Raw genomic sequence first — 52,592 nt, 5'->3', positions numbered from 1 at the left:
TCCATGTCTTCATGTTCATATAATCCAATGTATCTGACCACGCCCCTGTTACTATGGAAGTGGTCTTTCAAACCGTTGACAACCTGCGACCGCCTTGGCGGCTAAATACTCAACTGCTCAGTAATGAACACTGTCAATTTTGTTTTGGGTCAAATGTACTTTTTCATGAGTACAAATAGAACCCAAAACATCTCTGCGTCTACTCTCTGGGAATCTTTGAAAGCTTATATCAGAGGTGAAATTATTTCCTACACCGCACATGAGAACAAACACGCTGTATTGCCCAATTAGATTACATTTATGCCGTTTCACCATCTCCAGATATTTATAAGGAGCATTTAACTTTGCAAGCAGAATTTGACACATTTTTAATAGACCAGGTTACTGAACTGCTTGTCAAGTCTAGGAACACTACGAACAAGGAGATAAAGCCAGTAAATTATTAGCTCACAAGTTACGCCAACTATCATCATCACACCAGATTCCTAAAATTGGTAAATCGTCTGGTATATCATTAGATCCTAGGGGGATCAGTGATGAGTTCAAGAGATTGTACCAGTCTTTATATACTTCTGAAAGTAAAGTGGATATGTTGGAATTGGATGATATCTTCCATTCACTTGCTGTCTCTTCTGTCAGCCGGGATTTGGTTTTAAAAAATTAGAGCAGCCGATCACTGTTGAAGAATTGTCTAATGCTGTCAAATCCCTTCAATCCGGGAGAAGCTCAGGGCCTGACGGCTACTCTGCAGAGTTTTATAAAAAAGCTTCTCTCCAAAATAGCCCCTATTCTAATTGAAATGTACAAAGAAGCATTTGTAAATGCTGCTCTCCCACAGACTCTCACTCAGGCAACCATTTGTCTTTTCTTTATAAAAACAAATACCCTCTTGACTGTGTATCATATACCATCCAATTTGCCTGATAAATGTCGACTACAAAATTCTAGCCAACTTCTGGAAACAGTCCTCCCATCAATTATCTCTCTGGATCAAACAGGATTTATTAAAAATAGACACTCATTCTTCAATGATTATTTAATATTATATATAATCCCTCTGTCACCAATGCCTTTGAAGCCATTAAATCCCTGGATGCAGAGAAAGCCTTTGACCGGGTGGAATGGAAATACCTTTTTTGCACCAAATTCATTACTTGGATAAGACTTCTGTACTCATCCCCTCAAGCCTCTGTCAGGACTAATAACTCTCAATCAGATTGCTTCCCTTTGCAACGATTGACACGCCAGGGTTGCCATTTATGTCCCTTACTGTTTGCCCTCGCCATAGAACCCCTTGCAGTAGGTATAGGTATAGGTATAGTCAGATACGGACACGAACACAAACTGTCTTTATATGCAGATTATTTATTATTATACACATCCGACCGTTCTGTTTCTGTTCTTGCTGCCCTTGCCACTTTCACATCCTTCAGTCACTTATCAGGGTATAAACTGAATCTCAGTAAAAGCGAATTGATGCAGCACAATGTGGCCGCCAAAAATGTCCCTTTACATAACTTGCTATTTAAAATTGCTCACAGTAGTTTTATTTATATCGGGCTGCACGTCACAATAAGATTTGAAAACCTTCATCAGGCCAACTTTGCTCCTCTTTTAACCCGTACTAAGGGTGATTTGGAACGCTGGTCTTTGCTACACCTCTCCTTAGTCGCAATAAGTAATTATATTAAAATGAATACTCTCCCTAAATTCTTATATCTCTATAAGTGCCTACCGATTTTTCTTCCCAAAACGTTTTTCAAAAAGATCGACGGCCTAATTCTTCCTTTTATATGGGACAAAAAGCCCCCTAGGATACGAAAACAGCTTTTGCAGAGGCCCAAACCAGACGGCGGTCTAGCGCTACCGGGTTCCAGATTCTATTATTGATTCTATTATTATCTATTAACCTTAGGATCATTCAGTACAGGTTGCAGAGCAGAGAGATACTCCCACCCCCAATTTGGCTAGAGATGGAGGCTGCCTCATTTATACCGGCATCATTGTCTTCCCTCACTCCTCCGTTACAGGCCCTTACTCCTCCTTCACCCAAAACACATGTCAAAACAACATTGAAGATCTGGAATCAATTTAGACACCACTTTGGGTTTCAGACAACCTCTTATTTCGCTCCGGTAGCCTCAAACCCAGCTTTTCCCCCCATCTATGGTTGATGGTGCTTTCTCAACATGGTCTAGTCTCGGTATTAAAAGATTTAGAGATCTTTATATTAACAATACATTTAGTACGTTTGAACAATTATCAGCTAAATGTGGTCACCCCAGACATAATTTCTTTAGGTTCTTACAAATCCGGAGTTGGGTCCATAGCAAAGATCCCCGATTCCCCACACTTCCTGGTGAAACACAGTTTGACACATTTCTTATCCCACTTCCTACTCTGAAAGACACCTTGTCAATAATCTATAGTCAACAATATTAAATCCTCATGGGAGGAGGAACTGGGTGAGGAAATATCTGATGAACTATGGGAAGGGGCACTCAAAAGGGTACATACCTCTTCTATTTGTGCTCGGCACGGTCTCATTCAATGCAAACTCATTCATAGGGCTCACTGGACCAAAGCAAGATTATCCAAAATTTACAAGGTTGTGAAGCCTAATTGTGTACGATGTAACCAGTCTCCTGCTAATCATGTACACATGTTTTGGTGTTGCCCATCTCTTGTTGGTTTCTGGAAAGACATCTTTAATACACTTTCAGAATTAAGCGGCACACAGAACGAACCAGACCCTCTTATTGCATTATTTGTGGTTTCCTTACCCACATTACAACTGACCAAAATGAATAAGGATGTAATTGTCTTTGTCACTTTGTTAACAAGACAATTCATTTTACTTAGATGGAAATCCTCTGTACCCCCTTCTCATGCAGTTTGGATTAAATCCGTTTTGAATTGCATAAAGTTGGAAAAACACACACTCAATGGATCTATAGACAAATTCTATGCAATGTGGGCTCCCTTTTTCATATGTTAAATGACTACATTTCCCTGCAGTTCCAGAGTGATGTATATTTATAAATCGGTGATGTAAGAGGCCTAGTATGTGTATACACGGTATCTGGGATGTTAAGGAGGACTGTATTATCTGTGCCAGTTGTCCTGTAACAACTGTATCAAAATATATATATTTTTGTCTTAGTTTTTTGTGTTGTTATATTTCTGTCTCACTCTTTGTTTTGCTGTATTGTTGTCTTTGATTTGTTGTTTTATATTACTACCAAATAACTTACAAGTGCAATTATTTTGTAAATGCTGGTGTTGAAAATCCAATAAACAAAGTTAAAAAATATATATATATATACACTGCTCAAAAAAATAAAGGGAACACTTAAACAACACAATGTAACTCCAAGTCAATCACACTTCTATGAAATCAAACTGTCCACTTAGGAAGCAACACTGATTGACAATAAATTTCACATGCTGTTGTGCAAATGGAATAGACAAAAGGTGGAAATTATAGGCAATTAGCAAGACACCCCCAAAAAAGGAGTGATTCTGCAGGTGGTGACCACAGACAACTTCTCAGTTCCTATGCTTCCTGGCTGATGTTTTGGTCACTTTTGAAGGCTGGCGGTGCTCTCACTCTAGTGGTAGCATGAGACGGAGTCTACAACCCACACAAGTGGCTCAGGTAGTGCAGTTCATCCAGGATGGCACATCAATGCGAGCTGTGGCAAAAAGGTTTGCTGTGTCTGTCAGCGTAGTGTCCAGAGCATGGAGGCGCTACCAGGAGACAGGCCAGTACATCAGGAGACGTGGAGGAGGCCGTAGGAGGGCACCAACCCAGCAGCAGGACCGCTACCTCCGCCTTTGTGCAAGGAGGTGCACTGCCAGAGCCCTGCAAAATGACCTCCAGCAGGCCACAAATGTGCATATGTCAGCATATGGTCTCACAAGGGGTCTGAGGATCTCATCTCGGTACCTAATGGCAGTCAGGCTACCTCTGGCGAGCACATGGAGGGCTGTGCGGCCCCACAAAGAAATGCCACCCCACACCATGACTGACCCACTGCCAAACCGGTCATGCTGGAGGATGTTGCAGGCAGCAGAACATTCTCCACGGCGTCTCCAGACTCTGTCACGTCTGTCACATGTGCTCATGTGCTCAGTGTAAACCTGCTTTCATCTGTGAAGAGCACAGGGCGCCAGTGGCGAATTTGCCAATCTTGGTGTTCTCTGGCAAATGCCAAACGTCCTGCACGGTGCTGGGCTGTAAGCACAACCCCCACCTGTGGACGTCGGGCCCTCATACCACCCTCATGGAGTCTGTTTCTGACCGTTTGAGCAGACACATGCACATTTGTGGCCTGCTGGAGGTCATTTTGCAGGGCTCTGGCAGTGCACCTCCTTGCACAAAGGCGGAGGTAGCGGTCCTGCTGCAGGGTTGTTGCCCTCCTACGGCCTCCTCCACGTCTCCTGATGTACTGGCCTGTCTCCTGGTAGCGCCTCCATGCTCTGGACACTACGCTGACAGACACAGCAAACCTTTTTGCCACAGCTCGCATTGATGTGCCATCCTGGATGAACTGCACTACCTGAGCCACTTGTGTGGGTTGTAGACTCCGTCTCATGCTACCACTAGAGTGAGAGCACCGCCAGCATTCAAAAGTGACCAAAACATCAGCCAGGAAGCATAGGAACTGAGAAGTTGTCTGTGGTCACCACCTGCAGAATCACTCCTTTTTTGGGGGTGTCTTGCTAATTGCCTATAATTTCCACCTTTTGTCTATTCCATTTGCACAACAGCATGTGAAATTTATTGTCAATCAGTGTTGCTTCCTAAGTGGACAGTTTGATTTCATAGAAGTGTGATTGACTTGGAGTTACATTGTGTTGTTTAAGTGTTCCCTTTATTTTTTTGAGCAGTGTATTTATATATATATATTTTAAAGGTGTGAAGTCAGCAATATGGTTCAGTGCCACTGCCACTCAGACCCAACCAGCTGGCTACTTGTATACATTAGAGATGTCTCTAAATAACTCTGTAATGATACAGGGGGCTGACAGTAAATGCTTCTACACGGAAGAGTCAGAGTACCCAACCACAGCGAAACCTGCCTTCCCCTGAGTTCATGCGAAATTAATGCCATTAGCCAAAGCACATGGACCAACCATGTCTCCCCCGGGCCACACCAGTCGGTGGTGTCTACCAAACAACTAATTCACCTCAGATAGACTGGAGTTTGTCAAGACACCACTGAAATCCGACATGAAAACAATAGCTCCTTAAATCCTCATAGAGGTAGGACATACTTAGGGCCATGAGTTTTTTTCTGACTGCGTGACCTGCCCAGGAAACCTTGCTGGCCCTAGTCATACTGTTTAAATGTTGTTTTATCCATACAGGGCTGTGCTACAATTGAAATAGAAACCCACAAAGACTGTATCTACCAGACAACAGGTCTGTTTCATATGGCAGGCCCCATAACTACAATAACAAAGGAGTACTGTCGAGGTACTGTTACTGCTACTGTCTGTTATCATCTCATCAATCATGCAGGGATCCCATCCCTCCGTCATGAAGGGCCTTCTCTCTCAGGGATTCCCCCAGACTAATTAGCACAGTCTGGAACTCAAACAGTTAAACCTAATAACATTAGTCTTGTACTGATTATATGTTCAAAACATCTGCTGTACGTGATACTTATGATAATAATAAGAATAACTCTATACATTGGCATGAAAATTATAAATAGCAAGACTGACTTCATAGAGATTCCACAACAGTATACCATGACGCATTTCAGGGATCTTTGTGTATATATATATACTACCGTTCAAAAGTTTGGGATCACTTAAAAATGTCCTTGTTTTTGAAAGAAAAGCTATTTTTTTATCCATTAAAATAACATCAAATTGATCTGAAATACAGTGTAGACATTGTTAATGTTGTAAATGACTATTGCAGCTGGAAATGGCTGATTTCTTTTATGGAATATCTACATAGGCGTACAGAGGCCCATTATCAGCAACCATCACTCCTGTGTTCCAATGGCACATTGTGTTAGCTATTCCAAGTTGTTCATTTTAAAAGGCTAATTGATCATTAGAAAACTCTTTTGCAATTATGTTAGCAGAGCTGAAAACTGTTGTCCTGTTTAAAGAAGCAATAAAACTGGCCTTCTTTAGACTGGTTGAGTATCTGGAGCATCAGCATTTGTGGGTTCGATTACAGGCTCAAAATGGCCAGAAACAAAGAACAAGGAACACCTGTTAATTGAAATGCATTCCTCATGAAGCTGGTTGAAAGAATGCCAAGGGTGTGCAAAGCTGTCATCAAGGCAAAGGTTGGCTACTTTGAAGACTCTCAAATATAATATATATATATTTAGGAATAAGGCTAATGGAAACCTTACAAAATGCCAAACGCAATTACAGGGGTTTTATTAAAATCACCCAGGCTTAGCTCACATGCATGGGCTCTCTACTGGCCAGATCTGGTGGAGACTCTGGGTGTCTGCCACCAGAATGGCAGTGGAGGCTGGAATAATGCACGGCTCACAATAATGGCTGGAACGGAACAAATGGAATGGCATCAAACACGGAAACCACGTGTTTGATCTATTTGATACCATTCCACCTATTCCACTCCAGCCATTACCATGAGCCAGTCCTCCCCAATTAAGGTGCCACCAACCTCCTGTGCAGACTGGCTGTAATAAATGTCTCTCCCTCCCATATCAGTGTTTTAAAATGTATTTTATTTCACCTTTATTTAACCAGGTAGGCCAGTTGAGAACAAGTTCTCATTTACAACTGCGACCTGGCCAAGATAAAGCAAAGCAGTGCGACAAAAACAACAACACAGAGTTACACATGGGGTAAACAAACGTACAGTCAATAACACAATAGAAAAATCTGTATACAGTGTGTGCAAATGAAGTAAGGAGGTAAGGCAATAAATAGGCCAATAGTGGCGAAGTAATTACAATTGAGCAATTTACACTGGAGTGATATATGTGCAGATGAGGATGTGCAAACAGAAATACTGGTGTGCAAAAGAGCAGAAAAACCAAAACAAATATGGGGATGAGGTAGGTAGTTGGTTGGATGGGCTATTTACAGATGGGCTGTGTACAGCTGCAGCGATCGGTAAGCTGCTCTGACAGCTGACGCTTAAAGTTAGTGAGGGAGATATAAATCTCCAACTTCAGTGATTTTTGCAATTTGTTCCAGTCATTGGCAGCAGAGAACTGTAAGGAAAGGCGGCCAAATGAGGTGTTGACCTTTGGGGGTGACCAGTGAAATATACCTGCTGGAGCGCCTGCTGCTATGGTGTTGCTATGGTGACCAGTGAGCTGAGATAAGGCGGAGCTATACCTAGCAAAGACTTATAGATAACCTGGAGCAAGTGATGGGTAGCACACAGGTCGCAGTGGTGGGTAGTATATTGAATGATGTGTTGAATGGGATCTTGTTGAACCTGATGCCCTGGCCCACAGGCCACAGTCGCTGCCCTCTAACTATACACTTTCGATGCATTTATTTGGAAATGTGTTGCTACTGAGGATATGCTGTGTTCATTTAGACCTCATCATAAACTCACCAGGTCACTACATTACCGTGACTCCCCTCCTCTTATCTCAATTTTATAGCTAGGACCCTGAGTTTTTCCAGACCACATGACCTGACCAGGAAAAACTCTGTGCCCGAGCTAGACTCCAGGTCAAGTAGTATGGTCAGGAAAAACTCTTAGCCCTACATATAGCTATTCTCAGGAACTAAAACTTTCATAAGGACACCACTCACATGTGATGCTCTCTCATGCCCTGAAGTGTCAGTAAGCCATATGCAGAATTATTTTTTGTTAGTGGAGGAGAATGTTTTGGTTGGAGGCACTCAGACCATCTGTGGTCACTCACTGCCCCAGCCCAAGTTTCTCCTCCAGTTTCTCCTCAATCAGGACAGTAAAATGACAAACATCACCCTCCTCCACCCCCACCTACCCCAATCCAGCTTCAAACAGAGGCCTGTGGTGCAAAGTACTTAAGTAAAAATATTTTAAAGTACAACTTAAGTCGTTTTTTGTGGGTATCTGTACTTTACTATTTAAATTGACAACTTTTACTTTTACTCCATTACATTCCTAAAGAAAATATGTACTTTTTACTCCCATACATTTTCCATGACACCCAAAAATACTTTTGAATGCTTAGGCAGGACAGAAATATGGTCAAATTCACGCACCTATCAATATAACACGTTGTCATCCCTACTGCCTCTGATATGGCGGACTCACTAAACACAAATACTGCATTTCTAAATTATGTCTCGGTGTTGGAGTGTGCCACTGTCTGTTCCTAAAAATATATACATTTGTCCTGTCTGGCTGGCTTAAAGGTCCAATGCAGCCATTTTTTTTATCTCAATATCAAATCATTTCTGGACAACAGTTAGGTACCTTCCTGTGATTGTTTTAAATTAAAATGCTCCAAAATAAACAAAAATAGCTTCTTAGCAAAGAGTAATTTCTCAAGCCAGAATTTAACTAGGATGGTCTGAGAGTGGTCTGAGTGGGGAGGGGAAAACTGAAAACTACCTGTCATTGGCAGAGAGGTTTGAAACGAATTAACTAATTTACCACCTGGTGAAGTCCCACCAAAATAGGTTGACATTTCAGGTGGTCTTTTCAAACAGCTTTTACACAAAAAGGGCATAATCATAATTTTCACAATTTCACAGTATTATTCCAACCTCATATTGTGGAAATATTTCTAAAACACATGAATATCACGTTTTGACTGCACTGGGCCTTTAATATCTGTAATTTAATATATGACAATTGAGAACTTTTTCTACCACTGTACTTAGCACATTTAAAACCAGATACTTCCAGACTTTTACTCAAGTTGTATTTTACCTGGTGATTTTCACTTTTACTTGACTAATTTTCTATTAAAGGTATCTTTACTTTTACTCAAGTATGATGATTTAGTACTTTTTCCACCATCAGGTGGACGCCCATGCTCCTGAAGACATCCCTCTGACTCCGCTGTGCCATTCCTCTTCATGTGGGAGCCAGACTTCTGTTGCCATGGCATTCCCAGCAAATTGTTGCAGCCTCCGAATAGCAGTGCAGTTATGACACGGGGGTCCTACGATCTCCACACAGGGCTCCCAGTCATAATCTATTAAATCAATTATGCAAATGCACAGTGTCTCCGTTTGTGGTGTGCAGTTCTGGCCTTAAGTAGTTACATAGGCAGCCTCCCTGTCAAGATCTAGGCTGTAAACCTCAAGTTCTTAGATGTGTTCTGATAGCAAACTGGCCAGAGGCAACAGGGATTTGCCTCCCTGTCTGAACCCATGTCACAGGGGGGTTGATGCTCATCTTCTGAGGACAGAGGCTGCTGCCACAATAGTACTGTCTGTGTAGTGTTCATTAATAAGGAAAAGGGTGATTGTATCAGCCAATGACTATATTTATGTTACAAAATGTTTGGTTATCTCTTGAATGCTGTATGTATGTCCATTCAGCGATCAGGAAAGGGTATACAATCATTTAATATGATGTATAATCATCCTAATATGATGGTAATATAATGCGTATCTTATCACTAGTTTGTTACACAACCCCCAAGAAAACTACCAATCAGAGCTCTATATTCTGTGCTTAACACCAAAGCAGTGTGGGAAAATAATTTGCTGCCAGTAAATGAAACCTAGATCAATGCACACACAGCCACACCTCTGTTCAGACAGTCCACTCTCCCTCTCTTTTTTCTTCACATGTTGTGTAACCCTCCTCAGGCACCTGTGCTGCTCCGTACCTCCCCTGCGCTCTACCCATACAGCCCCTGGGACCTAGCTAACTGTGCCTGTAGCAGCCTTGCACGACCTACCTCACAGTCAAAGAGCAGGTGCAGCTGATTGTCGATCCACTCCTCGATATCCAGCCTCCTCTGCAGGTCCTTGCGGTTGTATTTGACGGTCAGCTTGCCCAGTTTGCGATGTGGAGGCTCCTCTGTTTTGTCTGCAGACTGGAACATCACCCTGGACTGGGTGCCTGGCTCCGACGCCATGCCTGCCATGGCCTCGGGAAAACAGCTGAGGAAACACAGAGCCGTCTCTCTCGTTCTATCTCTCCCTCTGTCTCTGGTGCTCTCACTCCCACCCTCTCTCTTCGCTGTCTTGTGTGCTCGCTCTTTTTCTTCTTCTCTTGCTCTAGCTCTCCTACCTATCTATCTTGCTTGCTTGCTCTGTCTATCTCTGTCTGCTCGTCTCTCTCTCTCTAGTTCTCTCCCTCCCTCTCTCTCCCTCCCTCACACCCTACCTTGCAAGCTCGCTGCCTGTGGAGGATGGTAATGAAATACTCCTCTGTGTGTGTGTGTGTGTCTCAGTAGGTGTGTGTCTGGGTGTGTTTGCTATCCTTCTCTCTCAAGTGGGAGAGCATAGGTCAATTACAGAGCGATAAAGACTAAGGGTTGAGGGGGGAACCAAAGCTAGGAGTATGGCAGCTGTTAGCAATAATTCTATTTTCATAATTTTGTATTCCAGAAATTAATTATAGACCCAAATTCTAACAAATGATTTTTGGTTTCAAATTTCCCCATGTGTCCTAATCAGGAAGTGACTGTATTACTCTGTGGTTTATCATCTCTACATCACAGCATGTGTTCAAACTATGGGCCCCTGTTTATCCACACTTTTCACAATACCTGCGTCTCCCAGACAGGTGATCCAGACTTCATCCAGTGTTCATTAGCTCCCCTCCATGTCATTTATAACAGCTATTATCAGATGTACGTTTAATCAGCCTTGAAGCCAAATTGGCATCCTCAGTTACACCTCCATCAATGATGGATGAAAGAAATAGAGGGCCGGTAAATGCTATTAATGATCACTCAGAGGGTAAAACCCAAAACCCAGTGATAAGGCTCTGAACTAACCCATTTCATTTGACAAGGTCAAATATCACCAGCAACTAAATTAGTCAAGATCAAAACTACGTAGTTGTCCTTTCTGTGCCAAACTAGTACAATTGAGACTAGAGGGCTAACAAGGGTACACCGTAGAGTTTCCATAGATCCTATTACAATATTAACAATGAGATGCTGCTTTTTGTTTTGGCAGTGTATCAATCAGCCGTAGCGTTATGTGTTCACTTGCTGATGCACAGTCTGTTACAAACACTGAATTATTGAGCTCCTCTGGCAGCTCACCTATCCAGGCAAACAAATTCATTCATCACATCCACTGCAACCTGGTTCTGCATTGCCAGGCTGGCTGAAAGGGGACTGGGGCTAGGGACCAATGGATCAGGGGACCAAGGCTGGCCGTCAACTCATTTTAGACACACCTCAAATAAGTGCTGAATCTCACATGAACTTGGCTCTTGATTGGTTCTCTTTATACTGCAACTAGTGTGTAAGCCAGTATGAGCTAGTAAAGGAGTTATGTCAAATCAAATTTTATTAGTCACATGCGCCGAATACAACAGGTGTAGACCTTACAGTGAAATGCTTACTTACGAGCCCCTAACCAACAGTGCAGTTTAAAAAAAGATATAGATAAGAATAAGAGATAAAAGTAACAACTAATTAAAGAGCAGCAGTAAAAAATAACAATATATACAGGGTACCGGTACAGAGTCAATGTGTGGGGGCACTGGTTAGTTGAGGTAGTATGTACACCTGCTGCTCTTGTGTTTTTACTGGTTTACTAGACGTGTGGATATAACGGTGAGTTACTCATAACACTTTGCCAATAACAAACATAAAGCGTGCATGTGTTCATGTGTCTTAAAAGGTTATTGACTTTCACATTACTTGTTTCAGGCAGCAGCAATGACTCAGTACAGGAGTCACTATGCAGCATCAGCTTCATGTAAAGAGGAATAAGACAGTAGGGGCCCATGAGTCATTGACATTCTGACAACAATATTTCAGAACACACACAAGAAACTGATCATTCAGATGATCTGGATAATCTTCTGTCTGACACTGCCATCTTGTGGATATAAACAGATAGCATTTGGTAAAAGTGAGAACATTTTGACTGAAATATAATGTTATCATAGCAAAATTTGTAATAAAGTCAAAGTATTCTTACTAGCTTATTATAAATATTAAGTATACTTCCATTCACACCTTGTTCACATCTTCGGTTTTACATTTTATTTTGTTAGGTAAGAAAAATGGGTGTATTGTTTGTAAATTTACATTTGTGAATATGAAATTTGGCCAAAATAATGAATTACATGAAATTGTTTCAAATTATTTATATCGTAGGTAAAGAATCCAAGTATTACATCATCTCTCCATAATAGGATAAAATCTTCATAAATATGATCAATTGTAAATCAACTGATGTCTTGCCACAGATTCTTTATATCAGTGGTTCCCAAACCTTTTGTAGTCCCGTACCCCTTCAAACATTCAACCTCCCGCTGTGTACCCCCTCCAGCACCAGGGTCAGCACCAGGGTCAGCGCACTCTCAAATGTTGTTTTTTGCCATCATTGTAAGTCTGCCACACAAACACTATACGATACATTTATTAAACATAAGAATGAGTTTGTGGGAAGTGACAAACCAGGCTCGTGGGAAGTGACAAAGAGCTCTCACAACGTGTAATGGAGGATGGTTGTAAATCTGAGTCCATAGAGGTGTGCTCAGGTGTTCCGCAAGGTTCTATTTTGGGCCCACTGTTGTTCATTTTGTATATCAACAATATTGGGGATCTTATTGAAACAGCGGATGTTCAGTTTTATGCAGATGATACTGTTCTTTATTCAAGTGGTAGTAGTTTATCTTTAGCTTTTGAAAATGCCCAAAGAGCATTTAACATCATACAACATAATCTGTATGATTTAAAGCTGATTCTAAATTCGGGTAAAACAAAATGCATGGTATTTTCAAATGCCAGGCATGTTACAAATCATGTCCTTGCTACATTGGCTGGACATACTATAAAGCAAGTGAAAAGTGTACAAAGTATTTGGGTGTGTGGGTTGATGATAAGATGAGCTTCACTGTGCATGTAGAGAACTTGATAAGGAAGCTCAAGCTGAGAATAGGATTTTATTACAAAGTTGCATAAGGCTTGTTTTTCTTTTGAGGCTAGGAAGGAGCTGGTACAATGTAGTGATGTTATATATATGCAGGCCTCAGCCACTACCCTGAGAGCACTTGATTCAGTGTTTATAGTTTTGTTTAATGTTGTGTTAGTGTATGTAAGTTGTTTTGTCTGAAACGTTGTTCCCCCTGCTGCTATTGGACCAGGTCTCTCTTGGAAAAGAGATATTATCTCAATGAGAAAAAACTAAAGGTAAAATAAAAATAATAGAAAAATTTAAATAGGACCAGGGCACAAATAATAATATAATAATAATCAATAATTTTGCTCTTTATTTAGCCATCTTACATATAAAACCTTACATGTTCATCAAAAAATTATACAATGACATTGTCACGGCTGTCCTCCTCCTCATCTGACGAGGAGAAGCGAGAAGGATCGGAGGACCAATGCGCAGCGTGGTAAGTGTTCGTCATTTTAATGGAAAACTGAACACTACAAAACAACAAAGTGACAACCGTGAAGCTAATGAACAATCGTGCTGACACAAACACTACACATAGACAATCACCCACAACCCACAATGACAAAACAGGTGTCATGTTCTGACCATAGTTCTTTTGTATTTTCTTTGTTTTAGTGTGGTCAGGGCGTGAGTTGGGTGGGTTATCTATGTTTTGTGTTTCTATGTTGGGTTTGTCGTTTGGCCTGATATGGTTCTCAATCAGAGGCAGGTGTTTGTCATTGTCTCTGATTGGGAACCATATTTAGGTAGCCTGTTTTGTCTTTTGGTTTGTGGGTGTTTGTCTTCCGTGTCAGTGTTTGTCGCCACACGGTACTGTTTCGTTTGTTCATCGTTTATGGTTTTGTTTAGTGTTCTGAGTTTGTATTAAACATCAACATGAACACTTACCACGTTGCACTTTGGTCCTCCTCTCTTTCTCCCGAAGACGATCGTTACAGAAACACCCACCAAAAAAGGACCAAGCAGCGTGGTAACAGGCAGCAGCAGCAGGAGCAGCGCTATAAGGAGGAATGGACATGGGAGGACATTCTGGACGGCAAGGGTTGCTACACATGGGAGGAGATCCTGGCTGGAAGGGATCGCCTCCCATGGGAACAGGTGGAGGCAGCCAGGAGAGCGGAGGCAGCAGCTAAAGGGAACCGGCGTTACGATGGAACACGGCTGGCAAGGAAGCCCGAGAGGCAGCCCCAAAATGTTTTTGGGGGGTGGCACACGAGGAGTGGTGTTAAGCCAGGTAGGAGACCTGAGCCAACAACTCCCCGTGCTTACCGTGGAGAGCGTCGTACCGGGCAGGCACCGTGTTATGCGGTGAAGCGCACGGTGTCCCCGGTGCGTGTGCATAGCCCGGTGCGGTACATTCCAGCTCCTCATATCGGCCGGGCTAGAGTGGGCATCGAGCCAGGTGTCATGAAGCCGGCTCAGCACATCTGGTCTCCAGTGCGTCTCCTCGGGCCGGTGTACATGGCACCAGCCTTACGCATGGTGTCCCGGGTTCGCCAGCACAGCCCAGTGCGGGCTATTCCACCTCGCCGCACTGGCCTGGCTACGGGGAGCATTCAACCAGGTAAGGTTGGGCATGCTCGGTACTCGAGACCTCCTGTGCGCCTTCACGGTCCGGTCTATCCGGTGCCACCTCCTCGTGCCAGCCCAGTACCATCAGTGCCAACACCACGCACCAGGCTTCCACTAAACAAAACAATAAACGATGAACAAACGAAACAGTACCGTGTGGCGACAAACACTGACACGGAAGACAAACACCCACAAACCAAAAGACAAAACAGGCTACCTAAATATGGTTCCCAATCAGAGGCAACGAAAAACACCTGCCTCTGATTGAGAACCATATCAGGCCAAACACATAGAAATAGACAAACCAGACATACAACATAGAATGCCCACTCAGATCACACCCTGACCAAACAAAACATAAAACATACAAAGCAAACTATGGTCAGGGCGTGACAGACATACAATGACACCTGTGTGTTGTCCTTGTTAATGCAGACAGAGAAGAGCTCCAACTTCTTAATCATAGCCTCAATTTTGTCCCGCACATTGAATATAGTTGCGGAGAGTCCCTGTAATCCTAGATTCAAATCATTCAGGCGAGAAAAAACTTCACCCAGATAGTCCAGTCGTGTGAGAAACTCGTCATCATGCAAGCGGTCAGACAAGTGAAAATTATGGTCAGTAAAGAAAATTTAAGCTTGTCTCTCAATTTAAAAAATGTTGTCAATACTTTGCCCCTTGATAACCAGCGGACTTCTTCTGTATGTTGTAAAAGCGTTACATGGTCGCTGCCCATATCATTGCGTAATGCAGAAAATACACGAGAGTTCAGGGGCCTTGCTTGAACAAAGATAACCATTTTCACTGTGTCCAAAACGTTTTTCAAGCTGTCAGGCATTCCCTTGGCAGCAAGAGCCTCTCGGTGGATGCTGCAGTGTACCCAAGTACGCGCGTTACCACTCCACTATGTCTCCCTGTCATGGCTTTTGTGCCATCAGTACAGATACCAACACACCTGTATAGTTTTTTTGTGCCTTTTCCCCCAGCATTGTCCCAGCCATATCCGCGGCAGCAGGAAGAATTAAGTCCACTACGATAGTATGGGGCTTGCCTGTCCTAGCCACTCGGTAGCTCACCATATAAGACGCTTCTAGCCTCTTCTTAATAATGGTATATGTTGCTTTCATACATGTCTTACTACTCGAAAGTCGTCTTAATTCTCGTTCAAAAAACTCCCATGGCTTATCTTTCAAATTGGCATGTTTCATTTCTAAATGTCTGCGCAAGAGTGAAGGTTTCCCGCAAGAGATGTGATTGGATGTTAATTATTTGACTAGGCTACCTGTATTTGACATTTAGTTGTTATTTCCCTGAACACTAGATGGTTTAATTTTATTTTGGGTAGTGAAACGAGGCTACTCAGGCGAGAAAAAAACATCCCCCAAACGTATAGCCCAGTTGAAAAATCTAAATGGACTGTTTGAAAATGTGAATCACAGTTTTATTTGGAGTACTACCGACAGCATTGCGCATACCCCTTGGGAATAGCCACTTTACATGAATACAATGCCAAATATATAATAACACTGTTTCTGGGTGGTCCTTACAGAAGGTACAATTTGAGTTTGGCTTTTTTTAAATTCTTAATGTAGTGGTTGGCAGGATAATATTTATGAATAATTTTAATTATTATTAATTTTGTTAATAGGTAGGTATGTGGGAGGCAACATCCAATATTTTTTCCAACAGATATTATCAAAAAACGATTCCAATAAGGCATGACACTGTCACGTTCTGACCTTAGTTCCTTTTTTATGTCTTTATTTTAGTTTGGTCAGGGCGTGAGTTGGGGTGGGCATTCTCTGTTGTTTTTCTATGTTTTGTTCTGTATGTTATATTTCTATGTGTTTGGCCTAGTATGGTTCTCAATCAGAGGCAGGTGTCAGTCGTTGTCTCTGATTGGGAGCCATATTTAGGTAACCTGTTTTCTATTGTGTTTTGTGGGTGATTGTTTCCTGTATTCTTGTGTTACGTGTGTGCGTTATTTAGGTGTGTTCGTGTTCTAGACCTGGTACCCTGTGTTTTGGGTGGTCCATTTATTTCCGCGCCCTGTGTTGTGGGCTTGCTTTTGTGCCGTATTAAAGTGCACTTTTCCCTGTGGCACTCTCTGCTCTCTGCGCCTGATTCTTCCTCACACACCTAGTCCCGTGTGACAGACATAAGGTATAGATAGATACAACATCATGTTGAAACAGGTCACGTGTAGTTCTATTGTTGTTGTATGGACCAAAATAAATACATATCGTTCCTACTGATGAGTCAACAGGGGTAATCAAAAGTACATTCTGAGGGTCAGGTCTCGACATGTTTCTGAATAATAAAGCATCACCTGAGGGAATGGTATATAAAATGACTGCAAAATCTTTAGGTGTTACAAGGATCTTGTAAAGTGGTAAGAATTCCTCATATATAAGTAAAAGACCCTCTGCATTTACAAGTTGGCTCACCAATAGGATATTGTTTTGGAACATATACAATATGTCCTGATTATTCCAGATATAGGCTAATATCTGTGTTTAGAGAAATTATGCTTATAAATTAAGGACCATGACAAGAAAACCTGCCAATGAAAAGCAGAGAGTTTCACTGGAACTGTCAATATTATAATTGCAAACCAACATGAAGTTGAGGCCACCAAAAGTAGAGAAGACATGACATTTCCACATAGAAGTGGGTGTTCTTAGGAATTGTGTTATCCAATTGATCTCAATAGTATTATTAAAGGTAGAACAGTCCAGAAAATTAAGCACACCATACTCATAAGTGTTAATTACAACAGTTTCCCTAACGTAATGGGTACTGTTTCTCAACAGAAAGTTGAAAAGCATCTGGTCTATCTCTTTGCTTACTTTATTGTCAAGATTAAAAAGATAGAGCAGTGTATGTTAGTTTAGAGATACCCTCAGCCTTGGTTATTAGGACTCTTCCTTTTAAAGATAAGTCCCAGTGTAGCAATTGATTTAGCTTCTTCTGGGTTTTTTGAATAACAGGGTTAACATTTAGTAAGCCTCTAGACTTCTGATCCTTAGTAATGGTTATGCCTAAATAATGCAAGTTCTTCTTCCACTGGAATACAATAATATGAGGGTGTCACACAATCTTTGACAGCCATGAGTTCGCATGTATTCATTTTAAGACATAAAGTTATTTTCCAAAGCATCTTGTCTATCACATTGGGAATCTGACTAGCGTCTTACAGAAAAAGTGTAGCATCGCCAGCCAGATGGCTAATAATAATTTCTTTACTAGCTATGGAAATACCTTGTACAGGACTATTATTCATAGAATTTGTTAGAAGTTGGTTGACTGATAAAAATAGATACGGTGAGATAGGACAACCTTGCCTAATTCCTCTTTTCAACTCAAATCTAGGTGAGGTGTCATGTTTGAGTTTGATAGAGCTGTTACCATTCATATAGACTCTTAATAGCCCTGCAGAAAAAGTTACCGAAATTCTTAATAAGGGAGTAGAAGAAGAACTGATGCTCTACTGGTTCAAATGCTTTATAAATATCTAAAAATAAAATAACGTATATCTACTAGTCTGATATCGTTAGAGATATGTTTGTTTCTTATGAAGCCAGACTGTGTTTCATCATTGATTGCATCCAGGACTTCTTAATTTTTTATTTAACCTTTATTTAACTAGGCAAGTAATTTAAGAACAAATTCTTATTTACAATGACGGCCTACCGGGGAACAGTGCCTGCCTTGTTCAGGGTCAGAACGACAGATTTGAGCTGAAAGCTGTTTTGCACTATTTCACTAGGGCTTAAGTCATCAATTTATCAAAGGGGCAATATTGTATTGATGTAGTAGTGTTCCCCCCTAGAAAGCTATGACCTTTGGCTTTAACCTGAAAAATTATCTATTACACAATAAAAGTATGATAAAACATATACAAATATGATAATATGATAAAAAATATATGTATACAGCGGCAAGAAAAAGTATGTGAACCCTTTGTAATTACCTGGACTTCTGCATAAATTGGTCATAAAATGTTATCTTATCTTCATCTAAGTCACAACAATAGACAAACACAGTCTGATTAAACTAATAACACACAAACAATTATAAGTGTTCATGTCTTTATTGAACACACCGTGTAAACATTCCCAGTGCAGGGTGGGAAAATTATGTGAACCCTTGGTTTTAATAACTGGTTGACCCTGCTTTGGCAGCAATAACCTCAACCAAATGTTTTCTGTAGTTGCGGATCAGACCTGCACAACGGTCAGGAGGAATTTTGAACCATTCCTCTTTACAAAACTGCTTCAATTCAGCAATATTCTTGGGATGTCTGGTGTGAACTGCTCTCTTGAGGTCATGCCACAGCATCTCAGTCGGGTTGAGGTCAGGCGTATTTTCTTCTGTTCAAGCCATTCTGTTGTTGATTTACTTCTGGGTTTTGGGTCATTGTCCTATTGCATCAACCTACTTCTGTTGCGCTTCAATTGGCGGACAGATAGCCTTACATTCTCCTGCAAAATGTCATGATAGACTTGGGAATTCATTTTTCCTTCCTTCCGATGATAGCAAGCTGTCCTGTCCGTGAGGCAGCAAAGCAGCCCCAAACCATGATGCTCCCTTCGCCATACTTTACAGTTGTGATGAGGTTTTAATGATGGTGTGCTGTGCCTTTTTTTCTCCACACATAGTGTTATTTCCAAACAACTCAACTGTAGTTTCATCTGTCCACAGAATATTTTGACAGTAGCGCTGTGGAACATCCAGATGCTCTTTTGTGAACTTCAGACGTGCAGCAATGTTTTTTTTGGACAGCAGTGGCTTCTTCTGTGGTGTCCTCCCATGAACACCATTCTTGCTTAGTGTTTTACGTATTGTAGACTCATCAACAGTGTCACGGTGTTTAGGTCAGAGCTTGACTGGGGGGGTTATCTAGTTTATAGATTTCTAGGTTGGTGGTTTGTGTGGTTCCCAATTTACATTTACATTTTACATTACATTTACATTTAAGTCATTTAGCAGACGCTCTTATCCAGAGCGACTTACAAGTTGGTGCATTCACCTTATGATATCCAGTGGAACAACCACTTTACAATAGTGCATCTAACTCTTTTAAGGGGGGGGGGGGGGGGGGTTAGAAGGATTACTTTATCCTATCCTAGGTATTCCTTAAAGAGGTGGTGTTTCAGGTGTTTCCGGAAGGTGGTGATTGACTCCGCTGACCTGGCGTCGTGGGGGAGTTTGTTCCACCATTGGGGTGCCAGAGCAGCGAACAGTTTTGACTGGGCTGAGCGGGAGCTGTACTTCCTCAGAGGTAGGGAGGCGAGCAGGCCAGATGTGGATGAACGCAGTGCCCTTGTTTGGGTGTAGGGCCTGATCAGAGCCTGAAGGTACGGAGGTGCCGTTCCCCTCACAGCTCCGTAGGCAAGCACCATGGTCTTGTAGCGGATGCGAGCTTCAACTGGAAGCCAGTGGAGAGAGCGGAGGAGCGGGGTGACGTGAGAGAACTTGGGAAGGTTGAACACCAGACGGGCTGCGGCGTTCTGGATGAGTTGTAGGGGTTTAATGGCACAGGCAGGGAGCCCAGCCAACAGCGAGTTGCAGTAGTCCAGACGGGAGATGACAAGTGCCTGGATTAGGACCTGCGCCGCTTCCTGTGTGAGGCAGGGTCGTACTCTGCGAATGTTGTAGAGCATGAACCTACAGGAACGGGTCACCGCCTTGATGTTAGTTGAGAACGACAGCGTGTTGTCCAGGATCACGCCAAGGTTCTTAGCACTCTGGGAGGAGGACACAGTGGAGTTGTCAACCGTGATGGCGAGATCATGGAACGGGCAGTCCTTCCCCGGGAGGAAGAGCAGCTCCGTCTTGCCGAGGTTCAGCTTGAGGTGGTGATCCGTCATCCACACTGATATGTCTGCCAGACATGCAGAGATGCGATTCGCCACCTGGTCAGAAGGGGGAAAGGAGAAGATTAATTGTTTGTCGTCTGCATAGCAATGATAGGAGAGACCATGTGAGGATATGACAGAGCCAAGTGACTTGGTGTATAGCGAGAATAGGAGAGGGCCTAGAACAGAGCCCTGGGGGACACCAGTGGTGAGAGCACGTGGTGCGGAGACAGATTCTCGCCACGCCACCTGGTAGGAGCGACCTGTCAGGTAGGACGCAATCCAAGCGTGGGCCGCGCCGGAGATGCCCAACTCGGAGAGGGTGGAGAGGAGGATCTGATGGTTCACTGTATCAAAGGCAGCCGATAAGTCTAGAAGGATGAGAGCAGAGGAGAGAGAGTTAGCTTTAGCAGTGCGGAGCGCCTCCGTGACACAGAGAAGAGCAGTCTCAGTTGAATGACTAGTCTTGAAACCTGACGGATTTGGATCAAGAAGGTCATTCTGAGAGAGATAGCAGGAGAGCTGGCCAAGGACGGCACGTTCAAGAGTTTTGGAGAGAAAAGAAAGAAGGGATACTGGTCTGTAGTTGTTGACATCGGAGGGATCGAGTGTAGGTTTTTTCAGCAGGGGTGCAACTCTCGCTCTCTTGAATGCGGAAGGGACGTAGCCAGCGGTCAAGGATGAGTTGATGAGCGAGGTGAGGTAAGGGAGAAGGTCTCCGGAAATGGCCTGGAGAAGAGAGGAGGGGATAGGGTCAAGCGGGCAGGTTGTTGGGCGGCCGGCCGTCACAAGACGCGAGATTTCATCTGGAGAGAGAGGGGAGAAAGAGGTCAAAGCACAGGGTAGGGCAGTGTGAGCAGAACCAGCGGTGTCGTTTGACTTAGCAAACGAGGATCGGATGTCGTCGACCTTCTTTTCAAAATGGTTGACGAAGTCATCCGCAGAGAGGGAGGAGGAGGGGGGAGGGGGAGGAGGATTCAGGAGGGAGGAGAAGGTGGCAAAGAGCTTCCTAGGGTTAGAGGCAGATGCTTGGAATTTAGAGTGGTAGAAAGTGGCTTTAGCAGCAGAGACAGAAGAGGAGAATGTAGAGAGGAGGGAGTGAAAGGATGCCAGGTCCGCAGGGAGGCGAGTTTTCCTCCATTTCCGCTCGGCTGCCCGGAGCCCTGTTCTGTGAGCTCGCAATGAGTCGTCGAGCCACGGAGCAGGAGGGGAGGACCGAGCCGGCCTGGAGGATAGGGGACATAGAGAGTTAAAGGATGCAGAAAGGGAGGAGAGGAGGGTTGAGGAGGCAGAATCAGGAGATAGGTTGGAGAAGGTTTGAGCAGAGGGAAGAGATGATAGGATGGAAGAGGAGAGAGTAGCGGGGGAGAGAGAGCGAAGGTTGGGACGGCGCGATACCATCCGAGTAGGGGCAGTGTGGGAAGTGTTGGATGAGAGCGAGAGGGAAAAGGATACAAGGTAGTGGTCGGAGACTTGGAGGGGAGTTGCAATGAGATTAGTGGAAGAACAGCATCTAGTAAAGATGAGGTCAAGCGTATTGCCTGCCTTGTGAGTAGGGGGGGAAGGTGAGAGGGTGAGGTCAAAAGAGGAGAGGAGTGGAAAGAAGGAGGCAGAGAGGAATGAGTCAAAGGTAGACGTGGGGAGGTTAAAGTCACCCAGAACTGTGAGAGGTGAGCCATCCTCAGGAAAGGAACTTATCAAGGCGTCAAGCTCATTGATGAACTCTCCAAGGGAACCTGGGGGGCGATAAATGATAAGGATGTTAAGCTTGAAAGGGCTGGTAACTGTGACAGCATGGAATTCAAAGGAGGCGATAGACAGATGGGTCAGGGGAGAAAGAGAGAATGTCCACTTGGGAGAGATGAGGATCCCAGTGCCACCACCCCGCTGACCAGAAGCTCTCGGGGTGTGCGAGAACACGTGGGCAGACGAGGAGAGAGCAGTAGGAGTAGCAGTGTTATCTGTGGTAATCCATGTTTCCGTCAGTGCCAAGAAGTCGAGGGACTGGAGGGAAGCGTAGGCTGAGATGAACTCTGCCTTGTTGGCCGCAGATCGGCAGTTCCAGAGGCTGCCGGAGACCTGGAACTCCACGTGGGTCGTGCGCGCTGGGACCACCAGGTTAGAGTGGCGGCGGCCACGCGGTGTGAAGCATTTGTATGGTCTGTGCAGAGAGGAGAGAAGAGGGTTAGACAGACACATAGTTGACAGGCTACAGAAGAGGCTACGCTAATGCAAAGGAGATTGGAATGACAAGTGGACTACACGTCTCGAATGTTCAGAAAGTTAAGCTTACGTTGCAAAAAATCTTATTGACTAAAATGATACAGTGCTGCTGGCTGGTGGAGTAGGCTAGCTAGCAGTGGCTGCGTTGTTGACTTAGTTTGAAAGTGTAGCTGGCTAGGTAGCCTCGGTAACTGGCTAGGTAACCTTGACAATTACTCTAAACTACACAATTATCTTGGATACAAAGACAGCAAAGACAACTATGTAGCTAGCTAACACTACACTAATCAAGTCGTTCCGTTGTAATGTAATAGTTTCTACAGTGCTGCAAATCGGTAGACGGTAGACGTTGGCTAGCTGCTGGCTAGCTAGCAGTGTTGCCTACGTTAGGACGAAAATAGCTGGCTAGCTAACCTCGGTAATTACGATAATTACTCTAAGCTACACAATTACCTTGGATACAAAGACAGCAACGACAACTATGTAGCTAGCTAACACTACACTAATCAAGTCGTTCCGTTGTAATGTAATAGTTTCTACAGTGCTGCTATTCGGTAGACGGTAGACGTTGGCTAGCTGCTAGCTGCTGGCTAGCTAGCAGTGTTGACTACGTTAGAAGGACGAAAATAGCTGACTAACATTTGTTACAGTGCTCTCATTTGAAAGTGGTACTTTGTATTGTAATGCCCTTACTGAAGAGAAGATAGTTTTTGTTTTACAGTAATAAAGGTTAAAGAAACCACAATGCCACCTGCACAGTAACTGTTCACTCACAGTTGTATTTGCAGTATTTTCAAATGCAAGCCTTTGGGCGCCACCTAGTGTCAAGGGATGGGCCAAAACAATCAAAATACTGTCATGTCACTTACAGTATTTACTGTAAAGCCACATAGAAGAATATTACTTAATATAAGCTTAGTACAACTGTCCTAGGCCAAAATATACACTGCTCAAAAAAATAAAGGGAACACTTAAACAACACAATGTAACTCCAAGTCAATCACACTTCTGTGAAATCAAACTGTCCACTTAGGAAGCAACACTGATTGACAATAAATTTCATATGCTGTTGTGCAAATGGAATAGACAAAAGGTGGAAATTATAGGCAATTAGCAAGACACCCCCAATAAAGGAATGGTTCTGCAAGGTGGTGACCACAGACCACAACTCAGTTCCTATGCTTCCTGGCTGATGTTTTGGTCACTTTTGAATGCTGGCGGTGCTTTCACTCTAGTGGTAGCATGAGACGGAGTCTACAACCCACACAAGTGGCTCAGGTAGTGCAGCTCATCCAGGATGGCACATCAATGCGAGCTGTGGCAAGAAGGTTTGCTGTGTCTGTCAGCGTAGTGTCCAGAGCATGGAGGCGCTACCAGGAGACAGGCCAGTACATCAGGAGACGTGGAGGAGGCCGTAGGAGGGCAACAACCCAGCAGCAGGACCGCTACCTCCGCCTTTGTGCAAGGAGGAGCAGGTGGAGCACTGACAGAGCCCTGCAAAATGACCTCCAGCAGGCCACAAATGTGCATGTGTCTGCTCAAACGGTCAGAAACAGACTCCATGAGGGTGGTATGAGGGCCCGACGTCCACAGGTGGGGGTTGTGCTTACAGCCCAACACCGTGCAGGACGTTTGGCATTTGCCAGAGAACACCAAGATTGGCAAATTCGCCACTGGCGCCCTGTGCTCTTCACAGATGAAAGCAGGTTCACACTGAGCACATGAGCACATGTGACAGAGTCTGGAGACGCCGTGGAGAACGTTCTGCTGCCTGCAACATCCTCCAGCATGACCGGTTTGGCGGTGGGTCAGTCATGGTGTGGGGTGGCATTTCTTTGGGGGGGCCGCACAGCCCTCCATGTGCTCGCCAGAGGTAGCCTGACTGCCATTAGGTACCGAGATGAGATCCTCAGACCCCTTGTGAGACCATATGCTGGTGCGGTTGGCCCTGGGTTCCTCCTAATGCAAGACAATGCTAGACCTCATGTGGCTGGAGTGTGTCAGCAGTTCCTGCAAGAGGAAGGCATTGATGCTATGGACTGGCCCGCCCGTTCCCCAGACCTGAATCTAATTGAGCACATCTGGGACATCATGTCTCGCTCCATCCACCAACGCCACGTTACAAAACAGACTGTCCAGGAGTTGGCGGATGCTTTAGTCCAGGTCTGGGAGGAGATCCCTCAGGAGACCATCCGCCACCTCATCAGGAGCATGCCCAGGCGTTGTAGGGAGGTCATACAGGCACGTGGAGGCCACACACACTACTGAGCCTCATTTTGAGTTGTTTTAAGGACATTACATCAAAGTTGGATCAGCCTGTAGTGTGGTTTTCCACTTTAATTTTGAGTGTGACTCCAAATCCAGACCTCCATGGGTTGATAAATTTGATTTACATTGATCATTTTTGTGTGATTTTGTTGTCAGCACATTCAACTATGTAAAGAAAAAAGTATTTAATAAGAATATTTCATTCATTCAGATCTAGGATGTGTTATTTTAGTGTTCCCTTAATTTTTTTGAGCAGTGTATATTTGTTTTACTCACGGTTTGTAAACAATGTCTTCGTGGACAAACATTACTTCAAAACTATCATTTTAATATCACGGCAGTCATTGCATTGCAACGCACTATAGCTGCGTTTTGCATCTGTAGATCCATCTATGAATTCGGAAGTGGTTACATTTCTCTAACCCCATCCCTCAGTTTTATAAAAAGCCAAGCGGCGAGGGTTCCGTTTCTGCTGGAAAACGAATAAAGGATTGTGCCTTTCTTTACTACCTTTGAACATAACCAAAAGCCTATTCGCCTACACCATTGGATATATTGTTCTGTTTCATGTTCCTTTCACGTGATGGCCTAGCTATCGAAGATCCTTATCTAATGTCCTTTTCACAGGAACAAGAAACGGTTGACTTTCGTTTCTGTTTGCCTGCTCGACGACAACCGACACGGAACTTGTTCCGGCAAGTTGTGACAACCAGCACCCTGTCAATCAAGTTTCCAATACGGAATGCTTGAAATGTCCAATATGTGCACCGAGATGGGTACAGACACACCCTAAATTGGCGCACTTAAGTTTCGTTTCCCAAAAAATTCTAGGCACTGCATTATATAACCCTGACCCAGTCTTTTCCCCTGCAGTCACTGATACAGTCACTGAGGAACCATGGATCTTTGTGAGTAACCTAAACCCCTAATGTATCTGACTAAATCTAAATTGTGTGAAGTAGGCTAGGCTACAGTAACAATAACCAATGCATAAATGTGGCATACAATTTTCATGTAATTATATTTGCTCATTGTACATCCTTGCTTTTTTTTTAACAGTTACCATTATTGCGGTCACAGCAGCAGGAGCAGCAGCAGCAGCAGGTGAGACATTTGCCATGCTATTTAAAAATCGACTCTGACATAATTAAAAAGGTAATATATTATCAATTACCCTGTGTTAATTTCATTTCAAACCAAAAACTGATGAGAAGACAATATGAAATTTCATAGAAATACCAATATTGTGGATAGCCTAGTTTAATTTAAGTAGGCTAAGCTACCAGCAAAATGCCAATTCAACCCATGGTTACAGGTGCATAATAAAAAGCATAGCTAGCTACACATGTTAAATCATTTGCCGTTTTCACATCTAATTTTGAGAGATTCCATTTTTTGTTAACATTTTACCCAATAACTTCAATATGCTACTTAGCCAACTGTAGTAAGCTACAATTTAAATGTTTATTTTTACTTTTAAGGGGGAGCGGTGGTCTTGGCTCCACTTGCCCTAGGAGCTGTAGGGTTTACCGCCGCTGGCATCGCCGCAAACTCCTTTGCAGCCGGCATGATGGCATCGGCAGCCACTGCAGGTGGCGGTGGTGTGTTGGCTGGAAGCGCCGTTGCTGTTCTGCAGTCGGCAGGTAATGACAGTCACATTTTCATGTGTTTAAATATCATATTTAAAAATCAGTTTACATAATTGTGTTGTGTAATTGCTAGTAGAGTCACAGAATCAATAGGAATATGATCTTGTGATAATCCCCAACTATACTTTGATCATCTCTCTTTATGATCTATTTCTTCCACCTTTATTTTGCACATTAGATCATTGAAGACCTCTTATTTTTAGACAAGACTATGATACCCTGGTGCCTGAGGTACATTCTGTTTTGAATGCCACAGTGACCGATGTATGTTGTGTTGTTTCCCACTAGGTGCAGCAGGGTTAGCTGGGTCTACAACCGCAGTGGTGGCTGGTGTTGGAGGAGCAGTGGGATGGCTCACCGCTACAGCAGCTGCACTCATCTGATCCAAATATTGATGATTGATAGCCGTCTTGGGACAGCTCTCTTGTCAAAGACAATTTTAATCACAAAGATCACCTCTTTAAATATACAGTGGGGAGAACAAGTATTTGATACACTGCCGATTTTGCAGGTTTTCCTACTTACAAAGCATGTAGAGGTCTGTAATTTTTATCATAGGTACACTTCAACTGTGAGAGACGGAATCTAAAACAAAAATCCAGAAAATCACATTGTATGATTTTTAAATAATTAATTTGCATTTTATTGCATGACATAAGTATTTGATCACCTACCAACCAGTAAGAATTCCGGCTCTCACAGACCTGTTAGTTTTTCTTTAAGAAGCCCTCCTGTTCTCCACTCATTACCTGTATTAACTGCACCTGTTTGAACTCGTTACCTGTATAAAAGACACCTGTCCACACACTCAATCAAACAGATTCCAACCTCTCCACAATGGCCAAGACCAGAGAGCTGTGTAAGGACATCAGGGATAAAATTGTAGACCTGCACAAGGCTGGGATGGGCTACAGGACAATAGGCAAGCAGCTTGGTGAGAAGGTAACAACTGTTGGCGCAATTATTAGAAAATGGAAGAAGTTCAAGATGACGGTCAATCACCCTCGGTCTGGGGCTCCATGCAAGATTTCACCTCGTGGGGCATCAATGATCATGAGGAAGGTGAGGGATCAGCCCAGAACTACACGGCAGGACCTGGTCAATGACCTGAAGAGAGCTGGGACCACAGTCTCAAAGAAAACCATTAGTAACACACTACGCCGTCATGGATTAAAATCCTGCAGCGCACGCAAGGTCCCCCTGCTTAAGCCAGTGCATGTCCAGGCCTGTCTGAAGTTTGCCAATGACCATCTGGATGATCCAGAGGAGGAATGGGAGAAGGTCATGTGGTCTGATGAGACAAAAATAGAGCTTTTTGGTCTAACTCCACTCGCCGTGTTTGGAGGAAGAAGAAGTATGAGTACAACCCCAAGAACACCATCCCAACCGTGAAGCATGGAGGTGGAAACATCATTCTTTGGGGATGCTTTTCTGCAAAGGGGACAGGACGACTGCACCGTATTGAGGGGAGGATGGATGGGGCCATGTATCGCGAGATCTTGGCCAACAACCTCCTTCCCTCAGTAAGAGCATTGAAGATGGGTCGTGGCTGGGTCTTCCAGCATGACAACGACACGAAGCACACAGCCATGGCAACTAAGGAGTGGCTCCGTAAGAAGCATCTCAAGGTCCTGGAGTGGCCTAGCCAGTCTCCAGACCTGAACCCAATAGAAAATCTTTGGAGGGAGCTGAAACTCCGTATTGCCCAGCGACAGCCCCGAAACCTGAAGGATCTGGAGAAGATCTGTAGGGAGGAGTGGGCCAAAATCCCTGCTGCAGTGTGTGCAAACCTAGTCAAGAACTACAGGAAACGTATGATCTCTGTAATTGCAAACAAAGGTTTCTGTACCAAATATTAAGTTCTGCTTTTCTGATGTATCAAATACTTATGTCATGCAATAAAATGCAAATTAATTACTTAAAAATCATACAATATGATTTTCTGGATTTTTGTTTTAGATTCCGTCTCTCATAGTTGAAGTGTACCTATGATAAAAATTACAGACCTCTACATGCTTTGTAAGTAGGAAAACCTGCAAAATCGGCAGTGTATCAAATACTTGTTCTCCCCACTGTATATATATTTTTAATCCTTTATTTAGGGATACATATAAACACTAGATAAGACGGTGAAGGAATGCTTTGTGTTTAAGAAATTGTTATATTGAAGTTCATATCTGCAATATTGTGTGCAATGAAGGCAAATTATGACTGACTTGTTCTGTTTGGACATCTTGCTCAGCTGCACTTTCAAGCCCAGGGCTTTTTTTACCTTACTTTCTACTTTTTTATATTTCAGTTTAATACCTTCTTTATCTCAATCAAAGGTCAGGTGTTGCCAGATATAATGTAAACATTTGTCTGGTGTCTTTGTCTCCACATACACTATGTGTCAGCTAGGGATGGAAATTAGTTTAGTCTTTGCAACATGATGTTTTCCAATTGAGTTGAGTAGGCGGCTTTCTTAAAATCTGTACCTCACTGGTCTGTTGTACAGTGCAGTGGTGTAAAGTACTTAAGTAAAAATACTTAAAATACTACTTAAGAACTTTTTTGGAGTATCTGTAATTTACTATTTATATTTTTGCCAACTTGTACTTTTACTTCACTACATTCCTAAAGAAAATAATGTACTTTTTACTCCTTACATTTTCCCTGATACCAAAAGTACTTGTTACATTTTGACAGGAAAATAGCCCAATTCACACACTTATCAAGAGAACCTCCCTGGTCATCCCTACTGCCTCTGATCTGGCGGACTCACTAAACACAAATGCTTAATTTAATATAAGGAATTTGAAATGGTTTGTACTCTTACTTTTGATACTTAAGTACATTTTAGCAATTCCATTTACTTTTGATACTTAATTATATTTAAAACCAAATACTTTTAGACTTTGACTGCGCCTCTGAAGCCCTCAAATAAAGATCCACAGAGATTGTGGAGATATTGCAAAATCACCTATCACCTAAACCACTCCTCATCTCGGAACGTTTCCGTTTCCACAAGAGAGATCAGAATGAGGGTGAGGGTGTTAGTACATATGTAGCAGAGTTGAAGAAACTGTCTGAACATTGCCAGTTTGGAGAGAACCTAAATGACACATTAAGAGATATATTTGTTTGTGGACTGAAACATGAACACATTCAAAAACGTTTGCTCACAGAATCAGATATCACGTTTGCAAAGGCTGTTGAAATTGCTGGGACTATGGAAATCGCGACGAAAGATGCATTTGAGTTGCAAAGTAAAAGAAATACTGACCTATCACAAACTTCCCTGCACAAGTTTTCACGCAGCCGACAGCGCCCCCGTGTGGCCGAAAAATGCAACAGGTGTGACAGAGATGGTCACAGAGCAGAGGACTGCCGTTTCAAAGACGAAATTTGTCACAAATGCAGTAGAAGGGGGCACATTCAAAGAGCATGCAGAGCAAAATTCAGTCACAACAGGAAAACTGAGAAAATTAAAGGGTCTGTGAATGCACTAGCAGAGAACAGTGGCAGTGATTCAGATGAACGATTAATTGGTACATTGGAGTTAAACACAGTGACTTCTCCCAACAGTAGCATAATATGGGTGACACCAGATATCGAAGGCAAACCCCTCAAAATGGAGCTGGACACAGGATCTGCAGTGTCTATAATTTCCACTACTGTCTACAATGAGCACTTCAAGGCTATCAAGCTGAAGAACACAAATGTGTTGCTGAAGACCTACTCAGGAGAGAGATTGAGCCCAATGGGGGCGTTGCAGGTCAGAGTGAGTTATGGGGGGCAAACACAGCAGTTACAGCTGTATGTGGTGCCTGGAACTGGCCCCCCATTATTTGGCAGGGAATGGCTTTCAAAAATAAAGCTGAACTGGTGTGATTTGAAAATGCTCCACACGTTCCAGTCCAAAGAGAAAGACACAAACCAAACACTGGAACACTTGCGGAAGAAATACAACACAGTTTTCAGTGATCAGATGGGAACAGTAAAAGGCTTCACAGCAAAACCTGTACTGAGAGATGACGCAACCCCAAAATTCTGCAAAGCCAGATCTGTTCCATACTCCCTGAGACCAAATCGATCGCTTGCAGGATACAGGGATCCTGACGAAAGTGGACAGAAGCGAATGGGCCACACCCATAGTTCCTATTGTGAAGAAAGACGGGTCTGTTAGAATGTGTGGGGACTTCAAGGTAACTGTGAATTCAATGTTGCATGTGGACCAATACCCCTTGCCACATCTGGAGGACATCTTTGCTGCACTAGCTGGTGGGAAACACTTCAGTAAAATCGATCTGAAACAGGCTTACCTGCAGCTACCGGTTGAAGAGAGCTCCAAACAGTACCTGACAATAAACACACACAAAGGTCTATAGAGGTATAACCGCCTGGTTTTTGGCATCGCATCGGCCCCAGCCATTTGGCAACGAACTATTGACCAGATTTTGCAAGGAATCCCAGGAACCCAGTGTATACTGGATGACATGATCATAACAGGACGCACCGACAAAGAACACCTGGCTAACCTGGAAGAGGTCCTGAAAAGACTGAAAGAGTATGGTCTACAGGCAAACTTACAGAAGTGTGAGTTCTTCAAAGACAAGATTGTCTTCTGTGGACATGAAATTGACCGCAATGGATTGCACAAAACACAGGACAAAATCGAGGCAGTGGTACAGGCACCACGACCACAAAATATCACAGAAGTGAGATATTTTGCGGGACTGATCAATTACTACAGAAGATTCCTCCCAAACCTTTCAGCAGTACTCCAGCCTCTAAATCAGCTCCTGGAAAAGAATAGGACATGGCGGTGGACAGAACAGTGTGAAAATGCATTTCTTAAGGCAAAACGGCTCATCACATCTGAACAGGTCCTGATGCATTTGTAACAGTATAACTTTAGTACGTCCCCTCGCCCATACCCGGGCTCGAACCAGGGACCCTCTGCACACATCAACAACAATCACCCACGAAGCGTCGTTACCCATCGCTCCACAAAGGCCGCGGCCCTTGCAGAGCAAGGGGAAACCCTACTTAAGTCTCAGAGCAAGTGACGTAACTGATTGAAACGCTACTAGCGCGTACCCGCTAACTAGCTAGCCATTTCACATCCGTTACACATTACGACCCTGAACTGCCAGTGAAGTTGGCTTGTGACGCGTCCCCTTATGGCTTAGGGGCCGTCCTTTCACACACACTGAAAGATGGGTCAGAGAGGCCAGTTGCATTCGCGTCACGAACATTGAATGATGCAGAGAAAAACTACTCACAAATTGACAAAGAAGCACTGGCGCTAGTGTGTGGCGTCAAGAAATTCCACGCGTACCTATATGGCAAGCGTTTCACACTGGTTACGGATCACCAGCCGTTGCTTTCCATTTTCAGTCCAAAGAAAGGCATTCCGGCAATGCCAGCAGCCAGGTTACAGCGATACGCCTTGTTCCTCCCAGTCATATGTATGACATTGAGTTTAAGCCGTCGTCCCTCCACACAAATGCAGATGGATTATCCAGACTGCTGTGTACAAGAGAAAGACAAAGGAGTGTGGATGCAGTGGACATTTTCCATACCGCTCAGCTCGAGGCACTACCGGTCACAAGCACAGTTATCAAACAGGAGACAAGGAAAGATGTGACCTTGTCAAAAGTGTACACCTACACCATGTCAGGATGGCCAGCTACTGGCAGAAAGGAGCTGACTCCGTATTTCCAGCGGAGAAACGAAATTACAACGTACCAAGGATGTTTGATGTGGGGAATGAGAGTCATGATACCCCAGAAATGCCAACATCAGGTTTTGCAGCAACTACATGAAGGTCATGTTGGAATTGTCAAAATGAAGCTGCTCGCAAGGAGCCACTTCTGGTGGCCAGGTCTGGATCAACAGATAGAAAATATGGCAAAGAACTGTAGCGGATGTTTGGAAACCCTTCACATGCCTGCTCCTGTCCCAGTCCACCCTTGGGAATGGCCCACAGAGCCATGGCAGAGAATTCATGTGGACTACGCTGGTCCCTTTGAAAAGCACATGTTTCTGGTTATAGTTGATGCCCATTCCAAATGGCCAGAGGTGTTTTGCACTGACTCCTCCACCTCAGCTCAGACGATAGAGTGTCTCAGAACAACGTTTGCACGCTTCGGATTGCCGCTGCAGCTAGTAAGTGACAACGCGCAAGCTTTTGTAAGTGACGAATTTACAAGATTCATGTCAGTAAATGGAATCAAACACTCAACCTCAGCTCCGTACCACCCTGCCACCAATGGGCTGGCAGAACGCTTTGTGCAAACCCTAAAGCAAGGACTCCGGGCAGCAAAACGAGATGAAGGGACTTTGAAAACAAAACTGGCCAAGTTCCTGGTCTCCTACCGAAACACCCCACATGCCACGACAAATGAAAGCCCAGCCGCATTGATGTTCGGGAGGTCTCTCCGCACACGGCTGGACATCATGAAGCCTAACAGGCGTAATGAAGTGCTGAACAAACAAGCCAAGATGCTCTCCGGTGGCCGGGAGCACCATCTCCAAACAGGACAGGAAGTGATGGTGCGAGACTACAGAAGAGGAGGGAAATGGACAAGAGGGACCGTACATACACAAACGGGACCCAGAACTTACCAGGTTCAAGTGAGCCCAGACATAATGTGGCGGCGTCACATTAACCAAATGCATTCCACGGAAAACAGCACAACAATCGAGAGAGAACAGGCACAGAGAGCTCCTGAGAGTGACACACAAGGAACTGTAGAGGATGGTGGAGCAGTAAAGAGACCCCAGGCTGAAAGAAGGGAACGTGTTGATGAAGGTGCTGCTATAGCAGAAGCTATAAGGGAGCAAGCACACACTGAGGATGTTCAGGAGCCTCCAGAGAATCCTAGGCGCTACCCAGAACGAAGGCACCGTCCACCAGACAGACTGGACTTAAAAGCAAACAAACAAAAACTAACTGTTCAAGTTCAAATTAAAAGATGCAAAATAACTACAACAAGTTCTGGGAAGTGTTTCAGTTGTGGTTTGGTAAAAGTAACTCTGATTGTATAAGAGAAGGAATGTTATGTTCTGTTAATTACTCATGTCCCCTTTAAGAATGGAGCACCCTTGGTCATGCGCAGTGTTGTTCTATGTTATTCTGGTACTAACTCATTTCAGTAAATGTGAAGCTCCAGTTCCATTTCTTGTATTCAGAGGCTTTCTTATTATATAAATAAGTAATAAGAGCTAAGACACTACACATGTGTTTAAATATCATATTTAAAAATCAGTTTACATAATTGTGTTGTGTCCAATACAGTGGCAACCTTACAGAGAACCATATTGTCAATTAATTGCTATTAAGAGTCACAGAATCAATAGGAATATGATCTTGTGATAATCCCCAACTATACTTTGATCATCTCTCTTTATGATCTATTTCTTCCACCTTTATTTTGCACATTAGATCATTGAAGACCTCTTATTTTTAGACAAGACAAGGCTGATACCCTGGTGCCTGAGGTACATTCTGTTTTGAATGCCACAGTGACCGATGTATGTTGTGTTGTTTCCCACTAGGTGCAGCAGGGTTAGCTGGGTCTACAACCGCAGTGGTGGCTGGTGTTGGAGGAGCAGTGGGATGGCTCACCGCTACAGCAGCTGCACTCATCTGATGATCCAAATATTGATGATTGATAGCCGTCTTGGGACAGCTCTCTTGTCAAAGACAATTTTAATCACAAAGATCACCTCTTTAAATATATATATTTTTTTTATCCTTTATTTAGGGATACATATAAACACTAGATAAGACGGTGAAGGAATGCTTTGTGTTTAAGAAATTGTTATATTGAAGTTCATATCTGCAATATTGTGTGCAATGAAGGCAAATTATGACTGACTTGTTCTGTTTGGACATCTTGCTCAGCTGCACTTTCAAGCCCAGGGCTTTTTATACCTTACTTTTTTATATTTCAGTTTAATACCTTCTTTATCTCAATCAAAGGTCAGGTGTTGCCAGATATAATGTAAACATTTGTCTGTCGTCTTTGTCTCTATATACAGTATGTGTTAGCTAGGGATGGAAATTAGTGTAGTCTTTGCAACATGATGTTTTCCAATTGAGGTGGTCTCACTGGTCTGTTGTGCAGTGGTGTAAAGTACTTAAGTAAAAATACTTTAAATACTACTTAAGAAGTTTTTTTGGGTATCTGTAGTTTTACTTCACTACATTCCTAAAGGAAATAATGTACTTTGTACTCCTTACATATTCCCTGACACCAAAAGTACTCGTTACGCTTTGACAGGAAAATGGTCCAATTCACACACTCATCAAGAGAACCTCCCTGGTCATCCCTACTGCCTCTGACCTGGCAGACTCACTAAACATAAATGCTTAATTTAATATAAGGAATTTGAAATGGTTTGTACTTTTACTTTTGATACTTAAGTTCATTTTAGCAATTCCATTTACTTTTGATACTTAATTATATTTAAAACCAAATACTTATAGACTTTTAATCAAGTAGTATTTTACTTGTTGACTTTCACTTTTACTTGAGTCATTTTCTATTAAGGTATCTTTACTTTCACTCAAGTATGACAATTGAGTACTTTTCCCACCACTGGTACAGTGTCTATGGTTGCATTGGTTTGTCCTTCTTTAGGTTTTAATGGCAGACTACACCAATTGCAGTCACCTACTGTACAATCCATTGTACTTTGATACGGTAATACAAAATTGAGGAAAAGGAAATTTACCCTGCCAACTATTAGCCCTCACTAAAAAACCCACCACCCCTTTCCACCATTTAACCCCATCTAATCCTACAGCAGACCAACTGTCTGGGGGGACAGAACACTTACACTCAACACCCCCTGGTATTTGTGCGTCTAACTTTCTCACAAATTATTATTCACAATTCATTCAGGACTATCCGTAATCATGGTAGCATCCACATTAATGTAGAAGTGTTTTGAAACATATTCTATTATTTACAATAAAAGTGACTCCAAAATGACACAATACATGATTTACCATTCATTTCTAAAGGGCACAAAATAATGTGAAACACAACCAAATTCAAACAGCAAATGCATCCAACAAATTTGTAGAGTCACAAGATTGATGTAATCATTGCGATCTAGGAATATGAGACCAAATACCAAACTTTTGACTATTTTATTACACATATCAGGGAATTTTTCTCAATTCTTTTGGTCCCCTAAAATGGGACTATGTACAAAAGTACTGTAATTTCTAAACGGTTCACCTGATATGTATGAAAATACATTCAAATTAAAGCTGACAGTCTGCACGTTAACCTCATAGTCATTGAATCAAGTGCTGGAGTACAGCAACAAAAAATGTGTCACTGTCCAAATACTTTTGTAGCTAACTGTATACTTTCAAAGACTAACTCAAATGGATTCCAGTAAATGTTTTACTTTCTGGTCAATTTGTTCCTTTGCTCTGCAAAATCCCATGTCCTGGTTACAGTTAGTTTACCAAAACAAACATTTGTTACAGTGCTCTCATTTGAAAGTGGTACTTTGTATTGTAATGCCCTTACTGATGAGAAGATAGTTTTTGTTTTACAGTAATAAAGGTTAAAGAAACCACAATGCCACCTGCACAGTAACTGTTCACTCACAGTTGTATTTGCAGTATTTTCAAATGCAAGCCTTTGGGCGCCACCTAGTGTCAAGGGATGGGCCAAAACAATCAAAATACTGTCATGTTACTTACAGTATTTGCTGTAAAGCCACATAGAAGAATATTACTTAATATAAGCTTAGTACAACTGTCCTAGGCCAAAATATACACTGCTCAAAAAAATAAAGGGAACACTTAAACAACACAATGTAACTCCAAGTCAATCACACTTCTGTGAAATCAAACTGTCCACTTAGGAAGCAACACTGATTGACAATACATTTCACATGCTGTTGTGCAAATGGAATAGACAAAAGGTGGAAATTATAGGCAATTAGCAAGACACCCCAAATAAAGGAGTGGTTCTGCAAGGTGGTGACCACAGACCACTTCTCAGATCCTATGCTTCCTGGCTGATGTTTTGGTCACTTTTGAATGCTGGCGGTGCTTTCACTCTAGTGGTAGCATGAGACGGAGTCTACAACCCACACAAGTGGCTCAGGTAGTGCAGCTCATCCAGGATGGCACATCAATGCGAGCTGTGGCAAGAAGGTTTGCTGTGTCTGTCAGCGTAGTGTCCAGAGCATGGAGGTGCTACCAGGAGACAGGCCAGTACATCAGGAGACGTGGAGGAGGCCGTAGGAGGGCAACAACCCAGCAGCAGGACCGCTACCTCCGCCTTTGTGCAAGGAGGAGCAGGTGGAGCACTGACAGAGCCCTGCAAAATGACCTCCAGCAGGCCACAAATGTGCATGTGTCTGCTCAAACGGTCAGAAACAGACTCCATGCGGGTGGTATGAGGGCCCGACGTCCACAGGTGGGGGTTGTGCTTACAGCCCAACACCGTGCAGGACGTTTGGCATTTGCCAGAGAACACCAAGATTGGCAAATTCGCCACTGGCGCCCTGTGCTCTTCACAGATGAAAGCAGGTTCACACTGAGCACATGAGCACATGTGACAGACGTGACAGAGTCTGGAGACGCCGTGGAGAACGTTCTGCTGCCTGCAACATCCTCCAGCATGACCGGTTTGGCGGTGGGTCAGTCATGGTGTGGGGTGGCATTTCTTTGGGGGGGCCGCACAGCCCTCCATGTGCTCGCCAGAGGTAGCCTGACTGCCATTAGGTACCGAGATGAGATCCTCAGACCCCTTGTGAGACCATATGCTGGTGCGGTTGGCCCTGGGTTCCTCCTAATGCAAGACAATGCTAGACCTCATGTGGCTGGAGTGTGTCAGCAGTTCCTGCAAGAGGAAGGCATTGATGCTATGGACTGGCCCGCCCGTTCCCCAGACCTGAATCTAATTGAGCACATCTGGGACATCATGTCTCGCTCCATCCACCAACGCCACGTTACAAAACAGACTGTCCAGGAGTTGGCGGATGCTTTAGTCCAGGTCTGGGAGGAGATCCCTCAGGAGACCATCCGCCACCTCATCAGGAGCATGCCCAGGCGTTGTAGGGAGGTCATACAGGCACGTGGAGGCCACACACACTACTGAGCCTCATTTTGAGTTGTTTTAAGGACATTACATCAAAGTTGGATCAGCCTGTAGTGTGGTTTTCCACTTTAATTTTGAGTGTGACTCCAAATCCAGACCTCCATGGGTTGATAAATTTGATTTACATTGATCATTTTTGTGTGATTTTGTTGTCAGCACATTCAACTATGTAAAGAAAAAAGTATTTAATAAGAATATTTCATTCATTCAGATCTAGGATGTGTTATTTTAGTGTTCCCTTAATTTTTTTGAGCAGTGTATATTTGTTTTACTCACGGTTTGTAAACAATGTCTTCGTGGACAAACATTACTTCAAAACTATAATTTTAATATCACGGCAGTCATTGCATTGCAACGCACTATAGCTGCGTTTTGCATCTGTAGATCCATCTATGAATCTAGCTGGCTAACACTACACTAATCAAGTCGTTCCGTTGTAATGTAGAAACTAATGTAATAGTTTCTACAGTGCTGCTATTCGGTAGACGGTAGACGTTGGCTAGCTGCTAGCTAGCTAGCTAGCAGTTAGAGGCAGCTGGTAATCGTTGCCTCTAATTGGGGATCATATTTAGGTAGGCTTTTTCCCCACCTGCATTTGTGGGATATTGATTGTTTGTTAGTGTGTTTGGGCACTACGTCCTCACGGTTTTTGTTAGTTTCACTTAAATAAATATGTGGAACTATACTCATGCTGCGCCTTGGTCTGCTCATTTCCAAGATAGTGACAAACAGATGTTAGCATGTTCCAGAGTTTTCTGTAAGTCTTTAGTTGACACTAAGATTCCTCTTAACCTCATTGAATATTCTGCACTGTGCTCTTGCAGTCATCTTTGCAGGACGGGCACTCCTAGGGAAAGTAGCAACAGTGCTGAACTTTCTCCGTTTATAGACAATTTGTCTTACCGTGTACTGATGAACATCAAGGCTTTTAGAGATACTTTTTTTTACCCTTTCCAGTTTCATGCAAGTCAATAATTCTTCATATTGGGTCTTCTGAGATCTATCTTGTTAAACGCAATTCTTCTTCTGAACAGAAAACTCTAATTTAGTGAGTGTTTTTTATAGGGCAGGGCAGCTCTAACCAACATCTCCAATCTCGTCTCAATGATTGTACTCCAGGTTAGCTTACTCCTGACTCCAATTAGCTTTTGGAGAACTCACTAGCCTAGCGGTTCACATACTTTTTCCAACCTACACTGTGAATGTTTAAATGATGTATTCAATATAGACAAGAAAAATACAATAATTTGTGTGTTAATAGTTTAAGCAGACTTTGTTTGCCTGTTGTGACTTAGATGAAGATCAGATCTAATTTTATGACCAATTTATGCAGAAATCCAGATAAGGGTTCACATACTTTTTCTTGCCACTGTATATACAGTACCAGTGAAACGTTTGGACATACCTACTCATTCAAGGGGTTTTCTTTATTTTTACTATTTTTCTACATTGTAGAATAATAGTGAAGACATCAAAACTATGAAATAACACATGGAATCATGTAGTAACCAAAAAAGTGTTAAACAAATCAAAACAAATCAAAAAATATTTTATATATTAGTTTCTTCAAAGTAGCTACCCTTTAACTTGATGACAGCTTTGCACACTCTTGGCATTCTCTCAACCAGCTTCATGAGGAATGCGTTTCCAACAGTCTCGAAGGAATTCCCATATATGCTGAGCACTTGTTGGCTGCTTTTCCTTCACTCTGCGGTCCAACTCATCCCAAACCATCAAAATTGGGTTGAGGTTGGGTGATTGTGGAGGCCAGGCCATCTGATGCGGCACTCCATCACTCTCCTTGGTCAAATAGCCCTTACACAGCCTGGACACATTTCAATATAAACCCTAAATCTATTCTGGACTGTCTGGAACCTGTCTTATTACTCCAAGTGAATGATCTGTCAGCCGGAAACATCTCTCTCTATATGTCAGTAAGATCAAACGTATCCATATAAAGTATTTAACCCAAATTCTGATTCGTTGGCCCACCTGGGGGCCATCTATCAGTTGAATTATCTATAGTAATGTTAATGTCCCCTCCTATAAATAATAACGAATTGGGAAATTTAGATAACCAATGAAATATACGTTACTCTACAGATTCAAGCAACTCATTATTCCCATGCTTGGTGAAGTCTTCTTCTACTCCGATACAACTCGAAATGGGAGTGCCAATGTGCTTTGCGCCTCCGGTCACCTCTTTGGGTAGATGGGAGTAGAATTTCACTTCCTGTATGTAACAGGTATCCGAAGAGAGAGAGTGACACACCTGTGAATTGTAAAGATATTCAGTTGTTTCTTTTATAATCGACGACAGATACAGAATTTACAGGTGACATGTGTTAATTTCTAGTGCTGTTTTGAACAAATATGAATCTATAAAGTTACAGAAGAGTTGGATCTTGATTATTTATATGTTTGACGTAATTCTTACCTTTGAAATCAGAGGAACAGAGAGACACTGCGATATACAAAAGTCCTGAACGTTTCTATACAATTGATTGGTGTGTGTGTATAGTATAAAGATAGACTGCATAGTGTTTTGTATGTTATTTAGATCATGTTACGACTATTTATTTGAATGACAATGTATATTTAATTAATGCATTCCATGGTATGTTATTTGACGTTTACTATATATCGCTCTGTTTTCAGGTCATCTGTTGGATTATCCTATATTTTGTGGGAAATAGTTTTCCTGGACAGTTTTGTAGAATGACTACTCTCCCAATTGGATTGTTATTGGGCGCTTTTGTGTGCTCTATTGTTTTCCTGGGGCGCGCGGAGGCCCAGCCTTTAGGGGAACAGTGTTTGGACAGTTTCGAAAAGGGCAGAGAAGATTTCGTTCTCGACACGGATGACTCGGTGAAATACGGTGCGACTTTCATCATTAAACCGAAGGTTGAGAGCACCAAGGACTGTATACGCTCGTGCTGCAAAGATCCCAAGTGTAATGTCGCTTTCATGGAGAATGGGTCCGGTGAGGGCATGATCAAGTCATGCTTTCTCTTTGACTGTCTATACAAGCAGAAGTACGTCTGCCGATTTGTCAGGAAGAAGGGATTCCTGAACTACATCAGAGACGCGGTTTATGAAAGTGATCTGGCCACAAAAAACCTCCCAGGTAAAACAGGCAGACTGATCTCTGACTGCCCAATATGTACCCCTAAAGGGCTTACCATTACGTTTAGGTCCAAGGACCTTACATGCTATTTTCAGAGGTAGACTGGCTCTGGCAACCAAAACAGCCAAATACTCCATATAAACGTGAGTCTATTCTCAAATTCGATACGGTTCAAGGAACATAAAGCTTTACTTTCATATCACATCATAATTTCACAAATGCTAAATATTCACTTACTGCACTGTTTAAACTGTCTTTATCACAGTTGCAGCCTGTGACAACACGTTTCTGGTGGCCTTCAGGTACACACACAGGTGGTCCCTCTGTCTTCTGTAAATACACAAAGTAACATGGAAATATGGTGGTGTTGGTACACTAACCCTAAAAAGGTGTTTAAGAAATTAACCTTTTAGTTATTTGAAAAGTATTTCTTGCTGGTATGAAAGACACTTTCCTTATGCTTCCAAAAGCGTCAGGACTCTCAAGAAAACTCCCCCTGGTCAGAAGATGCACTACATGGTCAACAGTATGTGGATTCGGCTATTTAAGCCACACCCGTTGCTGACAGGTGTATAAAATCGAGCACACCGCCATGCAATCTCCATAGACAAACATTTGAACATTGGCAGTAGAATGGCCCGTACTGAAGAGCTCAGTGACTTTCAACGTGGCACCGTCATAGGATGCCACCTTTCCAACAAGTCAGTTCTTCAATTTTTTGCCCTGCTAGAGCTGCCCCGGTCAACTGTAAGTGCTGTTATTGTGAAGTGGAAACATCTAGGAGCAACAACGGCTCAGCCACAAAGTGCTAGGCCACACAATCTCACAGAACGGGACTGCCGAGTGCTGTAGTGTGTAAAAATCATCTTTCCTCAGTTGCAACACTCACTACTGAGTTCCAAACTGCCTCTTTAAGCAACATCAGCACAATAACTGTTTGTCAAGGAGCTTAATTAAATGGGTTTCCATGGCCGAACAGCCGCACACAAGCCTAAGATCACAATGCCAAGCGTCGGCTAGAGTGTTGTAAAGCTCACCGCCATTGGACTCTGGAGCAGTGGAAACACGTTCTCTGGAGTGATGAATCACGCTTCACGCGATGGGTTTGGTGGATGCCAGGAGAACGCTACCTGCCCGACTGCATAGTGCCAACTGTAAAGTTTGGTGGAGGAGGAATAATGGTCTGGGGCTTTTTTTCATGGTTCGGGCTAGGCCCCTTACTTTCAGTGAAGGGAAATCTTAATGCTACAGCATACAAGGACATTCTAGACGATTCTGTGCTTCCGACTTTGTGGCAAAAGTTTGGGAAAGGCCCTTTCCTTTTTCAGCATGACAATGCTCCCGTGCACAAAGTCAATACAGAAATAGTTTTTGGGGATTGATGTGGAAGAACTTGACTGGCCTGACCTCAACCCTATCGAACACCTTTGGGATGAATTGGAACTGGGATACTCAAATTAGTATGATATGTTATATTTGGTATGGTCTTTGCAATTTGTAACATGTACAAATTTCAATTCGTAAAACATGCGAAATGGATTATGGACATCCACAAATTAATACATACCATACGGAGTGTCCCGGATTTACATTTACTATATTATGTCTACCCCTGAGTCCAGGTTGAAACTGGAGACCCAGGTATCACTCTCAAACATCACAACATAGACACTCTCATCAAATTAACTAATTAAGTCTCCAATGAACTTTGTCTCCATTGAACTGCTTTCTAAAGTGACATGAACACACCTACCATTTAGCTATATTATTATGAGCAGAGAAAGCAACCCACTACACTTGGGACTGTCTGTGGTTTGAATCGCAATAGGAGATCTCCATAGGAGATGAAACCACCTGCTTAGAGAAGAGCATTACCCACACATGCCATGGCTCAATATAGCGCTTATTATATGGCTCATTATAAGGCCCCTTGTCACAGTCTGAGGTTTCAGTTTTCACCTCATTGCTGCTGAGAAAGCTTCTTACAGGGGAGATTGGTATTGTGCTGTGAGTCAAGTAATGGATTGCAGACTTGAGTGAATATTGTATGTCAACAGGATGTAGTTAGCAAACAAATTGATTTCCTGAACCTTATGTTGTTAATGTGTTGACACTCAAAACCCTTCAAAAAACTTCAACCTAGTCAAATTTGAACCAGCCATATGATCTATGTATCTTTAACATAATGGGATATCTTAAAGCTGCATCTATTTTCAGTATGAATATGTTGTATTGAACGTGATGAAGGTTGTATTCAACTTCCAGGTGAAGTGGACCATCCTCCAGAGGCCAATGGAGGTCCGGACAGAGTGGTGCAGCCCCAGGAAAGTTTAACTCTGAATGGCAACGAGAGCAAGGACGACCACGATAATGTCACGTACCAGTGGCACCTAGTGTCAGGGAACACCTCCGCTGTCATTGAGGTGGGCGATGATGACTGGGGCATCAGGGAGCACTGGTCAGGCTTTATTGGGATGTTTGGGGCATTTACCTGATCATAGTTAATGGTGATTGCTCTTTCACTGTGTAAAAATACATGCGAAGAACAGGTCACCCTGGGAACACCAGAGGATGAGGATCACAATTAAAGCTTCTCTATTTTCAATGTTCTGCCACACTAGAAAACATTGATACATTTTCTTTCTTTGTCTCCCCTTGTCTCCTAGAAAACTACATTTAAAGACCAGGTGATCGTGTCCAACCTGGCGTCAGGAGTGTACAAGTTCCAACTGACCGTCACAGACTCCAGTGGGCAGTCCGACCAAACCCAGATCACTGTCCTTGTGCTTACCCCTGAGCAGTCTGAGAGTGAGTATACTAAAGTATATGTGAAACACCTGCAAAGCACACCTAGCTACACAGTTTAACACAATTGTTTTGAGGGTGAAGGGACATGCTGTATTTATTGAATTTCAATGCACTTATAAACAGTTAGTTGCCTGTATGAAAGCAATCTAAAGTGACAATGATCTTTGAAGTGGTCTACATCCGAGTGATCTGTCATGTTTGGAGCAGGGACCATGTGGAAATACTATGAGAAACTTTGTCATTGAGGTGAGAAGGACTGATGCCCTTCTGACCATATTGGCCACTGAACACATAATGCAAGTGAATGCAATGTTAGGAATATAAATCACTTAAATGTTTTCCTTCTAAACTGAGGGAACTGTCTCTGCATTGGAATTTTGATGTGAAAAAGAAATACCCGATTACAAGTATACACTGAGTGTACAAAACATCAGGAACTCTTTCAATGACAGATTGACCAGGTGAATCCAGGTGAACGCTTGATCCCTTATTGATGTCACTTGTTAAATCCACTTCAATCAGTGTACTGTAGATGAAGGGGAGGAGACAGGTTAAAGAAGGAGTTTTAAGCCTTGAGTCAATTGAGACATGGATTGTGTATGTGTGCCATTGAGTGTGAATGGGCAAGACAAAATATTTAAGTGCATTTGAACAGGGTATGGTAGTAGGTGCCAGGCGCACCGGTTTGAGTGTGTCAATAATTGCAACGCTACTGCGTTTTTCACTCACAACTGTTTCCCGTGTGTATCAAGAATGGTCCAACACCCAAAAGACATCCAGCCAACTTTACACAACTGTGGGATGCATTGGAGTCAACATCCTTGTGGAATACTTTCCTTGTAGAGTCCATGCACCAATGAATTGAGGCTGTTCTGGGGGCAATAGGGGGTGCAACTCAATATTAGGAAGGTGTTCCGAATGTTTTCTGCACTCAGTGCATGTGGCATGTTAAGTTCATAACTAATTTTTATGACTTTCAAATGCTTGCTGATGACTCTTATCGGTTGTACTGGTTTAAGTTGAGTTGATTACAACAAGACTTGATATCATAATCATCTATTTTTCATGCCACGTGACATGGCATGAGAATACTGTCAAAAAGACCTGTCCAGGCAAGCTCCTCTGATTCCCGTAGAACAAAATCAACATTTCCAGATTTAAGAAAGCACATTCATAAGTAGATTTGTCTCAGCTTGGACATCTATATGTGGGCTCAATCGCCAGAGACAACAGCTTAGTATTCTTCTTTTCCTAGTAGCTGTTTACTCCATGGCTGTGAGTGACTGAAAAACCCATATGTCCTCCAAGAATGACAGTATTGGCTCATAACAGGATGACAACTCATTATCACGCTGGCTTATACTTGGTAGATCAACAGTGCTGCCTGGCTGTTCATTATAGGGTAACAGGGAATACTTAGGAATCAGACAATGGAAGGGTTTTCTCTGCCATGCCCAGTTACATGTGTGTGTATGGAATGGATAGACACTTTTCCTGGGTTATCAGCAGAAACAGGAAGTCAAGAAAGCTGTGGTGATTTCCCTCCCTCACACTCTGCTCCCTCTTTCCTTCCCACCCAGCCCTCCCCCCTAACCTGTCTGTCTGGTTTCAGCTTGGGTTTCACAAACTCAAGCAAACTCCTTTAATGTCATGGTACTCTAAACGCAGACTCTTGATACTCAAACACTTTGAAGTTATTTCTGAGTCAGTTATACAATTTGGAGCATGTCTTAACAGACTGAGCAGAGACTATTAACCATTCATTGAGCCAGTTACCCATTAACTAGTCTCTACTGAATGGTGTTAGGAATGTTCCTCTGTGGAAAGACCAATGCATAGTGACCCCTGATCTGAGTCACACAACACGTACAGCTAAATGGCTGCATGCCTTAATGCTGGATGAATTACAATGAACAATGCTAGTAGAATCACAATTAAAGATACCCTGACAACATGAACCCCCTCTCAGCAAAATATATGTACTGTCCACAGACCATCCACATTTATTTTCAGTGGATGAAGTAGGCCTGGTTTTAGGGAAAGTTACTTAGCTTTTTTTTATTTGACACATCACGTCCAATCAAAAATACTATTTTATTTGTGACATGCTTTGTAAACAACAGGTGTAGACCAACGGTGAAATGCTTACTTACGGGTCCTTTTCCAACAATGCAGAATTAAAGATATAAAAAATAAAATATTGACTGGCTCTCTAATATTCTACACAATTTTTTAAACATTTTATTTGAAGGTATGTTTATAAACTTCTATGTTATGAGTTATGTTTATAAGAAAATGTCAAAATAATTTTAAGCGTTGCACATGAAGTAATGAGCTGTTTGAAGCTATGATTATGTAAGCAGTTTATAAGCACTGTAATAAACAGTTTATAAGCAATGTTTTTCACCAAAAAGTGTTACACATGATTCTGTCTGGGCTTCCACCACTGAACCACAACATAAAATACAATCACATGACATTTGTGTGTATTGTTTTATTACATAATGTTATCTAATCGCCAGTGTCCCCACTCTCTGATACTTCATCCTTCAGATCACTGCATGGTCCCCAAGAAGGTGGGTCCCTGTCGCGGATCCTTCCCCCGCTGGCACTACAATGCTGCCTCAGAGAGGTGTGAGGAGTTCCTGTTTGGGGGCTGCAGAGAGAACCTCAACAACTACCTCTCCCTCCAGGAGTGTGCCAATGCCTGTGATGGTGTGTCAGGTATTATACAGATCCCTTTTGTTTTTCTGAGAACAGTTTTTGGAGACGATTGGTTGGTTGATTGGTGTTTCCTTTTTTGTAGTTATTCACAGAGGTAGAACTGGACCACTTCCAGCCCCTAGAGGTAAGACTGACTTACATTTCATTTATTGTTCTCAGGTGTATGACTATGGAAAGTAGCTGTACTTATAAGCTCCAGCTTTTTGGCTATGCCTCCCCCAGTCATTGACATAGTTCAAATATACATATATTTGCCGTATCTGTTGACTGATGCATATCTATTGAGACTTATCAGTTACCTGTATTACTTGTGTACCCTATAAGGTGAATCTACGGGTAAAAGTCACTTTTACCTCACCTCTTCTGCTCACCTCTGTGTTGTTGTGTTAGAGGTGTGTGGAGTACCCTGTTCAGCTGTGTATTATGTTTAGAGGTGTGTGAGGTCCCCAGTTCACCTGTGTGTGTTGTTGTGTTTTAGAGGTGTGTGGAGTACCCTGCGGGTCAGGCCAGTTCACCTGCACCAACGGCTGCTGCCTTGACCGAGGCCTGGAGTGTGACAAGGAGCAACAGTGCAGCGACGGCTCAGATGAGGAGAACTGTGAGGACTGTGAGTACAGGCTATGCAAACCAACCCTAATTTACATACAACACTGCATTGGCCTTACCTTACCACTGACCTTACATTACAAGTGCAGTCATGAAGTGAAACTATTGGGGTGATCAGTTGTTGTCATGTGAAGTTGCTTAAAGGGATACATCGGTATTTTGGCAATGAAACCCTTGATCTACTTCCCCAGAGTCCGATGAACTTGTGGATGCCATTCTCTGCGAGCAGTTTGACGGAAGTTGCTAACTAGCGTTAGCGCAATTGGTAACTAGCGTTAATGCTAACGTTAGTTAGAGGTAGTTTTGCAAGCCAATTCTAACATCCTTCATACTGGATGCAGAGACATAAAAATGGTATCAATGAGTTAATCTGACGCTGGGGAAGTAGATAAATTGCTTCAAATCCAGAAGTATCCCTTTAACTCTTGCTTTCTTCCTTTCATCAGTGAATGAGAACTTCCAGATTTTACTGCAAATTCCTGTGGATGAACAGAAAGGTTGAGTTTTACTCTTTTGAAACATGTTCACAATAACAGGATCAATCTAGGATTTTGTTGTTGAGTTAACTGGTCATATATGGTGCCTACCCCTACTCTGGCTCTCCTTACGAACGCTAATCTCTCTCACACACATGTTCTTTCAACCACAGTTCGCTGCACGGAGCACCCCAAAACAGGAAACTGTCGGGAGAGTTTTACCAAGTGGTACTACAACCCTGTCTACCAGAAGTGCTTCCGTTTCAACTATGGCGGCTGCTACGGGAATGAGAACAGATTTGACACTGAGGATGCTTGTATGAGTACCTGCAAACTGGTAACAGGTAGGTTTGCATGCTTTAGCCATTACAACACTTTCAACTGATTTTCAAAATTGTTGCACTGTTATTAGGGATGCACCGATATGGAATTTTGAGCCGATACCGATATCCAATATTTTCCTTGCCAAAAAAAACCGATACCGATATATAAAAATAATTGCGGCCTTTTAAGCATTCTAGTACAGTTAAATAGTTGAAACACACACACATACTGACCACATATGTCCCCATTACCAGTAAAACATAATCAAAACCTATTTCTTTCACTTACTTGCTGTTTCGTTGATCATTTGTTCAGTCGTTTCATTCTCAATCAGGATTTCATTATACATGTCAAGCAGTGAAGTTTCAACTCTGTCTGTCCGTGGCCTCTCTTTCTCAGTGCGCACTGTCACTGTGTCCGTGTCCATCTTGTCCAGCTATGTCTAACATTTCACCTAAACCCTGTTTCCTGTCTGCATCGAAGTAGCGGTCCTTGGACCTAGCATTGAGCATGGTGGCGACACAGTAAAGAGGCTCAGAGAGAGTGCCACCGAATCACTTGTTCACAGCCTCTAGTAGAGTACTTTTGCAAGTTTTAACCCCACGGTCTGTCGGCAGTTTTATTGAGCAGGCGTTTCAATGCCATGACAGAAGGTATCACATCTGCTGGAAACACAGCTGATGAGCTTATTTCTCAAGTCAGTTGTTCCAATGGAGCTAGGAGTGTTTTCAATAAGAGTCCACTGGTTTGTACTGATTGTTGCAGGTAACTCCTAGTCGGCTGCGTACACGCCAAGCACTCGTTTTTGTTCAAGCAGGCTCTCCATGTAAAAAGTACTGTTCCATCTGGTGGAAACATTTTGCTTACGCCTTTTCGTTTTCACTCCAAGCTGCTCTTGTATTGCTTGCAGGCGGCTGTATGCGAGCTGTGAGTGTTTAAAATGACCCGCTATCTTCCTACTTTTTGCCACTGTGTCAGATATGCTGCGTTGGGCCAAAACACCTTCGTTCACAGCCAGTTGCAGCGTGTGTGCCATGCATGGCAAACTGGCGACCCCACATTCTTCCAAAGCCTTTGTCATGTTACGTGTATTATCACGTAGCACAGCGTGTATTTTGTTCTTGGGGATTTCAAACATGTTCTCAAATGCCATTGAAATGGCAGCAGCGGTATGAGAACCAGCACATTCATGAGCATGCAATACGGCTTTCCTCAGTACGAAATCCTCGTCGAACCACTGTGCTGTCAGACTCAGCATGCTCACGGGGCTGACGTCGCTGGTCCAAATGTCAACTGTGAAGTTAATAGCAGTGACGCCCATAGCAAGTAGCTCATGGATGTGCGTTTCAACAATACTGTGTAACTCCGGTAGGGCAACATCTGTAGATTGGCGCCTACTTGGTTGTGTGTACCGGAGCTCGAGGTGCTCGACCAGTCGGTGAAAGCCAACATCCACGACAGAGAACGGTTTATTGTCAAGGGCAATGAATTCCATTATCTTGGCGGTAATGGATTTCGCCTTTGAGTTATCTCGCAGAAATGTTCCTACTCATTCAAATGAGTGCTCGACTTTAACTTGTTTCGTTGTTGGAAAAGTACGCTTCGTTTTTTTCTGCTTTTGTTCTACGTAGTTGCTGAGTGTCTGGGGGGGATGCACTTTTTCCCCTCAGGAAATAATAGCAGCACAAACGTTGCATTTGGCCTTTTTTGTCATCTTCCTTTGAAACTTCAAAATATATCCACACAGCAGACATTGTGGGCTAGGTTAGGAATGCGTCATTACGTCATCTACCTACGTTATACAGGTATGCATGTGAGCTTTGACATCGGTTTTGCATATCGGCGTTAAACTATACATAGAGCCAATGTTGGCATTTTTAGCTAATATTGGCTGATTCCGATATGCTTACCGATATAGAGTGCATCCCTAACTGTTATATTACCCTTTGAGATCATAATAATGAAATGTTACAGAGCTAAAGTATTTTCCTATGTCAGCACCACTACATTGTGTGTATCAACAATACTGTAGCTGTGTGTAACAACTCACTTGTCTCTTATCCTTGCCATGTGTTCAGAAAAGGACGTCTTTGAAATAACGAACCGATATGAATACCAGGACACTGACGGCCATATAGGTAATTAGCTCTTCTTTATTCTGCAAGATGGAGCCTTTTGTCCCTCAGGACTCAATGGAAAAGACATCCTGACAATAATAATAATAAAGTAAAACCAATTATTCCACACCATTAGGTTTAAGGGCCTTGGGGGTCAAAGCTGGTCACAAAGATCTTGTGATGATGAAGCTGTGTTTTCCCTGCACATTCTCCTCACTTTACTCAAACACTGTGAATGTTGCACATGATTGTCTGTCTGTCCAGTTTTTGCTTCCCTGCACATGCAGGATCCTTTCATATAGTTATTGACTTACTGGTGTGTGTGTGTGTGTGTCTCTTCATGCCCATCGTCTCTCAGGAATCATAGTGATAGCTGCACTGCTTGGCCTGGCCATCATAATACTGCTGGTAGTTCTGTGTTACTGCTTCATGAAGAGCAAGAAGGAGCAGACTCAGCGCCAGCGGGTACCCGTCAACGGCTCCCAGGTCTACACCAGGGAGGACACGGAGCGCCTGGTCTACAACACCACCACCAAGCCCATCTGACCCCTAACCTCTGCCCCCGGAACCTGCCTAGGTGCAAGCCATCATCATTGCATGAACTCAGATCAATATTTTATTTTATGTGAACCTTGGAGGGTTTTTGTGTACCAGTATAATATTTTATTTTCCCCAAATATAGGCCTGTTTTTTTTACAAGACCTTTACCTTGTTGTTGTAATGTAGGTCTAAGATTTTTTAGTAGTTTGACTCCACTCAGGAAAGCAAAAGTGGCAGCAATTCTTCAAAACTACACTTGCCTTTTTCTCTTCCTTGCAGTAACCTGTCAGAATTTAGATTGTTGGTCAGCAATTCTGCACTCCGGGTATAATGGTCCTACGATTAAATCCACAAATCTGACTGCATGTAAACTGTTGGAATAGTGGGAGCTGAAAACCTTCCAATATTGCTAACTAACTATTGATTTGTTATTCTTCTTATCTTGTTTTATCATATTTGAGGCATTTCAAAAAAAAATGTGTTGCTGGAAATATATTGTACATTATTGACACCCTTTGTCTTAACTGGTAGAAGTGAGAGCAAGTTATTTTTTACTTTTATAGTTTATTTTGTGATTATTAAAACTGGTATTTCAGAAGGAAACGGAACAGGGGAAAACAGTGAGTTTGTGCCTCATCATGGTGGTCACATGTTATAGGACAATATACTCTTTATTTACTCAGCTTTTTCATTAACACTTTTGTATGTAGTTTTCTCTTTTACCATTAGCTCTCAAATCCTAAATAAAATGCTGTTCCCAGAATCAAATCACAAATACAACAGGTGTAGACCTTACAGTGAAATGCTTACTTACAAGCCCTTAACCAACAATGCAGTTAAGAAAATAACTCCACTCCACTCCCCCCCCCCCCCCCCCCCCCACAAAAAAAAAGTAAGAGTTAAGAATAACACATAATTAAAGAGCAGCAGTAAATAACAATAGCGGGGCTATATACAGGGGTACTGGTACAGAGTCAATGTTAATGTGTGTGTGTGAAGGTAATGGTGTGAAGGTAATTGAGGTAATGATGTACATGTAGGTAGAGTTATTAAAGTGGCTATGTATAGATGATAACAGAGTAGCAGCAGTGTAAGGGGGGAGGGGGGGGGGCAAAGCAAATAGTCTGGGTAGCCATTTGATTAGCTGTTCAGGAGTCTTATGGCTTGGGGGTAGAAGCTGTTTAGATATGCCTCTTGGACCTAGACTTGGTGCTCCGGTACCGCTTGCCATGCAGTAGCAGAGAGAACAGTCTGACTAGGGTGGCTGGAGTCCTTGACAATTTATAGGGCCTTCCTCTGACACCGCCTGGTATAGAGGTCCAGGATGGCAGGAAGGTTGGCCCCGGTGATGTACTGGGCTCTGTCGGTTAGGGGCTCGTAAGTAAGCATTTCACTGTAAGGTCTACACCAGTTGTATTCGGCGCATGTGACTAATACAATTTGATTTGCCTTGCAGTCGGAGGCCAAGCAGTTGCCATACCAGGCAGTGATGCAACCCGTCAGGATGCTCTCGATGGTGCAGCTATAAAACTTTTGAGGATCTGACGACCCATGCCAAATCTTTTCAATCTCCTGAGGGGGAATAGGTTTTGTCGTGCCCTCTTCACGACTGTTGGTGTGCTTGGAACATGTTAGTTTATTGGTGATGTGGACGCCAAGGAACTTGAAGCTCTAAACTTGCTCCACTACAGCCCCGTCGATGAGAATGGGGGCATACTCTGTCCTCCTTTTCCTGTTGTCCACAATAATCTCCTTTTGTCTTGATCACATTGAGGGAGACGTTGTTGTCCTTGCACCACACGTTCAGGTCTCTGACCTCCCTACTGTTGTCATCAGAAAACTTAATGATGGTGTTGGAGTGCCTGGCCGTGTAGTCGTGAGTGTACAGGAGGGGACTGAGCACGCACCCCTGAGGGGCCCCCGTGTTGAGGATCAGCGTGGCGGAGGTGGTGTTACCTACCCTTACCACCTGGGGGCGGCCCGTCAGGAAGTCCAGGATCCAGATGCAGAGGGAGGTGTTTAGTCCCAGGGTCCTTAGCTTAGTGATGAGCTTTGAGGGCACTATGGTGTTGAACGCTGAGCTGTAGTCAATGAATAGGATTCTCA

The 52,592-nt window shown here is 43.0% G+C and overlaps 3 protein-coding genes across 3 annotated transcripts in view; 2 read left to right on the top strand and 1 right to left on the bottom strand.

The window, feature by feature from the left end:
• ppp1r14d (protein phosphatase 1 regulatory inhibitor subunit 14D) overlaps window positions 1–10,366 on the bottom strand; it is a 19,129-nt gene extending 8,763 nt beyond the window's left edge. Inside the window, exon 1 of the mRNA XM_071366218.1 lies at window positions 9,870–10,366. Within this exon, the coding sequence (XP_071222319.1) occupies window positions 9,870–10,058 (189 nt within the window). The 5' untranslated portion in view covers window positions 10,059–10,366. The remainder of the gene's footprint in view (window positions 1–9,869) is intronic.
• Window positions 10,367–25,456: 15,090 nt separating this feature from the next.
• On the top strand, window positions 25,457–29,181 carry LOC139553681 (interferon alpha-inducible protein 27-like protein 2A). The gene is made up of 5 exons (XM_071366267.1): window positions 25,457–25,900; window positions 26,052–26,096; window positions 26,474–26,635; window positions 26,930–27,110; window positions 28,719–29,181. The coding sequence occupies exons 1-4, from the start codon at window positions 25,891–25,893 to the stop codon at window positions 27,022–27,024; spliced, it is 312 nt and encodes a 103-aa protein (XP_071222368.1). The 5' UTR covers window positions 25,457–25,890; the 3' UTR covers window positions 27,025–27,110; window positions 28,719–29,181.
• Window positions 29,182–39,931: 10,750 nt separating this feature from the next.
• On the top strand, window positions 39,932–51,266 carry LOC139553655 (kunitz-type protease inhibitor 1-like). Its single transcript, XM_071366217.1, has 11 exons — window positions 39,932–40,099; window positions 40,423–40,891; window positions 43,157–43,314; window positions 43,558–43,699; window positions 46,253–46,423; window positions 46,506–46,547; window positions 46,902–47,030; window positions 47,476–47,526; window positions 47,679–47,849; window positions 49,908–49,967; window positions 50,305–51,266. Exons 2-11 carry the CDS (start codon window positions 40,483–40,485, stop codon window positions 50,490–50,492), a joined length of 1,521 nt encoding a protein of 506 aa, XP_071222318.1. The 5' UTR covers window positions 39,932–40,099; window positions 40,423–40,482; the 3' UTR covers window positions 50,493–51,266.
• Window positions 51,267–52,592: the final 1,326 nt, after the last annotated feature.

This window comes from Salvelinus alpinus, chromosome 25 (genome assembly GCF_045679555.1).
Source record: "Salvelinus alpinus chromosome 25, SLU_Salpinus.1, whole genome shotgun sequence".
NCBI classification, from domain to species: Eukaryota; Metazoa; Chordata; class Actinopteri; order Salmoniformes; family Salmonidae; genus Salvelinus; species Salvelinus alpinus.
Note: the sequence above shows the minus strand (reverse complement) of the source record. Positions and strands in the feature narration are given on the sequence as shown.

Excerpts from the sequence above, each read along its gene's own strand:
- LOC139553681 (XM_071366267.1), top strand. Across the intron at positions 26,097-26,473 it reads AGGAGCAGCAGCAGCAGCAG|GGGGAGCGGTGGTCTTGGCT; the intron begins GTGAGACATTTG and ends TTTACTTTTAAG. Across the intron at positions 26,636-26,929 it reads TGCTGTTCTGCAGTCGGCAG|GTGCAGCAGGGTTAGCTGGG; the intron begins GTAATGACAGTC and ends GTTTCCCACTAG.
- LOC139553655 (XM_071366217.1), top strand. The coding sequence starts at position 40,483 with ATGACTACTCTCCCAATTGGATTGTTATTGGGCGCTTTTGTGTGCTCT. Across the intron at positions 40,892-43,156 it reads GGCCACAAAAAACCTCCCAG|GTGAAGTGGACCATCCTCCA; the intron begins GTAAAACAGGCA and ends TTCAACTTCCAG. Across the intron at positions 47,850-49,907 it reads TACCTGCAAACTGGTAACAG|AAAAGGACGTCTTTGAAATA; the intron begins GTAGGTTTGCAT and ends CCATGTGTTCAG.